At 36.0% G+C, this 72,089-nt stretch overlaps 2 protein-coding genes across 10 annotated transcripts in view; both read left to right on the top strand.

Annotated features, from left to right (window-relative positions):
* ZNF260 (zinc finger protein 260) overlaps positions 1–17,009 on the top strand; it is a 23,316-nt gene extending 6,307 nt beyond the window's left edge. The window contains exon 2 of the mRNA XM_045833807.1: positions 14,127–17,009. Within this exon, the coding sequence (XP_045689763.1) occupies positions 14,706–15,803 (1,098 nt within the window). The 5' untranslated portion in view covers positions 14,127–14,705 and the 3' untranslated portion in view covers positions 15,804–17,009. The remainder of the gene's footprint in view (positions 1–14,126) is intronic.
* Positions 17,010–24,797: 7,788 nt separating this feature from the next.
* ZNF566 (zinc finger protein 566) lies at positions 24,798–54,820 on the top strand. Of its 9 annotated transcripts, XM_045833795.1 has the most exons (6): positions 25,198–25,284; positions 25,438–25,482; positions 35,512–35,582; positions 38,382–38,508; positions 38,810–38,908; positions 52,758–54,820. In XM_045833795.1, the coding sequence occupies exons 3-6, from the start codon at positions 35,574–35,576 to the stop codon at positions 53,780–53,782; spliced, it is 1,260 nt and encodes a 419-aa protein (XP_045689751.1). In that variant the 5' UTR covers positions 25,198–25,284; positions 25,438–25,482; positions 35,512–35,573; the 3' UTR covers positions 53,783–54,820. The 9 variants fall into 9 exon arrangements, with proteins under 9 accessions (XP_045689753.1, XP_045689755.1, XP_045689757.1 ...); XM_045833797.1 differs by lacking the exons at positions 25,198–25,284; positions 25,438–25,482 and adding an exon at positions 24,798–24,864; XM_045833799.1 differs by lacking the exons at positions 25,198–25,284; positions 25,438–25,482 and adding an exon at positions 24,883–25,122.
* The last annotated feature ends 17,269 nt before the right edge of the window (positions 54,821–72,089 follow it).

The following is a 72,089-nucleotide window of genomic DNA, read 5'->3' as shown; positions in this document are numbered from 1 at the left end:
TTTCTCTTCCTCGCTCTCTCCCTCCTCTCTAAAAATAAATAAAATCTTTAAAACAAAAAAGCTCATTGACAGAGCAGTATTTTATATCCTTGTGTGCAGTCTTCAGCACAAACAAGATAATTATTAAATAATTTATGATGTTGTAGAGTTTCAGTGTGGTAAGATTTATTTTTTCAATTTATTGAGGTAAACTTATATAAAATAAAAGTCACCCTCTTTAAGTATGTTATATGATAAGCTTTAGTAATTGCATACAGTTGGCTCCTCATATCTGGTTTCCACATGCAAGGATTCAACCAACCTTGAATCAAAAATATTTGGTAAAAAAAAATTGTTCCTGATGTGTACCATGTACAGGCGTGCCTAGTTTTATTGTGCTTTGATTTATTGCACTTTGTAGATACTTCATTTTTCGCAAATTGAAGGTTTGAGGCAACCCTGCATTGAGCAAGGTTGCTGTAATCATTTTTCCAACAGGGCCAGGTAAGTTAGCTTTTTTTTTTTATCAATAAAGTATATTTTAGTTAAGGTATGTACATTTTGTTTGCACATGCTTTTGCACTCCTAATAGACTATAACAACAATTGTCAAACAGTGTGCCGTAAGAATTTTTAAAACATGCGATACCTGACTGTTTAGTCAGGGGCACTGACCTCTTTTCCCTTAGGTTGTCAAATTAAAAAAAAAGCAAAAAACAGCCAAAACAATGATAGGTGTCTGGTGTGACTGAATCAAAATTTTACCTATTTTTTGGGTCAGATTGGGAAAAATATATTTTTTGGTAATTTAAGTGATTAGTTTAAATTTGCCATGAAAAAGGTTTAAAATCACTGGACTACTAGTATAGTATAAAAATAACCTTTACATGCACTGGGAAACAACGAGTGTGACTCACTTTATTGTGATATTTACTTTATTGCAGTGGTCTGGAACTAAATCTGCAATGTGTTCTAGGTATGCCCATAGTTAGGCTTACACTGGTTGCATCTTCACTGAACATGTACAAACTTTTTTCTTGTCATTATTCCCTAAACAACTTAATACAGAAACAGTTTACATAGCATTTACATTGTATTAGGTATTATAAATAATCTAGAGATGATTTAAAGTATATGAGAGGATGTGGGCAGGTTATATGCAAATAGTATGCTATTTTATATAAGGGACTTCAGCCTTGAACATCCAAGGATTTTGGTATCCATGGGGGGAGGTGGCAAGGAGGGAAACCAGAGGATGATTATATAGTCATTTAACTCACACCAAAATTCAAGATACAGAACAGTTCCATCATCAGTGCCTTGTGCCCTTTTGCAGTTGAGCCACATACCCTCCCCCATCCCGGGTGAGATTTATCTACTTTATATCACTATAGCTTTGTCTTTTCTAGAATTTAATATAAATACAGTCATACATGATATTTTGCATTTAATTTCTTTGACTTAGTTTTGTATTTTGAGATTAATTCATGTTGTATATATTAATATTTCTTTTTATGGATGATTAGTATTACATAGTGTGGACATACTTTGTCTACTTACCAGTTAATAGACATTTGAATTTTTTTCACTTTTGACTATTAGGAATAATGTTGTTATGAATATTCACATACTAGTCTTTGTGAGTCTATGTATTAATTTTTCTTGAATAAAGGCTTAAGAGTGGGATTGCTGGGTTGAATAGTAAATGTACTGGTATATTTAACTTTATAAAATATTCTCAAATAGAGCCCTGGCTGGTGTGGCTCAGTGGATTGAGCGCCAACCTGTGAACCAAAGGGTCTCCAGTTTGATTCCCAGTCAGGGCATGTGCCTGAGTTGTGGGCCAGGTCCTCAGCAGGGGGTGCACTAGAGGTAACCACACATTGATTTTTCTCTCCCTCTTTGTCCCTCCCTTCCCCTCTCTCTAAAAATAAATAAATGAAATCTTTTTTGAAAAGATTTTATGTTTAGAGAGAGACGAAGGACAAAATAAAATCTTTAAAAGTAATAAAATATTCTCAAGTAGTTTTCCAAAGTGACTGTACCATTTTTCATTCCCACCAACAATGTATGGGAGTTACAGTGGCTTTGTGCAGTCACACTTGGATTGGCACTTTAGCCATTTAAAGGGTGTGTGTAGTACTTACCTCATTGGGGTTTTTGTATGCTCTTTCCTGATTACTAGTAAAGATAAACTTCATTTCATATGCTTATTGGCCATTCATATATCTTAGTTTATAACTATGTATTCTAGCTTTTGCCCATTAAAAAATTAGATTATTTTTTATTGAGTTTCAAGTGTTCTATGTATTTTGGATACAAACCCTTACAAGTTTCTCCTAGTCTGTGGCTTTCCTTTTTTATTTCTTAACTGTGTTTTTTAAAGGGCATAAGTTTTTAATTTTGATGAAGTCTACTTTACCATTTTTCTTTTAATAGGTTTAATGCATATTGAGGTTTTTTCCTAATTACTGAAATTATAGCATTTATTGACAGCAGAGTTGGTTCTTGAATGAATTACAAGAAAATGAGCATACAATTTTGATAGGTATAAATCAGGATAAAGTTGAAGTTTTCTAGTTAGAGGATGGAAAACAATTATAAAAGAAAGAATTTACAAAGAGGCCAAGAAAAGGGCTCTTTGTAAAAGAAGAGGTTGGATGCCAGTGTATCAGGCATAATCAAAGAAGAAAAATAAGTGAAAACTAAAGTTGATGGCAGTGACAGCTTCTGTATCCAAAACTGATAGTATCAATAATCAAAACACTGAAGTATGATTGGAAAGCAAAGATGGCTGTTTTCTGACCTATTTTCTTTTTTTGTATTAACTGTATGTGTACTTTGCTTTTTAGCCCAAGTGAAACTCAATTGCAGCTAGACATTAAGAGCACTGTCTATAGTTATTTTACAATTATAAATTAGTTAAAGGTGAAAGGCTCAAGTTGGCCCTGGCCATATAGCTCAGTTGGTTGGACTGTAGTCCCTATGCCCAAAGGTTGCAGGTCCCATACCCTGTCAGGGCACATACAAGAATCAACCAGTGAAAAGCATGAGTAGGCGGAGCAATGAGTAGATATTTCTTTCCCTCTATCTCTTTCTTTCTCACACAATCTCCTTATTTTCCTCTGTCTATAAAATTCAAAACTAATTTTTTAAATTTTAATCATTGTTCAAGTACAGTTTTCTCCCTTTTACTCCCAATCCAGCCCACCCACCCAACCCTCCCCACTTCCCTCCCATTACCACCCTCCCCCTAGTTTTTGTCCATGTGTCCTTTTAATTTGTTCCTGTAAACCATTCCCATTCTCCCCTGAAATTCCCTCATCTCTCCCCTCTGGTCACTCTCAGCCTGTCCTCTTTTTCAGTGTCTTTGGTTATATTTTGCTTAAAAAACTAAATTTTTTTAAAAGGCTCATGTCTTCAAGGTCATCTCTGTAGGTATAATGAAGAGGGACTTCTAAGTTGTTAAAGGTAGATAGGATTGTAGCTATTTTTGCTTCATCCCTCCTCACCCACAGTTCCTGTGCTACACAGGTAACCACTTACCCTCATTTAACTGTATTTACTGGTGTTTATTCCCATGTTTTATAGACTATTTTAGACTGGCGTGGAGCCAATCATCTCCAAGCTGTCATGCAGGTGAATGACTGTTTTACCTACTTTTTATTTAATGAATTTTAAACATTATCAACATGCTGATATGAAAGATGTGGTTCATAAAATTAACTGAATTTATTTTTCTTCATATTTTCTCTGGAATTCCTTTAGCAGATGTTGAAACTGTTGAAGTCCTTCACAAATACACTAGTTTTCCAATCATTACTCTTTTTTCTTTATAATCCTCACCTGGATTTTTATTGATTTTTTTTTTGAGAGCGATAGAGAGAGAGAAAGAGAGACATCCATCGGTTGCTTCCCATAGGTGCCCCAGTCTGGACTGAACCCACAATCTAGGCATATGCTTGCAACCTTTTGGACTCCAACCAACTGAGCCACCCAGCCAGGGCAATCATTACTCTCTCTTTGTTTATTTTTTCCTTTACACTTTTCTTTATTTTATCTGAGAGATTTCCTGGAATTTTCTTTCAAATATATTCACTTTTTAAGGTCAACAGCATATTATTTCCTGGAGAACTTATTTATAGAAATCTGATAATATTTCATTGCTATATAATCTTAGTTTTCTGTGATACTAATTATAGTATTCTATCATTTGAATGTGTTCTGTTTCTGGTTGTTTTTTTTTACTATTATTCAAGTACAGTTTTCTGCCTTTTCCCCTATTCCTCCCTGCCACCCCAGCCCTCCCTAACTCCTTCCCCTATTTCTACCCTACTTCTTGTTCTCCATGTGTCCTTTATTATTGTTCCTGTAAACCTTTTCCCCTTTTCCCCCACTATCCCTTCCCTTTTCTGCTGTGGTTGCTGTTAGCCTGTTGTCAATTTCAGTGTCTTTGTTTATATTTTGATTACTTGTTTGTTTTGTTGATTAGGTTCCAGTTAAAGGTTAGATCATATGGTATTTGTCCTTCACCACCTGACTTATTTTACTTAGCATAAGGCTCTCCAGTTCCATCCATGCTGTTGCAAAGGGTAGGAGCTCCTTCTTTCTTTCTGCTGCATAGAATTCCATTGTGTAAATGTACCATAGTTTTTTGATCCACTCATTTACTGATGGTCACTTGGGTTGCTTCCAGCACTTGGCTATTGTAAATTGTGCTGCTATGAACATTGGGGTGCATAGGTTCTTTTTGGATGGGTGTTTTAGGGTTCTTGGGATATAATCCTAGCAGTGGAATTGCTGGGTTAAAAGACAGTTCCATTTTGAGTTTTGTGAGGAAATTCCATACTGTTTTCCATAGTGGTTTCACCAGTCTGCAATCCCACCAACAATGCACTAGAGTTCCCTTTCCTCCACAATCTCTCCAACACTTGTTTGTTGCTTTGTTTATGAGGGCCATTTTGACTGGTGTGAAGTGGTATCTCATTGTGGTATTAATTTGCATCTCTTTGATGTGTAGCAATACTGAGCATCTTTTCATGTGTCTCTGAACCCTCTCTATATCCTCCTTGGAGAAGTGTCTGTTCAAGTCCTTTGCCCATTTTTTAATTGGGTTGCTTATCTTCTTAGAGTGGAATCCTGTGAATTCTTTATGTGTTTTGGAGATCAAACCCTTGTCTGAAGTATCATTGGCAAATACGTTTTCCCATGTTTGGTTCTCTTTTTATTTTAATGCTATTTTCTTTACCCTTGCAGAAGCTCTTTATTTTGATAGTAATCCATTTGTTTATTCTTTCCTTTATGTCTACTGCTCTAGGGAACATATCAGTGAAAATATTGCTCCATGGAATATCTGAGATTTTACTGCCTATGTTCTCCTGAAGAACTTTTATGTTGTCACAACTTCTATTTAAGTCTTTTATCCACCTTGAATTTATTTTTGTGTGTGGTGGAAGTTGGTGATCAAGTTTCATTTTTTTGCATGTAGTTGTCCATCACCATTTGTTGAAGAGGCTATATTTACTCCATTTCATGTCGCTGCCCCCTTTGTCAAATATTAATTGACTTAAGAGCCTTGGGTTTATTTCTGGGCTCTCTGTTCTGTTCCATTGGTCCATGTGCCTGTTTTTATGCCAGTACCAGGCTGTTTTGATTACAGTGGCCTTATAATACAGTTTGATATCAAGTATTGTGATCCCTCCTACTTTGTTCTTCTTTCTCAAAATTGCAGCAGCTATTCGGGATTGTTTGTGGTTCCATATAAATTTTTGAAGTGTTTGTTCTGTATCTGTGAAATACGCAGTTGGTAATTTAATAGGGATTGCACTGAACCTATAAATTGCCTTGGGTAGTAGGGACATTTTTGATGATGTCAGTTCTTCTGAGCCATGAGAAAGGTGTATGTTTCCATTTGTTTGTGTCTTCCTTAATTTCCTTTTTCAGTCTTTTGTAGTTTTCTGAGTACAGGTCTTTTCCATCCTTGGTTAGGTTTATTCCTAGGTATTTTATTTTTCTTGTTGCTATATGAAATGAGATTTTTTTCCTGAGTTCTCTTTCTGATATTTCATTGTTGGTATACAAAAATGCCTTTGATTTCTGAATATTGATTTTGTATCCTGGTGTTTTGCCAGATTCATTTATTAGGTCAGGAAGTTTTTTGGTGGAGTCTAGAGGATTTTCTATGCACACTATCATGTTATCTGCAAACAATGATAGTTTTGTTTCCTCTTTTCCAATTTAGATGCCTTTTATTTCTTTTTCTTGTCTGATTGTGGCTAGGACTTCCAATACTACGTTGAATAGAAGTGGTAAAAGTGTGCAACCTTGTCTTGTTGCTGATCTTATTGGGAAAGCTTTTAGTTTTTGACCATTTAGTGTGATGCTGGCTGTAGGCTCCTCATATGTGGCCTTTATTATGTGGAGGAATGTTCTCTCTATTCCCACTTTGCTGAGTGTTTTTATCATGAATGGGTGCTGTATCTTATCAAATATGTTTTCCCCATCTATTGATATGATCATGTGAATTTTGTCTTTTGTTTATGTGATGTATTATGGTTATTTATTTATGAATATTGTACCATCCTTGCATCCCTGGGATGAATGCCACTTGGTTATGGTTCATGATCTTTTTAATGTATTGCTGGATGTGGTTTGCTGATATTTTGTTGAGGATTTTAGTGTATATGTTCATCAGCGATAGTGGCCTGAAGTTTTCTTTCTTCATTGTGTCTTTATCTGCTTTTGGGATTAGAATGATGCTGGCTTCATAAAAAGAGTTTGGGAGTCTTCTACCTTCTTGGATTTTTTGGAATAGTCTGGGAAGGACGGGGTTAGCTCTTCCTTAAATGCTTTGTAGAATTCTCCTGTGAAACTGTCTGGTCCAGGGCTTTTGTGTATTCGGAATTTTTTATTACTGCTTCAGTTGTACCAGCTGTTACTGTTTTGTTCAGGCTTTCTGCTTCTTCCTGACTCAATTTTGGAAGATTATATTGTTCTAGAAATTTATCCATTTCACCTAGGTTTTCAAATTTCTTAGCATATATTTCTTTGTAGTAATTTCTTACAATGCTTTGTATTTCCATGGTATCCATTGTAATCTCTCCTATTTCACTTCTGATTGTGTTTATTTGGGTCCTCTTTTTTTTTTCCCCTCAATGAGTCTGCTTAAAGGCATGTCCACTTTGTTTATCTTTTCGAAGAACCGGCTCCTGGGTTCATTGATCATTAGCATTGTTCTTTTGTGTCTCTATGTCATTTAATTCTGCTCTGATCTTGGTTATTTCTTTCCTTCTACTTGCTCTAGGCTGTCTTTTTTGTTCTTTGAGTTCTTGTAGATGTAGGGTTAGGTTGTATATTTGAAATATTTCTATCTTTTTAGGTAGAACTGTATCACTATGAATTTCCCACATAGGACTGCCTTTGCTGTGTCCCATAAGTTTTGAGTTGTTATGAGTTCATTTTCTATTGTTTCCAGAAACTTTTTTATTTATTCTGTAATCTCCTTAACCCATTCATTGTTTAATAGCGTGCTATTCAATCTCCATGAGTTTGAGTGTTTGGGTTTTTTTTTTTTCGTTTGGTTTTGTTTTCTAGTTTCAGTCTGTTGTGGTCAGAGAAAATCCTTGATATGATTTCAGTTTTCTTGAATTTGTTTAGGCTTCTTTTGTGTCCTATCATGTGCTCTTTGAAAATTTTCCCTGTGCATTTGAAAAGAATGTGTGTATTGCTTCTTTGGGATGAACTCTATATATATCATTTAAGTCATATCATTTAATCTAGGGCATTGTTTGTAGGAGACTGGTTTGATTTGGTCTGGTGAATGTGACTCAGCTCTGTATGGAAAATCTACAGAAGTGAGATAGTGGGCAGAAGCCAGACATTCAAACTGAGTTTCCCCCTGGGAATCAGGCCTAGAAAATGCATACAGATTGTTATTAGTTGCTCTTGCTAAAACTCAATCACCCTGATCTAAAACAATAAATGTGTGTTGCCCATCTGAAGATAATTTCCAAAGCCTATATGAATTTTCCCAAAGACAGAGCTAATCAGCTTGCCACCTTTCCCTTCTGCATGTTATTTTCATTTCTTTGATTATACCTAAAACCTAGACAGTAATATTCTATGTAATAGATAATAAATCCTTTTTTGATGTAAGACCTGAGAGAAACAATAAGAGCCTGTCTAGGCAAGGGTCAAGGTGGTCTCCTCTTGAGATAGTGGCTGTGCCGTCCCCTTTTTCTCCACAAGATTGCTGTAGCCTGTGCATTTATTCTCGTCTTCAGTCACAACAGGTGGACTCTGCTAGCCGGAGTCCACCACAATTGTTCAATGCCACAATATCTTTGTTGATATTTTGTTTGGAAGAACTATCCATTTTTGACAGTGGGGTGTTGAATTCTCCTACTATAATTATGTTGGTGTCAATATCTTTCTTGACGTCTTCCAAGATTTTCTTTATATATTTGAGTGCTCCTATGTTGGGTGCATATATATTTACAATGTTTATGTCTTCTTGATGGGTTCTTTCCTTGAATATTATGAAGTGACCTTCTGGGCTTTTTTGTGGCCCTTTTTCTAAATTCAATTTTGTCTGATATGAGTATTGCTACGCTGCCTTTTTTTCCCCTGTCTATTTGCTTGGAATATTTGTTTCTAGCCCTTTACTTTTTGTCTGTGTAGATCTTTTGTTCTGTGGTGAGTCTCTTGTAGGCAGCATATGTGTGGGTCATGATTTCTTATCCATTCAGCTATTCTATGTCTTTTGATTGGAGCATTTAATCCATTTATGTTTAAAGTTATTAGTGATAGGTACTTACTCATTGCCATTTTCGTACCTGTGTTCCTCTGTCTCTCTGTCGTTTCCTTCCTTTCCTTAAAGCAGTCCCTTTAGCATCTCTTTCAGAGCTGGTTTGGTGGATGTGTGTTCTGTTAGACTTCTTTTGTCTGACTCCTTGTTTGCTTTTCCATTTTAATTGAGGGCTTTGCTGGATATAGTCTTGGTTGTAGGCTTCTGGGTCTCATTATTTGGAATATTCCCTGCCATTCTCTTCTGGCTTGGAATGTTTCCATTGGGAGGTCATCTGCTAACCTTATCGGAGCTCCCTTGTCTGTAACTTCCTGTTTCTCCCTTGCTGCCTTTAAGATTCTCTCTTTGTCTTGGAATTTTGCCATTTTAATTATGATTTGTTTTGCAGGTGGGCATCTTTGGATTCCTCTTGACTGGGATGTTCTGTGTTTCCTGGATTTGTGTGACTTTTTCTCTCATCATATTAAGGGAAGTTTTTCATAATTACTTTTTCTTTTTTTTTTTTTTAAGCCACCTCTCTGTGGGTTATTTTTTTTTTAAGATTTTATTTATTTATTTTTAGGAAGGGAAGAGAGGGAGAGAGAGAGAGAGAAACATCAATGTGCGGTTGCTGGGAGTTATGGCCTGCAACCCAGGAATGTACCCTGGCTGGGAATCGAACCTGGGACACTTTGGTTCCCAGCCCGTGCTCAATCGACTGAGCTATGCCAGCCAGGGCTAAAGCCTAGCGTCCCTGAGTGGGCACTTTTTCAAACAGGTTTTCTATCCCTTGTTCTTCTTTTCTTCCTGGTATCCCTATTATATGGAAATTATTACATTTCATGTTGTCTCGGAGCTTTCTTACCACTTGTTCGTTCTTTCTGAGTCTTTTCTCCTTTTCTTGCTGTTCTTGTGTTTTTTCTACATTGTCCTCCAGCTTGCTGATTTGATCCTCTACTTCAGCCAGCCTGCTTTGTCATTCTTTCTAATGTGTTTTTTATTTGTGAGATATTATTGTTTATTTCTTTTTTAAAAATATTTTATTTATTTATTTTTACAGAGGGGAAGGGAGACAGAAAGAGAGGGAGAGAAACATCAGTGTGTGGTTGCCTCCCATGTGCCCCCTACTGGGGACCTGGCCCACAACTCAGGCGTGTGCCCTGACTGGGAATCAAACCTACATCCCTTTGGTTCACAGGCCAGCATTCAGTCCACTGAGTCACACCAGCCAGGGGTATTCATTTCTTCTTGATCTTTGTTTGTAGTTTCTATTTCCTTTTTCATGCTGATTTGTTCTCAGTTCCTTGTAGTTGTGAGTTCCTTGAGCATCTTTATAACCATTATCTTTAAGTCTATATCTGATAGTTTGGTGACCTTCACTTCGTTTAGCTCTTTTAGTGGGGAATCTTCCATTCCTTTTGATTGCATGTTCTTTTTTTGTCTCCCCATTTTAAGTGACTGTTTTTGTTCGTGTCTGTGCTTCCTGATGTTTTGCTTTGCTAAGTGTTTTTGTAGGGTGAACTTCTGTGGAAGAAATTCTGTAGGGTTCAGTGGTGTCGTCTCTTTGATCTCCTTGTCTGGATTCTCTAGGTTTGCCCTTTCTTCTGTTTGTGTGGGCTGTCTTGTCATACTAGGGTTTTTACCTTTTGGTGGTTCCTCTATTGGTGGTTCTTCTCCTTCAGCAAGTATAATGATGTTCACAGCTGCCATCTATTCCTGTTGGTGACCATTGGCAGGGGATAGGCAAAATGGATTAAGACAGCAGGAGAGTATTTTATGGGATTTAAAGTACCAGCATGTAGAGAAGAGACAGGAGATTCTTTGGATAAGTATAGCGTTAACTGTAATATTTCACCCAACTAGCCACTTTTTATAAAAGTTGAGAGAGAAGACTCTTGTTAGAGGGGAGAAGGATTGTGAGCTCAATCCAGAAAACAGAGTGCTTGTGCAAGGTTATATGGTTAGATATAGTGAAAGTAAATGGCAGAAGGTAGGCATAGTACGAGAGAGTAGAGATAACCACAACAATAATAATGCTCAGGATTAAAGTGAAGTGGGCTATGACCAGGGTGGGTTGTTATGTACAATTGTTATGTACAATTGTATGGAACAACAATTATTTACAATAGTACTTGAACAACAATAATATGACAAGAAACATATGATTTGGATCATCAGAATAGAAAGTACCTGATCAAGAGTTATGTGTTACTGGAACACAGATGACGTGAAAGAAGAAAAATTAAAATACATTAAAGAGAGAATAAGGAAAACCAGTCAAACAATGCAATTAAACAGAGAAATAAAATGAGGAAAATGAAACATAAAGAAGAGAAACAAAAAAATAGTAATAAACTAAAAGTGGCTAAACTAAAAGTAATGAACATATAATAATAATACACATAAACAATAAAATGCCAGCTGTATGGGATAGCAAAGTGACATTTGTCTCAGTTTCTCAGTTTTGGGGGTTAGCCTTGTGCTCCCTCTTTCAGTTTGTCTCTGAACCCTTTGTAACACCATGTCTTATTATCTCACTTGGCAGGGGGAGGGAAAAAAGGGGAGAGGAACAAAAAAGAAAGAAAAAATAATAATAAGCCTCCTGCTGACTTTAAGGCTGTTCAACCAGTTCTTCTGGTCTTCCTATATGCAGCAGTAGAAGGGGGCTGGGCTGCACTTTTCTCCCTTCCTATGGTTTTGAGAGGATGGGGACCAGGTCTGGGCCGCAATATTTGTAGTTTCCTCGCCACTGGCCAAAGTCGTCCATGAGTTGCCAGACTGAAATCAGCCACTCATTCTCTGTGCGCACAGCATGGGTCAGTCTTGGGTATGCTGTTTCACTCAGCCACTCAGTTCAGCCACTCAGTTCAGCCACAGGGCTCCAATCAGCCTCTCGGCAAACAGCCCAAGCTCAAACCACCCTTGGCGCAAGTCAGCCACTGCTCTAGAGTTCCTTACAAAGCAGCTGCCTGCCATCCTTAACAAGCGCAGGGCTTTTCACACTGCCCAACTTTCCAACCAGTCTGGAGACTATCTGTGTCAACATTGGACACGGCCCAACTCCTCTCTTCTCCAGGTGTCACCTGCCACTTCAATTTCTTTGGTACCGGCGTCCACAGTCCCATCAGATGTGTACTACCTGTGTGTGTTTCCCACTTCATCTCTACTCCCAGCAACTTCAGCATCCAGGTCCCTCCTGGTGCCCAGGTGCCCTCCCTGCTCTGGTAAGGGAGGGAGCTAGTGATCTAATTGTCCTTCCTATGTCCTGAGGCAGGCAGCAGGCCAGGTGCCGCAGAAGCCTCCATCCCCATTTAGATCCCAGAGACCTTACCATTCCAGCACAATCTCCTCACTCTCTGTTTTTCAATGTCCTCTGCAAATTTTGGCCTCCAAACTTCCTGTAAGCTGGAATTCCCTTGGCTGTTCACTCTGTTCTTCAGAAGATCAGCTAGGTGTTCCAACTGGGCACACAGAGAACTGAGCTCTACTCACAAGTACCTTGCCACCATCCTCCAGAATCCTGTTTCTTGCCTTGTTGGTTTTTTTTTCCTTTTTGTTTTGATCTACCTTTCATGTTAGGGCTTTCATCAGTTTTTGTGATCTTCAGCTCTACATTAATATGAACACTAGGACTAGAAAGATTATTGTAATATCTGCATGGGTAGAACTTGTGAAAAGGTGGGTATCACTCTACAGCATTAAGTAAGATATCTTGGTGTTTCCTTTATATGACTCCAAATGTCAGTATCTGTAGGTGGTCTCAAGATCTCTCTCTTTTTTTTTTCTTCAGAAAAGAACCTTTCTGTCATATGACACTTGGGAACCATCAGCATTTCTAGAGTTTAGCAGTAGAAAGGGGTTGGGACCCTCTTCTATATTTAAACTTTTATTCATCCCTTTTCTTTCTTATCTACTTTGCCTGTCATTACTAAATCTGGAGACTTTATTATACTTTGTCTGGATAATAAATTCCTGCTTCCTACCAGCTAGGAGCATTGGGCGTATCAGCTGCTCTTTTTATAATTAATTTATTTAAGCCTTACCTTTCAGTCTCACCCAGTTTCTCCAGTTGTGGAGCCTTTTTGTTGACAGCTATACTACAAATTACCTTTCCTTTATTTACTTATTATTTTTAATCCTCACCTGAGGATGTATTTGTTGATTTTGAGAGAGAGAAACATCAGTGTGAGAGAGAAACATCAATTAGTTGCCTCCCATGCGTGCCCCCACTGGGGATTGAACCTGCAAGCTAGGTGTGTGCTCTGACTGGGCATCAAATCTGCAAGTTTATTTTTCAGTGCATGGGACACACTCCAACCAACTGAGCCACCCCAGCAGGACTAAATATCCTTAGTTTTAGGTGTCATCCTCATTTGCTGACATTTTATTTAAGCCACTGAGTTCTGCAGTTAATTTATAGTCCTTTATTTGTCTTCCTTTCAGAATGTAATACTTTTCATACAGTGATTACTCCTCAACCTTTTAGTTTCTATGACTGTGTGTTTCCTTTCTCCCCCTTACTATCATTTTAATGGAGTACAAGGAAGATGTAGAAATAAATACAGTCATGTGCTACTTACCAAGAGATACATTTTGAGAAATGCTTCAGGTGATTTTATCATTGTACAGACACCATAAAGTGTACTTACACAAACCTAGATCATATAGCCTTTTACACACTGGTTATATATGTTATATTATATAACCTGGTTAAATTATATAACCAGGGGTCTCCAACCTCCAAGCTAATGGGCCGTTACCAGTCCTGGCCTGTTAGGAACCTGTCTGCACAGCAGGTGAGCTTAAATGTAATGCCCTTGAATCACCCCAGTCTGTGGAAAACTTGTCTTCCATGAAACCAGTCCCTGGTGCCAAAAAGGTTGCAGACCAGTGACCTATAGGACCACTGTCATATATGCAGTCCATTGTTGACCACAAGGCATGGTCGTATCTTATTTAACCTCACATCCTCTTTAATAATACTTCTATTCATTTCATTTTTATCCCTTCATTCTAGTCTTTCCCAATTTTATGTTTGTCTTTTCTTCCTGTCATCTGCCACATAAAAATGTTTTATTTTACTAAGTTCTGAACTATGTAAGATTACATTATAAGCAGTTTAAGCTACATGAACCCATGAATGACGTTTGTATTTGAGCTTTCTTTTTTATACTGGTAGGGTAGGTTTGAAATGAAGAGTTTACTTATAATAGCATATTTTTAAATTTTAATAATAGTGGAACAATTCAGAAATATTACTGAGTTTGATGATAGCTGCTTTATTGGATGTTTACTACATGCCAGGCACTAAATATTTTACAGTTATTAACTCTTCAATGATGATTTTTTATACTTCCTTTTAGAAAGTACCTGAGAAATTTATAAAGCTACATCATGAAATACATAAAGTCTCATCCATCTCCATGAAAGCTAAGGAAAAACTCAGAAAACCTAGGAAACAAAAGTATTTCATCTGATCACAGACATTGATTCTTAAGACTACACCTATATGTAAGGGACTCAATTTAAAAGAGTTTGTAACATAATTTATACTTAAATATGAGAGAAACTAAGAAAAAATCATTAAGACTGTAATGAGAATGCTATATTTCATTGTTTTGTAATAACCTATTCTAAGGATAATCAATGTGAAGAGATTTCCATTGTAAATTCAGCTTTATGAGATACCTGAGAAATGATATTGGAGAAAAACCATGTGAATTTAGTGAATGTAGAATAGCTTTCATCTATGTGACACGTCAAGAGATACTAAAGGAAGTCTTATTGGAGAAAGTATCTGCAGGATAACAATGTTGGAGAACCTTCAGACTGAATCAGATATCCTTCAACATAATTAAATTCATACTAGAGAGAAAACTTATGAGTGTAATGAATGTGGAAAAACCTTTAGTCTGAAGCAAAACCTCATTGAGCATAAGACAATGCATACAGGAGAGAAATCACTTGAATGTAATGAATGTGGCAAAGTATTCTCTCAAGTCTCACCTCTTGGTCTACATTTGAGAAGTCACACAGGAAAGAAACCATATAAATGTAGTAAATGTGAAAAGGCCTTTAGCCAGAAGGGAAACTTTCTTTCTTATCAGAAATATCATACTGAAGAGAAACCTTATGAATGTGAGAGAACTTCTATTCACATGCCAAGTCTTATGAAGCACCAGAGAAATCATACTGGAAACAAATTGTATGCATGTAAGGAATGTGGGAAAGCCTTCGATGGCAAATCATCTCTAACTGACCATGAGAAAATTCATATGGGGGAGAAACCATTTGAATGTAATCAATGTGGAAGAACCTTCAGCCAGAAGCAATACCTCATTAAACATCAGAATATTCATAGCGGAAAGAAACCCTTTAAATGTAATGAGTGTGGAAAACCCTTTAGCCAGAAGGAAAACCTCATTATCCATCAAAGAATACATACTGGAGAGAAACCTTATGAATGTAAAGGGTGTGGGAAAGCTTTCATTCAGAAGTCAAGCCTCATTAGACACCAGAGAAGTCATACAGGAGAGAAACCCTATGTATGTAAGGAATGTGGGAAAGCCTTCAGTGGCAAGTCAAATCTCACTGAGCATGAGAAAATTCATATTGGAGAGAAACCGTATAAATGTAATGAATGTGGAACAATCTTTAGGCAGAAGCAATACCTCATTAAACATCACAACATTCATACTGGGGAGAAGCCCTATGAATGTAATAAATGTGGAAAAGCCTTCTCTCGAATTACGTCACTTATAGTACATGTGAGAATTCATACAGGTGATAAACCTTACGAATGTAAAATATGTGGGAAAGCCTTCTGTCAAAGCTCATCTCTTACTGTGCATATGAGAAGCCATACAGGTGAGAAGCCCTATGGTTGTAATGAATGTGGGAAAGCCTTCTCTCAATTCTCAACTCTTGCTCTACATATGAGAATCCATACTGGAGAAAAGCCTTATCAGTGTAGTGAATGTGGGAAAGCTTTCAGCCAGAAGTCACATCACATTAGACACCAGAGAATCCATACTCATTAAAGCTCTGTGAATGTCTTGAATTTAGGAAAAACCTTCAACACAATTCACACTTTATCACATATTAGAAAATCCATCTTACTATGGTGACATAAATGTGAAAAATCCTTCAGCAATTCAAACTTAAAATACTGAGATTTTAAATAAGAAGTATGATGGTATGAAAACATATACCTCCAGAGCCCCCACAACAAACATTTTTAATGCTGTACTTCTTAAAAGCATTCTCAGTGAAGAAAGGATCCAGCCATGGACACTAATCAATGTGGTTCTGGAAGGTCTGCCTGATGATGAAGACAAAAACATGAGAGGTATAAAGATGTATAATTAAGAGAAAAAACTCATTTGTGTTATATGTTTTGCTATATGCAGAGTCATCAGTTATTTGCTCTTGATCCAGCCATGAAAACCAGGTTGCATCCTGAAACATATGCATGCCTGTATAAGGAATTGGTAATTGATAGATGTGGTATCACAAGTTAGTAAGGAAGTCATGCATGAGTCAAAAATGGTCTCAGGGTAATTGACTCTTCATATGGAAAAATATTTGCTGTCATATAAAATATTTATTTATTTATTTATTATGAACCCAAATAATATTGAAGACTAGAATGCAAAACAGTAATATGAGAATTTTATAGGAGAATGTTTTTAAAGCCTTGGAGTAGGACAGGACTTCTAAAACTGATTCTAGAATACTCCCTTTGAGTATATTTACATATACCCAAGAAACTGATACATGTACCCAGGGAGTCATATACCTTTATGTTCATTGCAGCATGAATTATATTAGCAAAATATTGGAAACATCTGTCTCTTGTGAAATGGTTGAATATAGTTATACAGTAGAATATTCTCTAGTAGTTAAATACAAGTTAAATATATACCTATTAACAAGAGAAAATCTGAAAAATCATGTAGAGTGAAAAAAATTAAAATGATGTATATGTTATAATGACACCTGTGTGAATTTGAATGAAATCACCAGTAACCAACACCAGTATGAAGCAATGGTTGTAGAACATTTTTATGTAAAACTATGAAGAATGGATTGGAAGGATACACATTCAGTTCTAAAAGTGGTTGCCTCCAGAAAGAAGGGAGGGGATGGGAAATGAGATCAAGTATGGTAGTTAAAGAATATTTCAGTTTTGTATCTAAATATCTCTTATTAAAAAGAAATAAAAATTTCAGGTAACCATAACAAAATGTTAGTTAATTCTATGTTGTGTCAATATATTTGCTTAATTTATTTCTGTGCTATTTCCTTCGAACTTCTGCAAATTAAAAAGAGATAAAAGTAGGGAAGATACACATGAAGTACATGTTTAAATGGACTCACATTTTCAGTCAGATGCTAATATTTTATTTAAAATATTTCTAAAATTATCTTTAAAATATGAAAAAAATTGTGATGGTAGCTTAACAGTTCCAATTATTTACTTTCACATGCCACATCACTGTGTGTAGTTTCTATTCAGAAGTTACAGCATGATTTTGCAACAGGTTGGCTGAATCACATGCATTGAAGGATCACATTTAAGAATATATGCACAGACCTGGTAGAAAGAATTCATTTTCACTTAAACATTTATCAGAAATTTTAATACCCCATATAACCAGTATTGGCAATGAAAAGTAGACTTCAAAATGAGGAAACCATGTTATGCAAATTTTTTAATATGCCACTGAGTAAAAACATCCACTCTTGCATTTCAGCCTCAATTTTAACCTCAGACTGTTTTTTTCCTCTATTCTGCCAGACATAATCAATGCCACCCCCACCCTATATGTTTTTAGAGAAAAAGTGCTGAAAAGAGACATGGACTTAAACAGTATTTTATTTGGAGCAAATCTCTTTTTTTAGGATTTTGGAAAGGGATACTTGACCTCTTTTCACAACAACTTGACATGTTTTTAAATAGTGAGAAAAATGGCTATACAACATTTAAACCTCAGATTGATTTCACGTGTATGAATCTTTTAAACTCAATAAAATGCTAATATAACTATAGCACTGCACTACACTGCTTGTTATTAGCATTTTTGAGGGTTAGTCCTGTGATAAGATTATAAATACCAGTGGTTGATTTTCTGAGGTAATGTACCCAAACAACATACATGTATATCAGCATGAATCTAGTTCTCTTCCATTTCATTTTTCAGTAAAAATTCTCTCATAATCCTTAAGTGCCTTGCCCTTGTACTTATATACCTGTGAAGTCACCAGAAGAACTAGGAACTCAAGTCAAGCCAAACTAGGAAGACTACATTTTGCTGCCTATAAGTGGCCAGTGCCAAGACCTGACAACAGGAATAATTATAATGGTCAGATAAAGTAAGATGAGCAATTGCTGCACAGTGTCTGTGATGTTATGTACTGTAAATTTATTCAGCCATCTCCATATTGATTCATCTTGTTGCTAATTATTGGCACCACAAACTACAGTACAGTAAATACCCTTGTGATTGGCCCTTACATTTTAGTTATTTTATTGCTGGTGAACAGAATGTAGGCAAGAGATTTGTAGACATACCAAAGGATATATGCTATTTTAAAGTTTTAATAGATACCATCAGTCAATTTTAAAAAGACAAGAAAAGAGTATAAACATATGCAATGGAATACTACTCAGTCATAATACAAGATGAAATATTGCCATTTGTGACAACGTGGGTGAATCTTGAGAATATGTTAAGCAAAATAAGTCAGAAAAAGTCAAGAGCCATATGATTTCACTCATATATAGGACATAGAACTGAAAGTAACAAACAAGACAGACAACTGTATGATGGTTACCAGAGGTGCTTGTACAACAGAAACTCCAACCTAGGAGGATGGAGGGGTAGGTAGTTAAGGGTAAAGGGGGCCAAATATATGGGGACTGAAGATTTGACTTTGGGTGTGGGCACACAGTGCAATATACAGATCATGTATCAAAGAATTGTACATTTGAAACATAATTTTATTAACCAGTGTCACCCCAATAAATTTAAAATAAAGACATCTAGCGCTGCATTATATGGTATTAAACTACTCAAATTCATGCTTGTCTGATGAGCATAAACCTCACCTTCTAGATTTGCTTCTTTATAAATTTTGATACTGTTAACCCATTTCCCTATATTTTATGTATCTTTTTGTCAATTTTGAAGACCTCTTCATATATTAAATACTAGGAATTTGTCTATTTTTTATTATAAAAATGACTTTTCCGTTAAAATTAAAAATTTTATGTAACCAAATATGTATTTTTAAGCTTATGAATTAAGAAGATATTTTTAGTCTCTAGATTATACATATTATTTCTTAGGTTGCCTTGAAAGCTCTATTGGTTTTTTCAATATGTAAATCTATGTGTTATGTAATTTTTAATGTCATATAAAATGAGGTTCATGGTTATTTTCTTCCAGATGGGTTTCTGTTGTACTAGCACAATTCATTAAAATAATTTATATGTTCAACATCTGGTCATACAGCTCTTGACACCAGCAGCAAACACAGATTTGAAGTGTCAATCAAACAGAATAGGTGTTAACCCTGAATTTTATTTGCAGGTTTGTCCTGACTAGAAAACACCTTCACAATACGTTTGTTAGTTCTGCAACTGCTCCAAGCAAGCACAGCTTCTGGGACCTCAGTACTGAAAAACAATATTCTTATTCAGGACATTTTACAATAATCCACCAGTTCATATTCATGGTGTGCCATCATCACATGGGGCACACTCAGTTGTAAGACTGATTATCTACTTAGGTACTGGGAAGCCACTCTACTACCTTGGTTTCCCCAAGACATAATGCCTTAGTCACATAGACTGTACACCTGCTAGTTCACAGCTCTCCCCACCCAGGAAAAGGCTACAAATGAGGGATTTACAACATAATTTTCTTCAAGGAAGCTGTGATAGAAAGGTAACTGTAAGGTCATCTTTTCATACATGGGTCATGGGAATAATTAAAAAAAAATGATTTTAGAGGTGGGGAAGGGGGTGGAGGAGAAATATCAGTTTGTTGTTCCACTTATCAATGCACTTATTGGTTGACTCCTGCATGTGCTCTGACCCAGGATGGAACCCACAACCCTGGCTTATAGGGATGACTCTAACCAAGTGAGTTACCTGGCTAGGGGCTAGAGCAAAAGACCTGTTCTTGCCCCTTTACTGACAGCATCCTTTCCCTCTTCAGTGGAAACTTTGCTATGTAAGTCATTTACCCACATGATCTTTTCCTCATTCAACTGAAAACTACCTTGTATTTCCATTTATACTGACATTTCTATATTATCTTGTTTCACTAATCATTTTTCTGTTCCTATGTTTATACCACATCAGTTTAACATCATCCTTATTGCAGTATTTTGATATTGCATAGTAAGTCCCCCTTGCTTTCGATTTTAATTCCTACACTTAATTTTATTTCTACATAAATGAAGGTAGCTTTCTCAAATTACAAAAGCCCTTGGGTATTCTAATTGGTATTGCATTAAATTTATACATTTATTTTGGGAGAAGTGGCATGATATCTTCATTCTGCCCCCAAAGTATGCCTTTGCATTTATTCAAATTATGATACATGTCCCTCAGGATAAGGATTCTGAACAAAGTAATTTGAAGCCCATCTCTGTTTAATACTATTACATTAAGAAAGGTTTAATATTTGAATAAGAGAAATCCCTATTGTGGACTGAATGTTTCCATCTCCCAGAGTTTATGTTGAAGCCCTAATTCCTAGTGTGATGGTATTTGGAGGTGTGGCCTATGAAGGTATTTGAATTTACATTAGGTTATGAGGGTAGGACACTCATGAAGGGAACAGTCTCTTCCTTTTAGGGGGAGAGAGACATCTCTCCATGTGTATGTACCAAAGAAAGGCCATGTGGACTTTCACTAGGAACCAAATCTGCCAGCACTTTGATCTTGGGACTTTGCAGCTTCCAGAACAGTAAGAAATATATGTGTGGCCATGGCTGGTGTGGCTCAGTGGACTGAGTGCCAGCCTTTGAACCAAAGGGTCACCAGTTTGATTCCAGTTGAGGCACATGCCTGAGTTTCAGGCCAGGTCCCCATTAGGGGGCATGGGAGAGGCAACCACACATTGATGTTTCTCTCCTTTTTCTCCCTCCCTTCCCTTTCTGAAAATACATAAAATCTTCAAAAAATAACAAAAGAAGTCAATAAATTTTAAAAGGTTGAATAATACAAAATATAATTTCAAATTACATGTAATTGAATGAAACCAGACATCAGTAACAGCAGAAAAGTAGAAAATTCCAAATAAGTAGAAATTAAACATCAAGCTCTTAAGGGGTCAAAGAAGAAATCACAAAGAACATTTTAAAAATATTTTGAAACAAATGAAAACTGACCATATCAAAACTTATGGGATGCAGCAAAAGCAGTGCTAAGAAAAAAGCTGAAAGTTTAATATAAACACATAGAACTTGAATCAACAACTTACAGCCTAAGAAACTAGAAAAATAGGAAACTAACCCTTAACTAGAAAAGAGAAGAAAATAAAGATTCGAGTAGAGATAAATAAAACATTAGAAAAACAATTTGATCAATGAAACAAAGTTATTTGAAAAAAATTGATAACATTGACTAAGAAAATCAGAGTCAAATTAGTAAAACATTTAAAGTGGGAACATTACTACCAATTTTACCAACATAAAAAGGATTATTAGAGAATACTATGAACAATTGTACACCAACAAATGGATAACTTATATGAAATAAATTCCTAGAAACATAAATTACCAAAACTGAATCATGAATAAAAATTCTGAGCAAACCTATAACTAGCAAGAAAACTGAAGCAGTGATCAAAGCTCCCAACAAGGAAATGTCTGGACCAGATGGCTTCACTGCTCAATTCTATTAAACATTTAAAGAAGCATCAACGTTCATCCTTCTCAAATTCTTCTAAAATGTAAAAGACATGTGAACTTATCCAAACGTTTTACAAAGTCATCATTACTTGGATACCAAGGTGAGACAAAGACACTAATATTCCATTCTCATTCTCTCTCCAGAAAGGCTATCAAATTGTCCCTTAGTACTTTTTCCCAATTGATGTGAAATGCCTCATTCACCATACACTAAAATCCTTTATTTGGCTCTATTTTTGGATTCTCTCATGTGTTCCACTGGTCGGTCCAGTCAGTTGAGTCCCGTATTTCAGTTTTTGAAGTTTAAGAGTACAGTTTGTAATCTGGTTAGACTATCCCCAACTGCCCCATACTGCATTTTTCTTCCAGATACACTGTCTATTCTAACCTTTATTTTTTCCACTTGAACTTTAGAAAAACCCCTATTTAGAAAAATATATTATTTTTAAATGGGATAATGTTAAATTCATAATTTAATTTAAAATGTTTGCGGATTTTTTTCAAGAATACAGTATATATATTTTTTGTTTACTAAGGCTTTTTTTTGCCTTTTAATGTTTTTAAAGTGTTTTAAACTTTTAAATTATTTATTGCTAAAATTATTCTTAAGCATTTAGTCCTATTGCAAGGTTTTGTTTGTATGTATTAAGTTTATTTACATAATTTTATACCCACTACCTTACTTCATCCCTTTATTTAAAATTACATTCGCTATGGCTAGGTAGCTCAGTTGGTTAGTGTCCTCGAAACAGGCCAAGGTTGTGGGTTCATCCCCTACTAGGTTATGTATAAAAATCAATTAAATGAATAAATAAGTGGAACAACAAATCAATGTTTCTCCCTTCCTCTCAAATCAATTTTAAAACAAAAGTAACTGCAATAAGTTATTTGGAGAAAATATTTTTGCAGTTAGAAAAAACTTATTTTTATACCTAACAAAATGCGTCTGGTCTGGAGGTAACTAGAGAAAATTAGTAAATCAGTTGATCTGAAAAGTCTCCTTGAGTATACTCAAATTTACATTCCTAAATCTCCGTAAGCCATGTCACTTCTCTTAGATTTGCCATGGTCGACACTACCCTTCAAACTTTTAAAATTGTTTCTTAGTACAGGACTTCACAAATCAGCTCCCTTAGACCGTAGACTTACATCCCTTAGACCTATAGCCTTTCCCCAGGACTCGAAAAGAACCCATAAAATTGAAAGGCTGTCTCGAGGGTCTGCGCTCTAAGCAAGAGCAAAAGTTCCTTTTTGAAACTGGCTTCCTTTTAAAAGAAAACAATTCTTTTTATTTCAATTCCATAAAAGATCCTCCTGGCTTTTCATAAAAGTCAAGCTTTAATTTATATTTATTAGCTCAATTGTGTAACCTTTCTCCCATCAAGTCTTTTTAAAAAACACTCCAGGAAGAGTTAACCTTAAGGAAGCTCAGAGATAACTCTCCAAAATACAATCCCAATGATATATACAGAGATGCTTAAACTTTCAAATACATTTTTCTTTTAAAACAGCTGAATAAAAATAGATTTCAAGAAAAAAACCTTTCAATTACACACACACCCACACAAAAAATCCTGAATCCAGTTTCTCCCTCTCTCTACGACCCCCAACACCCTGTCACACACCCCCAGACTCTCAATTCCCTTTTTCCTGCAAAGCCTGCCTCTCTGTTGCCTTCTAGGTCTGGGACATTCACACGAAGGTCAGTAGTTCAAGAATACCAGCCCCCTTCGCAATTTTGGAAACTCCTCCCCTTTTGCCTCCCTCATCCCTTTTCACGTTTATTGGTTCCTCCCCACCAGCCTTCCCAATCCTTTTGTAATCTCCTTCCTTTTAGCCTCCCAGACTGGCTGTGGAAATCAGACGCTTAGGTTCCACAACTCTGCCCTGAAGAACTGTTACAGAACAAAAGGGGGCCAAGGGGGAGGGGCGCCTAGGGCAATATAGTATTACCGAAAGGAACCCCCCAGGTTCGTTATGTCCACTGCCAGAGGAAAGACGTCTCTCAATGCCAGAGACTCATGAAATGGAAAGGAAATGTTTATTTAATGCTATACAAACTTAAAGTAGTGACCTAATGTCTTCATCAAAATCCCAAAATCCCTTAAAACACCCACAAAAACACACAGTCCTTCCTTCCCCCTTTGCCCAGTCTGGGGTACCATATCTCGGGAAAAGAAATAGAAGTCCGAGGCTCAGGCAGCCCCCAGTTATTCCCAGTAATCCGTCTTGGCTGGTAGGCCTCCTTTGGTTCCTGGCACCATCAGCTGTGTCGCTGGATCTCTGCTAAAACCAGGTGTTGGTTCCCCCTACTAAAGTTGCGGGGGGTCCCCATTCTGGCAAAGTCGAGTGCTTCTCTCTCCACTGCCACAGCTGCGTGGCTCCCTTTCTATTGCCACCGCCACGTGGTCCTCTGCACAATGGCCATGGGAGTCCCCACTCTGGCAAAGTCGCATGGTTCTCCCTCCAATGGCTGCTGAGTCTGGGTTTAAATCCCCAAGCCAATCTTCCTCTGCAGCCTCATTTCTGACTCCTCCCACAATTGGCTACACCTGCCAGCACTCTCTTATCCTTCCAGCTTTACTGGGCTGCCATCCTGAGTCTGGGCAGGCGTGGCCCCATGTCCTGCAGTCAGTCATCTCCAAGCTCCCATGCAGGCCCTGTAACTGGGGGAGTTGCCTCCCAGTTACATCTTGGGGGGAAGTTACTTCCATCCCCTGGCTCAGAGGGTGGCCACAGCTATTTAACATATCTATGCAACCAGTTAAAGGTTATAGATATGTTAAATGACCACACCAGAAGTTAGCTGCAAGGCTGTTGCTATTCAAAACAGCTCTCAATGGCCCTGCTCCATTTGTCCCTTCCCCCAACCCACACCTGTGTTGGGGTGGAGGTGAGGACATCCTAATATTTCCTGAACACGCTGAGTTCTGGGCCCCATTCCAAGTCCCTATTTGCCCCCCCCCCCGCCCCCCTGGACCCCCTTTTATAGAACCCTAAGCTGAAGCCACACCGGAAGGTGGCCAAAACGGCAACTCGGGAAACTGGGTACTCCTTGGCTGCAGTGACACTCCAAGAAATCTCCAGGATGTAGGTAGGCACAAGCTGTGAAGAATCAAACAGTGCATCTACCGCGTTCACTGCCCGGAGCTGCATTTCCCAGAAGGGTCTGCGGTGCGTATTATCTTCCCTTTCAAAACAGCCTCCTCTTTTGAGCCTGTTCAACTACCGTGGATAGTACGGAGATTCACTTAACCTAGTCTCTTTCAAACGCGCCCGAGCGGCCTTTTTCAGAAGCTCAGCCTGATGCTGAGTGGGGCTATATGAGGTCTCCGGTGCGCCGTTTGATGAGAGGACGCAATTGTTTCCGATGGGCCCCAGTTAAGTTCTGACGGGAATCCTGACGCTAGACAGCCATCTTGCCCGCCTCAAGTAAGTCCTGACTGCATTTCCCAGAGGACTTGTCCGCATAACGTGATCTCGCGTGAATTCAGCCCAAAGCCACGCTCTAACGGGAGCCACAGGTCTTCACCTGCAACTATTACAGTGCTGTGGAGGAGGCTTCTGCCGCTTTGGAAGCTCCCAAGGCCTGAAGTAAGGAAGCCGGGGGGGAGGGGGCGGGGCCAGAGCCGGACCTCCGCTTGGTACGCGGAGGTCAGATTCATATTGTGTGATTACGGGTATATGGTGGTAAGTGGTGACTGACTTTGTGGTTGTGACTTGCTGTTCCAATATTACCGTGTGCAGCACCGTCTGGGGCCTGAGACTGCCGGTGTGACTAGACAATACCAGGTGTGTGTATGGGGTGAGGGGGGGTTGAAGGGAGGAGGGGCAAGTGCGGCTTTGTACTTGTGGGTGTGTTGGGGCCTTTTGTCTCGGTTGAAGTGGTAGCGTTTGACCCCATAGGGGTGTGATTGTGTTACCTGTGTGCTGTAGAGTGTAGGTGGGGGTGCCTGTGAATACTGTGGTACGAGATGCTTGTGACCATGTGAGGCCCTGGTTATGCGGCCCTGTTGCTTTGATTGTGGGTTACCTCTAGCTTTACGTTCCCATAGTGGTTCTGTGATTTTTGTGACTATATAAATATATGAGGGTTTTTTTTTTTCACTTACGTATACTTCTTTAAGCATTATATTGCAGTTCTGCTTGTTTTTTAAACTTGGTATGAATGCTGTCCTTTATATATCCTTTTATATGAATTTTTGCTTATTTGTACAACTATGTTTTTGAGAATCTTCTATATTTGCTTTAATAATGGTTCATTTTTCTTTGCTATATTGTTTTCTTCCTTTGATTCACTATTCTTTCTAGTAACGATGGACATTTGAGTTATTTCTAGTTTGTTTGACATTATAACAATGCTGCCACAAGCATTCTTTTACATAAGGTACATATGCATGAATTTATCTATCTACCAGTGGAATTGCTGGGTCATGTGATAACTTTCACTTTGCTAAATAATGCCAAAATATTTACTCAAGTGTTGCACAAACTTATACTTGCACACCAGTGTTTGAAACATTTTATTGTTTTATAGCTTACCAAAACATGGTTCTGATAGGTTTTGTTTTATTTATTTATTTCTAGAGAGAGGGGATGGGAGGGAGAAAGAGAGGCAGAGATACACGGTTGTGCAAGAGAATACATTGGTTTGTTGCCTCTCGCATGCCCCCAACTGGGGACCTGGCCTGCAGCCCAGGCCTGTGCCCTGACTGGGAATTGAAGCTGCCACCTTTTGGTTCGCAGACCGGTGCTAAATTCACTGAGCCACACCAGCCAGGGCTAATAGTTTTTAAAACATTTTAATGAGATACATCATATGGTAAAGTGCACAAAATTTAAGTATAAAGCTGTATAACAATTTCCTAAATCGATATAAAGGACTGTGCCCACACTCCCAAAAGTTTCCCTCATGCCCCTTCCTAATTATTTCCTTCCCAGAATCACTAATCAGAAACCTATCTCAATTAGTTAATTTTAGTTACTTTTGAACTTCATTTATAAATGAAATTATATAACATGTGCTATTTTCTTTATGTCTGGCTTCTTTTGTTCCACATTATATTCGAAAGTCATCCCCGCTGTTGAGTGTAATTGTACTTAGTGCTCATTACATTTGGGGATATATTGCAATTTAGTAGTAGATTACATTGTTGATGGATATTTGATAGTTTCCAGTTTTTTGGCTATTACACATTAACTGGTGGTGGGTGCCAAGTCTCTCCTATGCAAAATTACTGTTTTCCCTTTTTAATTAGTATCTTGTGAGGATATGCTTTGAGACTATGCAAAAATAATATTTCTCATCATACTTTCACCCATTAAACTCATTGGTAATTCTTATATGAAATAATTATTTCTCTGACATTTGCCTTGTGATTTTCTCTTCTCATGATTCCTTCTGCATTTATTAATTTAAATTCTACTATAAGGTAGAACTATTCTTATTCCCCATGTACTCATGGACTTTTATTTTATTCTGAGTTTTAATTCATTATTATTATTATTATTATTATTATTATTATTATTATTATTATATTTTATTGCTAAATTGTCCCAGATTTGGCCACTAGGAACTCCTTCAGCTGAGAACTCCTTCAGTTGAACTCCTCCAAAGGGCTCCTGTGTCTTTTCAACATATCATCACATTGAATGCTTTCTTACTTTCTGGCACCAAAGTGTTCCAGTCTTATCTTGTATTTTTCTCTCTTCCAACCCTGGTATCAGCAATTTTCCAAGGAACCCTGGTTTCTTTTGTTGCAGAGTGGATTTATAAACCAAGCTCTGGTCACTAGGTTTGCTCCTTGCTACCTGTGTGTAATTGCTCTAGTTTTGTCAGTGGAGAGAGCTAGAAAATACACAGATGTGTATATACACATCTATATCTATTTATCTATCTATTTGTATATATTAAAAAACCACTAATTTCTACTCAAACTTTACTTCTAATCCAGTGCTATAGGATTTTGTCAAGAACTGTGAAGTGTCTGAGATTTTGCCCTACTTGTGATTTAGCAAGTTAGCTTGACACATTTTCAGATGCTGGCAGAAGATGCATGACTTTTGGGTCAGAGATAAAAGGTGGTTGATTGCTCATAGCAATAGCCAAAGTGTCTATATTTTCTTGTATTGGCTCACTTGCCCCTTGTAGGGTGATGCAGATACACAAGCATATGTGTGCTCTCATGAATTTAGGGAATCTGAACCTTGTATAATGGGTAATAAGCATGCTTGCCCTTTGCTCTAAAGAGAGAATACCTGTCTCTCAAGGCTGTTCACTATACAAACATCTTGGAGAAATAGTACAAAATAAAAACGCTTAGTGCTTCTGATGGCAAGATGTACGGAAACATTCAAGACCCAAGAACTGTTTTGAGTCAGGTTTGGCCATTTCCTTATTTGTAACTCCTTCCTCCAACAATGAGAAACCTATTTCTAGTGTCAGTATTGTTTTACTCATTCTAGAATAAATGTAAAGTAGTTTCAGAATTGCTAACTCATATAAACAACAAATTTATTAACTACAGTGAAGTATTTGTGTGCAACTTTTTTTCCTTAACCTTACAGATACATAGTCAAAAACTGTTTTCAATTTAGTTCTTTTCTTTGCCAACCTCTTCAGTGTAGTTTTGTTATTCATTTTTCATACATTTAGCTTTGTTTGTTATACTTTGGGTTTCCCCACATCCTAGTTGATTGTTGAATATCACAGTATTTTGAGTATGAAAACATTAATGTGGTTCCTGCCTACTCCATATACAAAATCAACCTCATTACTTTCTGATTTATCTTTCTGCTATTTTGTACAAAAGAGAAGATACATGTATTCTTTTGAATGATGTCTTTTTTGCATTAAAAATAGCATACTCTTTTGAACATTGCTTCTTTCACTTAATGATATATCCTGGACATTACTCCATCACAATTCAAAGAGATACTCATAGCTTTTGTTTATATAGTTACATAATAAATATTCCAGTATATTTATGGATTTATCATAGTTTATTCAGCCACTCTCCTGTTATGGACATTTAGGTCATTTACAATATTTTGTTACTGTAAATGGTCCTGCAGTAAATAATTTTGTATATGTATATTTTTGTATTGCTTGGAGGCATATCTTCAGGGTATATTTCTAGAAGTGGAATTGCTGGGTCAAAGGTAAGTACATATGCAGTTTTAATGGGTATTACTAAATTCCCCTGTGGGACTGTTGTACCAGTTTTCATTCCCACCTGCAATGTATAAGAGTGCCTGTTTCCCCCTCTACAGCATAGCCAACAGAATGTCTTGTCATGCTTTTTAATTTTTACCAATTTAATACATGAAAAATGGTATTGCAGTGTTTTCTTATTTAAGTATGAGTGTATATGAACATTTTTAATCTTTTTAGATTGATTATTTATGATTTTCCCCATTTTTCTAGAAGATTTTTAGACCTTTATCTTTATAATTAGTGCTTTTTTGTATCTTGAAAGGAAATCCTTGCTTATTCCCAAGGTCTTGAAGACATTCTTCTATGTTTTCTTTTATTTATTTTTTATATTTTAAAAAAAGATTTTATTTATTTTTAGATAGAGGGGAAGGGAGGGAGAAAGAGAGAGGGAAACATCAATGTGTGGTTGCCTCTTACGCACCCCCTACTGGGGACCTGGCCTGCAACCCAGGCATGTGCCCTGATTGTGGAATCCAACCTGTGACGCTTTGGTTCGCAGGCTGGTGCTCAGTCCACTGAACCACACCAGGCAGGGCCTATGTTTTCTTTAGAAGCTTTATAAGTTTATCATTTATATTTTTAAGTGTGTGGTCTATCTTGAATTAATTTTTGTGTGTGGTGAGAGGTAAGGATAAAGGTTAATTTTTTTCCCATTCAAATACACAGTTGTTCTAGCACTATTGGTTAAAAACACCATCCTTCCCATCTGAATTACAAGGAGCTTTTATCATAAATCAGGTGATATTATATTTGTGGCTTTTTCTGGATTGTATTCTGTTTATTATTTATCTTTTAGGTCAGTGCCACTGTCTTGAACTCTGTAGTTTTAATTCTCCAACCTTTTTTCCTCTTTTTTGAGACTGGCTGGGCTATTTTGTGTTTTTTCCATTTCCTATAGGTGTTAGGATCAATTTGTTAATTCTCACCAAAAAAGAAGAATCCTTGCTGGGATTTTATTTATGAATCTGTATGGTAATTTGGGGAAAACTGACATTTTAAAAATATGTATTTTATTGATTATGCTATTACAATTGTCCCATTTCCTCCCCCCGCCCCTTATTCCCCTCTGCCCTGCACTCCCCCCTTCCCACCCACATTCTGCCCTTTAGTTCATGTCCATGGGTCATACATGTAAGTTCTTTGGCTTCTACATTTCCCATACTATTCTTAACCTCCCTGTCTATTTTCTACCTACCATTCATGTTACTTATTCTCTGTACCTTTATCCCCTCTCTCCCCCTCCCATTCCCCTGCTGATAACCATCCATTTCTGTGATTCTGTTCCCGTTCTAGTTGTTTCCTTAATTTGTGTTTGTTTCAGGTGTGGTTGTTAATGATTGTGAGTTTGCTGTCATTTTACTGTTCATATTTTTTACCTTCTTTTTCTTAGATAAATCCTTTTAACATTTCATATAATAAGGACTTGGTGATGATGAACTCCTTGAACTTGACCTTATCTGAGAAGCACTTTATCTGCCCTTCCATTCTAAATGAAAGCTTTGCTGGATAGAGTCATCTTGAATGTAGGTGCTTGCCTTTCATGACTTGGAATACCTGTTTCCAGCCCCTACTTGCCTGTAGGGTCTCTTGAGAAATCAGCTGACAGTATTATGGGAACTCCTTTGTAGGTGATTGTCTCCTTTTCTCTTGCAGCTTCTAATATTCTCTCCTTATCTTCAATCTTGGGTAGTGTAATTATGGCGTGCCTTGGTGTGTTCCTCCTTGGGTCCAACTTCTTTGGGACTCTCTGGGCTTTCTGGACTTCTATTTCCTTTGCCTATGGGTCTCTCCAACAAAATCTCCTGTGAGGCTGGGAGTTTCTTGCTGCTGCCTCAACACCCACCAGTGTTTTTAATCAGAGGTTTGAGGCTTTATTTCCCCACACTGGGACCCTGGGTTGCATGGTCTGTCTAGCTCCCAAGTTGTTCCTCCCAGTTTATCCGCACACAAATGTGAAACCACCTGTTCCACCTGCCACTGCCAGTCTTTCTAGCCAGCTTCAGCCTTGTGAGCCCCGCTCCACAATCTGGTGCTGGGTCCACCAGCCACTGCCTTGCCTCAGGTCCTCTCTGGACACCCATCTCCACCCCTCCTACCAGTCTGATTGAGTGTATCTTCTTTAACTCCTTGGTTGTTGGACTTCCATACAGTTCTATTTTCTGTCAGTTCTGGTTGTTTTTTGTTTTTAAATTGTTGTTGTCCTTCTTTTGCTTGTGCGAGGAGGCACAGTGTATCCACCTATGCCTGCATTTTGGCTGGAAGTGGAAAACTGACATTTTATCTATATTGAATCTATCAAATAATAACTATATGTCTACATTTGTTAAGGTCTTCCATTTCTCTCAGCAATTTATAGTTGTTATTGCACATCTCTTAGATTTATACCTGGGTATTTTATGTTTATTGTTGAAACTAAATGGTATTTAATTTTTTTAATTTTCCAGTTGTTTATTGCTGAAAGTATAGTTGCTTTTTGTATATTATCCTTGTATGAAGCATAAATCAAATACCTACTGTAAATGCTAATTATCAAGTTGAGGAAGTTCTCTTTTTCATTTGTTAAAACTTTTTTTACACCAATGAAGAATGAATTTAGACAAATGCATTTTCTGTGTTTATCAAGAAGATCATATGATTTTTCTTTTATTAAACATATCAATGTGTTAAATTATGTTAATTTTCAAATGTTGAACCAACCTTTCATTCCTGAAGTAAACTTTGCCTGGCCATAATGTATTAAACCTTTTTTAAAAAATTTTACATGGTCAAATTTGCTAATACTGGATGGAATTTCTGTATATATATTTATGAGATATATTGGCTCATAATTTTCTTGTAATGTCTTTGTTAAGTTTTGGTGTCAGGCTTCTATTAGCCTCATAAAATGAGCTGGGAAGAATTCCCTGTGTTTCTCTATTCATTACTTATAAGAATAAAGTTGTTCCTTAAATTTGAAAGAATTAACTGGTGAAGCTGTCTGTGCTTAATTTTTTCTTGATAGGAAAATTTTAAGTTATAGAATCAATTTAACACTTTATATGTTCTGTTATTTTTATGTCAGTTTTGGCATGTTTTTTAAGGAATTTGTCTATTTTATATAAGCTTGCACAGTTAAGAACATAAAGTTATTAGTATTCTCTTATTATCTTTTTAAGGTCTGTGGCATCTGTAATTGATGTTACCCTTTCATTCCTGATATTGTTCGTTTGTGTAGTTAACCTCTCTTTTTTTTTTCATCAGGGCTTTTGGTAATGTTTTTGAGTTCCTCTGGGTACTCTCAAACGTTTTTTTGTTTTTCTTTGGTTTTCATCAATTTGACTATGCTTGGTTGTGGTTTTGCTTTTTGTTTTGTGTATTTTACTTTTCATTTTACTTACTATTCTTCAGGTTTGCTGAGCTCTTGAAACTCTTGTTGAAGGATTTGATTAGTTCATTTATTCAATATTAATTCCTCTCCAATCTCTTTTCTCCTTCTGAGACTCCACTCCTTCTGAGACTCCACTTACGTGTATGGTAGCTCTTTTGACTGTCCCATGTGTCTTTTATATTCACTTCTGTTCTTTTTGTTCCTTTTTTCATCTGCACTTCATGTGGATATATATTTTGACTTGTTTTTGAGTTCTGTAATTCTGTCTCCTACTTGTCTGGTCTCATGTTAAAATTGCAATGACTTTTTAATCTCTTATGCTGATCTAGATTGTCTATATAATTCATTTTTAGAGATGTCAGTTCTATTTAATTTCTTCATCTTATCATTCATTTGCCTATCTTTTTTCCTTGGTTGTCTTTAACATTTAATTACAACTATTTAAAACTATTTGTTCTACAACTCCAATATCTGAATTGTCTGTGGTGCTATTTCTAATTTCTGTTTTTAATCTTTTTGCATGTCTAGTAATTTTAATTGTATGATAGATATTGCATCTGAAACAATTGTGGGGGCCAAGGCCAGCAACTATCTACTTTTAGCCTTCTCATTATAAAGCAAAATTTAAACTGCTTTTCAGATCTCTGTTACAGATATAGTACATGGGAAATTTTCCCATATAGTATATGGGAATTTCCTAGTATATGGGAAATTTTCAGGATGCTGGAAATAATTTAAAACATACTCTTAAGTGAAGTAATGATCTTTTTATTAAAACATAGGCTTATAATTTTTTTCTTCTTTTTCTTTCTTTTATCCATACCAGAGGGCATGCTTAGAGAGAGGGGAAGGGAGAGAGAGAAATGTGGATGTGAAAGAGAGATGTCAATTTGTTGCCTCTCACATGCGTCCAGACCAGGGATTGAATCTGCAACCCTTTGGCCTACTGGATGATGCTCCAGCCAACTGAGCCACACTGGTGAGGGCAAGGTTTATTATTTAGAAGAGTACAAAATACTAAAAAAAAAAAGTAAGTTAATTACTTGGTTTTAAAGGACTTTCTTATCTGTAGTGATACCTTTTTGCAATGCTCCATACCCCAGGTGTGGTCATTTTTTGCAAGCATACTATATATACAGTCTTGGCCATAGATTTTGGCTTTAAAAAGGAACAGAAGATCCCTCAGATGCAAGAATTCAGCCTGTGAGGATACCCCAGATGTGCAAAGGAAGAGGTTCATGAATGTGACAAAGGTAGAAGGAGGTACTGAAGTAAGAATGTTTCTTGCTCATTCTATAATAGTTGGAAGGTGTAGCACTCAATGATGTCCCTTTAACCAGAGAAAGGCCAGGAGGAGAAGCCAGAAAGGGAGACATAAAATAAGGAGTATGGGAGAAGGAGTTTTGTTTCCGAGTCTTTCTGGATTACTGTTGACTCTTATAGCATTTGGTACAATACCTGGTACATAGGCTATGTGGTTGGTAAAAGAATACTAGGGGCTTAATAACTAGTAATATTAAAAGGAGTGCTTTCAGATCCTGGCTGGGTGGCTCAGTTGGTTGCAGTACTGTCCCATACACCAAAGAGTTGTGGGTTTGATTCTTTGTCAGGGAACATAGCTGAGTTGATGGTTCGATCCCTCCCTGGTTGGGCGCCTATGAGAGGCAACCAATCAATGTTTCTCTCTCTCTCCCTCTTTCTCTTTCTGTCCTCCTTCTTCTCTATCTAAAATCAATAAACATATCCTCAGGTGAAGATTTTTTTTTTAAAGGAGTACTTTTAGGCTTTAGGGAAAAAAACATGGATTATTTTGGTTTTAATTTCCTGGAACATGTATACACCTGGGGGAGTGCAGTGAGTAGTCATTAAATAATTGATAACATGGTGCTGTTCTTTAGGTGTTTAGTTTTACATGAAATTATTGATAAGTTGTTTAATAATCAAGGAGCTTTGTGCATAGAATGAATGCTCACTGTCCTTTATACTTTTATAATGCTCAGTTTATTATATTCCTATATCTAATAAGCAAAAAAAATTTAAGTTTAAACATACATCACAAATCAGCTACTCTTCTTAAACAATTTAGACTTCTATTAGTATTTTAGTATAACTTATTCTTTTAGACTATTTACTTATTTATTTATTTATTATCCTCACCAAGGGCATGCTTATTAATTTTAGAGAGAGAGGATGGGAAGGGGGTGAAAAAGAGAGACAGACAGATAGACAGACATCACTGGAAGAGAGACATTGATCCATTGCCTCTTATATGTGCCAGGGACTGAACCCACAACCTAGGATGTGCCCTGACCAGGAATCGAACCCTCCAAATTTTGATTTATGGGACAGTGCTCCAATGAACTGAGCCACACTGACCAGGGCTCTTTTGGACATTTTAAACATCTGAAGAGGCAGATAAGACTGTACATGATTATTAAAATTATTGCTTCATTTACATAAAGTAAAAGCTATTCTAAAGTATGTGGGTGTAGTTAATTTTTATATTCTTAATTCCTTTCTGTTGTTATGCTATTTTTAATATCTTACTAAAGTTTCAGTAACATTACCTTGGTTGCTTTTCTGGATTTTAGGTAAGACTCTTAAGTCAGGATTAGAGGATCTGATTTATCAATCACTTGTTTCTTGCTCAGGATTTGGGGCTTGATTGCATAATACAAGATGACTGAAAACTGATTTGGCCAATGTATATCCAAACCAAAATGATTATGATCAACTTTCAGAAATTAATCATGCAAAATTCATATGCTGGTAAATGATATGTACAAAGATCTTTAGTATAGCATGTTATAGTGAAAGACTGGAAACAAGTCAACTGATCAGCAACAGATTGGTTAAATAAAGTATATCCACGTAATGATACACAATTTAGATAAGAGAATTATCTATCTCTCTATGTACTAGTTGGGATCCAGTCCAAGATACATTAACTTAAAATAGCAAATATATATAACATGCTACAACTTGTGTAAAATATGATATCTTTGGGCCTATATGTACATATATACAAAGTATATTCTCCAAGCCATATCAGGTTGTTCAATTCTATCCTGCTCAAGTTAAAGCCTAATGTTTCTGGAGTTGGGCATAATGAGATATTTGTTTATTCTTCTCACTAATAACCCCTCAAGTGTTTGTGTGGAATGAACAGAAGGGAGATAGTCATTTTTGGAGTTATGAGGCAAGTGGGATCTTATGTAGCTTCTTTTGCTTTTCCCAGCTGTCTTTTTCCAAAAGAGGAGCCCAAAGGAGGACTGGTCTTTTTCTACAAATATCAAAGCCATGGCTCAGGTGAGATGATGTTTTCTTTTGCTCAAATAGAGTCATTTTTATTGCTAGTACATGTAAACACTTAACTTTCCTCATATGATGCTTTTTGGTGTTTAAAAAACATAGACAAAAAACTTTCATACAGTTTCATTATAGGCATTGCTGAAGTTCTTCTACCTTTGCCCTGAAGAAAAAGGTGTCTAACAAGCCAATTTAAACATTTTTCTGTTTGTGGAGATAGTCATAAAAAAAAGAAGTGGTTCAATAATCTTTGGAAAAAAGAAAAGAATAGTTAAAGATCTTTATACTCTTAACTTGCAGATAACTATTAGAGGGTCAAATGGTTGGTAAGTTTCTCTGAAGAGGTGTTAATCAGATTAAAATTTATCAGGAAATTCCTTATGATTTCATCAAGAATACTTGTTTCTATAAAGAGATTGTAAATTATATAATGTAAAAAACTGACTGACACAGGGTTTTGAAAAAAATATTTTTTTAAAGATTTTATTTATTTATTTTTTAGAAAGGGAAGGGAGGGAGAAAGAGAGAGAGAGAGAAACATCAATGTGCGGTTGCTGGGGGTCATGGCCTGCAACCCATGCATGTACCCTGACTGGGAATCGAACCTGCGACACTTGAAAAAAGTATTTTTTATGCTAGTTAAAATAGTCACACTTCAGGAAACTGATCCCTATTTCCTCCTAAACCTCCCAGTTCTTCCTCCTACTTTAAACAATGTTTACAAACTCATTTTTTAAGTACTTTAGCATCTTCTATCTTAGACTTCTGCCAGAAATCTTGATTCATTTGTTAATGAATCTAATTTGATTGGACAGTGAGTTGATAGGATGAAAATGAATGCTTAAGGGCACCTTGTAGGGAAAAGCCCTGACCATCTCCACAGACCTAGGTTTTCCAATGAGAAAATGTGTGGAATAAGATTTTGTTTGATTTCAGTCTTAATAGTGGAATGACCTCCTCCATCAATTTCCCATAGCTCAGGAACAAAGGGAATTTATAGTTGAATAATGGGTAGGATTATAAGTAAGATTGGACTAATGTTGGGAAGATCTTTAAAGATCACCTATGGCCTCAATGTCTGAAAGCAAAAGAAAAACTGTCATTTATATCCCTATAACAGAATATTATTCAGTGAAAAATATGCTTATGAAAAGAATTTATTGTAATAAGGAATAACTTATTATATAATGTGACATTTTAATGATTCAGCCTTGAATTATATGTGAATATAATTTTCTAGATAAAATATTTTTAAAAGTCATTTTACACATGTGTACAAGTGAAGTAGTACTATTCCAGTCTTATCACCAGTTCCATTCCTAAAAGGTAGATGCCGTCAAGACCTTTTTTAATTTTTTAATTATTGTTGATTTTCAATATTATCTTATATTAGTTTCAAGTGTATAATATAATGCTTAGACAATCATATAATTTACAAAGTGATCCCCAATATTTCAAGTACCTGCCTAGCACCATACATAATTATCATATTATTGACTATATTCCCTATACTATACTTTACGTCCCAATGACTGTTTTGTAATTGCCAATTTGTACTTCTTAATCCCTTCAACTTGTTCACTCACCTCCCTAACCCCTTTCCCCCCTCAACTCTTGAATATGGTATAATTGCTATCTTTTGATGAATCAATTTTACTCATTTTCTCTTGACTTACTGAAGAGTGGAAGGAACATTGTACTTCCTATTACACCCTTCATTTCCTCTGATTCTGTTATTACAATTTTTGCTTAAATTAATAGTGTATGGACTATTAGGACTGTAAATATCACTAACTCCTGAACTAGCTCAGCTTTATTCTATTATAACTTTTTGTTTTTCCTGAAGTTAATTTTTCCCCCACACTTGCTTAGTTGTCCATGTATTTTTATTCAAAATATCCAGGATTACTGTCACATGCCAATTAATATGTTTTCTATCTGATCAAACACATCATTCCTTTTGAACATGTGGAAGCTTCCATCTCTGTTCCCTTTTGGCCTTGCTCCCATCTAGTCTGGTTACTCTCTAGGCCTGCTGCAGTTTTCCCAAGACTTCCCTTTTTTTGTTCCCTGGAATTTTCCTTCACTGTTTTCCTGTGTTAATTTACCTACTTCTTGAATCTCATATCTTCCCCTGTTCTTTACTCCCCCATTTTGGTGGAATACATCCTCAGTAGTTTCCTAAGATATTGTGCTTGTGTCCTTTATGTCTAGGAATTTTGTTTTTCATTCTTACAACAGAATAATATTTCAGTTATAGAATTCTTTGTCAGAATTACCTTTTTCCATAAGAATAATGAAGAGTTGTTCTTATTTCTTACTTTTAGTAATGTAAAGAATCCCATTGCCTCTCTGATTCTTGATGTCTTTTATATGATCTACTCTTCTCTGGATGCCTTTAATATCTTCTATATCACTTTTTCTGAAATTTTACTTTCAGTATTTGGAAAAAGGAGGGAGAAAGAAGCACACATATTATATGACAAGTATTGTGTTAGGTGTTTGCATATACTATTTCATTTAATTATGAAACTCTTGGTAGACTTTGTACCTTCTCAGACTTATGTACTGGAAGTGTTCCAGTATGCAGAAGCAGTTTTGTCTGGAGGAAACATAATGATATGGAGGCACATTGATTCAGTCATGCTTATTTTACAGTCCTCTGCTTGCTTCCCATTCAGACCTTCTCTATATGCTTGCAATTTTTCACTTCCTCTACTTTTATTTTTTTCTTCTCTCTTTTCCTCACAAAACACACTTTTTAAATTAATTAAGTCATATACATGATTGTTGTTCCAGGAGTCAGTGATGTTCAGTGATGTGTCCATAGACTTCTCTCAGGAGGAGTGGGAATGCCTGAATGATGATCAGAGAGATTTATACAGAGATGTGATGTTGGAGAATTACAACAACCTGGTTTCAATGGGTAAGGACATCTGTCCATATTAATTCAGATTCTGCCCTCAGAAGGTCTACTTCCTCCAGGGTGAAATACTTACCTACCTTTTCAGTAACCGATTAGGTTTTTAATCCAGTTCCCAGAGGAATGTTTTTAATATTATAGAGTGAGAAAGAAGAAGCTGTGTTGAGTTATGGGTGAAGATTCAAATCCTCATTATGTTTCATAAAGCTATTATACCTTTCTTTGATTCTTTCTTAATGAAAGAACTGGATTTGAATTCTGGGACATTCTTATCATAAACATGTCTCATTACTTCTTTTATAAGCAGGACATTCTATTTCTAAACCAGATGTGATCTCCTTCTTGGAGCAGGGGAAGGAGCCCTGGTTGGTTAACAGAGAAGTAACAGGAGGCCAGTGTCCAGGTAAGTGAGGCATGGCAGTAACGACCCAGTTGTTCAGTGGAGAGGCTATACTTTAGAATTGCTATCCGGGAAGTTCCCCTTAAAAGCCTTAGGCCTGTATACAAAAGTAATCCTTTTCTGTATGAGCTTTCAAATGACCTCACCTTTTGCCCTTACTTAACACAATGCCTGTTCTTTTCCTCTTACACTTTTCTCCTAATTTTAACTAGCTGTGCCCTCTTCCGCCCTCTCTAATGATATTTCTTTCTGTCCATATTTTGGTTCTAGTTCCTTATCAGCTTCTCATCCTCTTTTGTGTTAGCCTTTAAAAAAAAAGCATCACTGTCTCCTGAAATATATTCTTTTCTACATTGCCAAAAACTAATTATCTTAGAGTTTTTTAGATACAGTAGTTCATACACTCATTGATTCAGTCATACTTTTAACGAACATTTACTGATTTTCTAATGTGTGTGAGGTACTCTTCTAAGTTCTGTAGATATTAAAAAAAGGAATAAGCAGTTATAGAATTTATACCTTAGTAGGGGTACCAGAACATGTTTATATATAACTTCTACAAAGTAGAACCACCATAAGAGAGGTTAAAATAGGGAGGACAGCAGAAAGTGAGAACTAGAAATATAGAAGAGAAATTGATCCAGAAAGCGGTCAGAGGAGGAAATTTGAACATGTGTGTCATAGACTTTAGATAGAATATTGGAAGTGAAGGGTCTTTGCTTCTATTGAGAATTTAGAGCTGGCAAAGGTAAAGAGATTTTGTATGAAGGAGGACAAATGGGACAGCATTCATTATATGTTTATTGAGTAACCACTGTACACTCAACACTATTCTTTTTTATTTTATTGATTTTTAGACAGAGGGGAGGGGAGGGAGAAAGACAGTGAGAGAAACATCAGTGTGAGAGAGAAACATCAATCACTTGCCTCTCTTATATACCCTGACCAGGGACTGAACCCAAAACCCAGGCATATGTCCAGACTGGGAATGGAATGGGTAACCTTTTACTTTGCAAGATAACGCCCAATCAACTGAGCCACACCAGTTAAAGCCCCAGCACTGTTCTTAACTCTGAGGGTTACAGTAGCCAATAGAACCTGAAAAAAACTTGATTCTCAGAGGTCACCCTCCAGTGCAAGAATAGATGTACAAATAAATGAATATATAATTTATCATGTAATAGTAAGTACTAAAAAAAAAAGTGCAAAGAGTGGATAGAGGGTGCTCTTTTATGTGACATGGTAAAAAAAAAACTTTTTTCCAGTAAGTTGTCATTTGTGCAGAGACCTGAAGTACAGCAGTACTGGTATGTTTTTCAATCTGAGGACTCTTCTTTTTTTGGTGATAGGAAGTCTTTGGCAGTCATCACTTCAAATATTACCTTGCTACCATTTCCTCTTTTCTCTGTTATGCTCCTGTTAAACAGGCATTAGAACATCTGTTATCATCAGTGTCTTTTACTTTTCGTCTGTTTTTCCATTTATACTGCTTTTGCATAGAATTTCTTGACTTGATTTCTGTTGATTCACTAATATATTCTTTAGCTATGAGCTTTTGACTCTTAAACCTGTTGCTTTTTATTTAACAAATTGAATAGCCAGTTATAAAATGAAGTTAATATACACAATAGGGTATATATAACATACAATTAACATAAAATTATAAGATGAAGTGTAAATCTCTAGATTTGCATATATAAGAGATTTTCAAGGAAATGCACCTGAGAGTATAATCACTAGGTCTTGGCATACCTATTTACTCAGCTTTACTGGTTAATGCCAAACTCTTTTACAAGTGTTTGTATCACCTTCTCTCCCTACAATTGATATGTGAGATGTTTTTCATTTTCTTATGATTTATAAGTATAAAATCTTATTTCACTGGTTTAAATTAAATGTTCCTGGTTACCATTAAGATAATTACATTTTTATTTATTATTTGGCCTTTAGTGTGTCTTTTGTGTAATGATAACTTTGATTATTTTTGTATTAGACTATTAGTCTTTTTCCTAAGATTTGTAGGAATTTTTTAATATATTCTGGGTACTTAATTTTTAGTCAGTAACATGTTTTATAGACATCTTTTCCAGTTGTGGCTTTTTTTTAAGGATTTTACTTATTTTTAGAGAGGGGAAGGGAGAGAAACATCAATGTGTGGATGCTTCTTGCGCTCCCCCTACTGAGAACCTGGCTTGCAACTCAGGCATGTGCCTTAGGCTGGAAATTGAACTACCAGGCAGGCACTCAATTCACTGAGCCACACCAACCCGGACCAGTTGTAGCTTTTTTATTTAGTTTCTTTATGTTATCTTGTGATGAATAGTAACTCTTTTTTTAGTATGATTAAATTATATCATTAGTTAAATTATAAGATAGACTTTATAAAAATTCTGTTATGAATGATGATAAAAAAATGAAAATAAAAACAAAAGAAGAAATTTCTTTTTTCTATGTGCTTTGAGTGTCTTAAAACCTTTTCCTAGCCCAATTTTCTCCTGGGTTTTTTTTTTTATGTTTTGACTTTCTTATTAAAATCCTATTAATGTAACTGGAATTGATTTTTATGAAAGATGTGAAATAGAGATTTGTTGTAATTGTTTCCCATATAGAGAATAAATTATGTATGCCCCACTGAATAAAAAGTCTATCTGTTTTCTACTGTTCCACAGTGTTTCTTTTGTCACATATTAAATTCTATGTATACATATTCACTATTGTTACATTGGCTTTTTTTATCTATTTCTGTCCTAATTACTCTTGCTTCTTTAAAATGTTCTTCTCTCTGGTAGGACAGATCCTTATACCTTTCTCTTCAGAAGTATGTGGTTATACTTGCCTTTTTGGTTTCCATATGAGCTTTAAAATTACATTAAGTAAAGATTCATTTAAAATACTGAATTTTTGCCCTGGCTGGCGTAGCTCAGTGGATTGAGCACGGGCTGTGAACCAAAGTGTCGCAGGTTTGATTCCCAGTCAGGGTATATGCCTGGGTTGCAGGCCATAACCCCCAGCAACTGCACATTGATGTTTCTCTCTCTCTCTCTCTATCTCCCTCCCTTCCCTCTCTAAAAATAAATAAATCTTTAAAATAAAAAATAAAAAAATAAAATAAAATACTGAATTTTTAAAAAGATTTTATTTATCTATTTTTAGAAAGAGGGAAATGGAGGGAGAAAGAGAGGGAGAAAAACATCCTTGTGTGGTTGCCTCTCACGTGCCTCTCACCAGGGAGCTGGCCTGCAACCCAGGCATGTGCCCTGACTGGGAATCGAACCGGCTACCCTTTGGTTCACAGGCTGGTGCTCAATCCACTGAGCCACACCAGCCAGGGCTAAAATGTTGAATTTTAAAAACATTCATTCATGATAAAAACTCTCAACAAAGGTGGGTATAGAGGGAACATACCTCAACATAATAAAAGCTATATATGGCAAGCCCACAACTAACATTATACTCAGTGACAAAAGCTGAAAGTTTTTTTTCTCATGTCAGGAACAACATAAAAATTCTTTCCAATTTTATTTAAAATAGCACTGGAAGTCTTAGCCAGAACAGTAAGGCAAGAAAAAGAAATGAAAGGCATCTAAATTGGAAAGGAGGAAGTAAAAATGTTCCCATTGGACTGGCCAAAAAGTCGGTTACATTTTCTCCATGCAATGGCTCTAGTAGTGCTTAGTTGTCTTTAATGCCATTTGAAACAATTTTGTTAGATTGTATTGTGACAGCTATCCTATCAGTGTGCATTTAAAAAATGTTATCAAAATTGGTGAATTTTTGTGTAGCCATTTTAATATTGAAGATGGAAGAAAATAAGCAACATTTTTGGAGTATTGTGCTTTAAAATTTCAAGAAAGGTAAAAACACAACTGTAATGTAAAAAAAAATATTTGTGCAATGTATGGAGAAGGTGCTATGACTGATCAAATATGTCAAAAGTGGTTTATGAAGTTTCTTGGTACTATTGACACTTTGGCCAAACAGTTCTTTGCTGTAGGGCTATTTTATGCATTGGAAGATATTTAGGAGTACGCCTGGCTTATACCACTAGAAGCCAATAGTGGGAGATAGCTGATATACTCAAAATACTCAAATCAGTAAAGTTACTGGTGAAAATGAAAAATGTGTCTTTTATTTTACAGAAAAAAACTAACAGACTTTTTGGCCAACCCAATATTTGCAGGTAGCATGATACTTTATATAAAAAATCCTAAAGACCCCCACCAAAAAAGAAACTGTTAGAAGTAATAAATGAGTTCAATAAAATTGCGGGATACAAAATTAATATATAAAAATCAGTTGTGCCTCTATACACTCATAAGAAACACTCAGAAAATTTTAAAAACAATTTCATTTACAATTGCATCTAAAAGAATAAAATACCTTGGAATAAATATAACCACTGAAAACTCCAAGAGACTGATGAAAGAAGTGAAAGGATTAGTTTTGTTAAAATGTCTATAGAAAGAACCCAAAGAAATCTACAGATTCAGTGCAGTCCTATCAAAATTCCAATGACAACTTTCAGAGAAACAGAAACAATCCTAAAATTTGTATGGAACAACAAAAGACCCTGAATAGCAAATCAATGTTGATAAAGAAGGAGGCATCTAGAAGCATCACTTTTTCTGCTTTCAAACTGTAGTGGACTTTTGAATAGTGTGGTTTGAACTGCGTGGGTCCACTTGAATGCTTAAGTTCAAACCCACGTTGTTCAAGGGTCAACTGTATTTTTGAACCATGATTGGGAAATCACATAGGTGAAGGGCTGACTTTAATTACCATGTTTTGGTGTGTTTAATGCACACTCTTTTGCCCAAATTTTTGAAGGAAAATAAGAATGCGCATTTTACATAGGCATTACCTGAAATACCTTATATCCTTTCATGTGTTTTGTAATTATTTGTTACATAAAATTTCTTCTACAATAATATGTTCAAAAATAAATGCTAAAATTCCTTTATAATACAAAGAAGTATCTAAATATAAATAAATAAATTGAATTAAAAAATTAAAACAAAAGACTTTTTTCTCTGAAAGTTTGGGTGAAAACTGTGAGCTCACATTATACATGGGAGTGCATTATACACGGCTAATAAGGTATATGCAGATTTTTAACTTCTTGGGTGGTCAGAGCCCCAGCCCCTGTGTTAGTCAGGGATCAGCTGTATATTACAAAACTAAACAAATCGAAATAATATGGCATTGGCATAAAAACACACATAAGTGGTCAATAAATTCGCTAAAAAGGAGCCAAGAATATACAATGGGGAAAGGACAGTTTCCTTTATAAGTGATGCTGGGAAAACTTAACTAAGATGCAAAAGAATGAAACAACCACTATCTTACATCATAAATGGAAAATCAAATCAAAATGAACTAAATACTTGAACAAAAGACCTGAAACCACAGAACTCCTAGAAGAAAACATAGGTAGTAAGAGCCTTGAAATCAGCCTTGGATTTTTTGGATTTGACACCAAAAGCAAAAATAAACAAGTGGTAATAAAAAGCAAACTGAAAAGCTGCACAGCAAAAGAAACCATCAAGACAATGAAAAGTTAACTTATGGAATGGGAGAAAATATTTACAAATCATAAACCTGATAAAGGTTTAATATCTGACAAGTATGTACAGAACCCATATAACTCAATGGCTGGAAATCAAATGATACAATTGAAAGATAGAAGACATAGTCCTGGTCCAGTTGGCTGGAACATTGTTCCATACACCAAAAGCTGTGGGTTCAATCCCTAGTCACGGCACATACTTGGGTTGAGGTTCGATCCCCAGTCAGCATACAGGGGTCAACCGACAATGTTTCTCTTTCACATTGATGTTTCCCTCCCTTTCTTTCTCTCACTCTCATCATTAAAAAACATATCTTTGGATCAGGATTTTTAAAAAGACCTAAAAAACAAATGGAAACTTTAGAACTGAAAAATACAATGGTCAAAATTTTAAAAAACTGGATAGACTCAATAGGAGAAGAGATGATGGAGGAAAATTAGTGAACTTGAAAGTAGATCAAAATTATTTACCAAATATTAATAACAGAAAAAAAGATTAAAAACTTAAAAAGAATGCAATTTTGGGGACATGTGAGACTACAATGAAGGCTTAACATTTTTGTTGAATAACATGTTAATCCCAAAAGGGGAGGAGAAAGTTTAGGACTAAAAAAAACTATTTGAAGAAATAATGGTTTACCAGCATTGGTGAAAGATACACCAATTCAAGAAACTCAGCCACCTCAAATAGGATAAACCCAAAGGAATCCATGTTCAGATATATCATCAAATTGCTGAAAATGGATGACAAAAAATGCATTGAAAGAACGATAGGAATATAATGCTTTATTTGTGGGGAAACTTATTTGAATAAATGGATTTCACTTCATAAACCACATAGGCCAAAAGAAAGTGGAACAGTACTTTATTGTGCAGAACTGTCAACCCAGAATACTATATATCCAGCAGAAACTCTTTAGGAATGAAGGTGAAAACAAGGAAAGCAATATTGCAGATGTACATGGCAACTGCCCTTGGCCTGAGGCTTTTCATGGGACTAGGCAGCAGTAGAGATGGCTAATAAAAAAGAGACTATATACCTGTCTCAAAGATGTAAGCACTTAAGGGCAGGAAACACCTATCATGTGAGAGTGAAGGCCAGTGAAGTCAGATAATCCAGTGTTTCAGGAAAACCAGAAATCCAGTTTTCTTTTTTTGTTGTTGTTTTTTTTGTTGTTTTTTACAATTTTTAAATATATTTTATTGATTATGCTATTACAGTTGTCCCATTTCCCCCTTCACTCCCCTCCACCCTGCACACCCTCTCCCACCCACATTCCCCCCCTTTAGTTCATGTACATGTGTCATAAGTTCTTTAGCTTCTCCATTTCCCATACTATTCTTGCCCTCCCCCTGTCTATTTTCTACCTACCATCTCTGCTACTTATTCTCCATACCTTTTCCCCCACTTTCCTCCTCCCACTGCCCTGTTGCTAACGCTACATGTGATCTCCATTTCTGTGGTTCTGCTCCTGTTCTAGTTGTTTGCTTAGTTTCTCTTGGTTTTGTTTTAGGTTTGGTTGTTAATAATTGTGAGTTTGCTGTCATTTTACTATACATGTTTTTTTATCTTCTTTTTCTTAGATAAGTCCCTTTAACATTTTGTAAACTAAGGGCTTGGTGATGATGAACTCCTTTAACTTGACCTTATCTGAGAAGAACTTTATCTGCCCTTCCATTCTAAATGATAGCTTTTCTGGATAGAGCAATCTTGGATGTAGGTCCTTGCCTTTCATGACTTGGAATACTTGTTTCCAGCCCCTACTTGCCTGTAAGGTGTCTCTCTCTCTCTCTCTTTTTTTTTTAAGATTTTATTTGTTTGTTTGTTTATTTTGGAGAGGGAAGGGAGGAAAAAAGAGAGAGAGAGAGAGACATCAATATGGGGTTGCTGGGGGCCATGGCCTGCAACCCAGGCATGTGCCCTGGCTGGGAATCGAACCTGTAATGCTTTGGTTCACAGCCCGCGCTCAATCCACTGAGCTACACCAGTCAGTGCCTTGCCTATAAGGTCTCTTTTGAGAAATCAGCTGACAGTCTGATGAGAACTCCTTTGTAGGTAACTGTCCTTATCTCTTGCTGCTTCTAGGATTCTCTCCTTCATTTTTTACCTTGGCTAATGTAATTATGATGTGCCTTGGGTGTGTTCCTTCTTGGTTTCAACTTCTTTGGGACTCTCTGAGCGTCCTGGACTTCCTGGAAGTTCATTTCCTTTGCCAGAATGGGGAAGTTCTCCTTTATTATTTGTTCAAATAAGTTTTCCACTGGTTGTTCTTCCTCTTATTCTGATACCCCTATAATTTGGATGTTGGAACATTTAAAGATGTCCCGGAGGTTCCTAAGCCTCTCCTCATTTTTTTAAATTCTTATTTGCTCATTCTTTTCCGATTGGTTGTTTCTTTCTTCCTTCTGGTCCACTCCATTGATGTGAGACCCAGCTTTCTTTCCATCACTATTGGTTCCCTGTGTATTTTTCTTCATTTCACTTATTGTGGCCTTCATTTTTTCATCTAATTTGTTACTAAAATCAACCACTTCTGTGAGCTTCCTGATCACCAGTGTTTTGAACTGTGCATCTGATAGGCTGGCTATCTCTCAGTCGCTTAAAAGGATCAGTTCTGGGGCTTTCATTTGGTCTTCTGTTTGAGCCATCTCCTTTTTTTTTTTGGTCTGGTCATTCCTGTTACAGATGAGGGGTGGAACCTTAGGTGTTCACCAGGGCGGGGCACCCCAGTCCATGGGTTGTGAAGCTGTATGTGGGGGCAGGGCCGAGGGAACAATGGCACTTGCTCTGTTCTCCTTGGGACCTCAGTCCCTTCTGCTTCTTCCCCCGAGCAAACTGGGCCCCTCTGGTACTAATTCCCGTGTGGGTGGGCTTGTGCACGCGGTGGGACTTTCCAAGAACCTCTCCTGTGAGGCTGGGTGTCTCTCTCTGTGCCTCAACTCCCACAGGTGTTTTCTATCAGTGTCCCGAGGCTCTATTTTCCAGCGCTGGGACCCTGGGTTGTGCGCAGTGCCTTGCTTCACAGTCGCCGCTTCACTGGGTCTGCCAGTTGCCACCCCTCGGCTGGGGTCTGCCAGCTGCTGCTTGCATACTCAGGGTCCACCCGCTGCAGTCTTGCATGCCCTGGATGCCTTTTGCGCCCCCAGATGCCTTATGCACCCGGTCCCAATGCTCTCTGCTCTCCATGCTGCGCCCCACGCCCGGCTGCCAGACTCTGCCCCTCTTACTGGTCTGGTTGAATGGGTCAATTTCAACTTCTTGGTTGTGTGACTTCTATTCTGATCAAATTTATGTCAGTTCTGGTTGTTATTCTGTTTCTAAATTGTTGTTGTCCCTATCTTGGTTGTGCGAGGAGGCACAGTGCGTCCACCTATGCGTCCATCTTGGCCGGAAGTCCCTTCCAGTTTTCTTTATAATCTGGTAACCATTCAAACTTTAAGAGAATTTTTAGGGGCAACACCAAACACAAACATGGGAGTAGGATACTACCTGATTCATCTAGGAATTTAGTTCTATAGAGTTTTCTTTTTCTTTTGAACTCCAAAAATTATACCAAGATATAGCTAGTTAAAATCTCTCTTCATAAATTCTGCTTATCACAGAAGGAAACCATACGATTACTAAGTCTTCTACAGCTCTAGGAAGCTGTTTTATTTTTGGTTCCGTATCATTTCTGTATTTTTCTGGGAGTCATGTTTTACATTTATTTTCTATACAATTTTCCTTTCCCATGACTGTCACTATTGTGTGTGTGGGGGGGGGGTGGCGGTCACCATTTGTATTCTTTCTCTGAGAATTTTTTTAAAAATCTATGGAATTTGAAGATGATAGCTTACTTTTTAACCTTGTTCCTCATCTTCCACATATCATTATCTCACAGCTTTTAAAATGTATTTATTGGTATTTAGAGAGTGAGGAAGGAGGGGGAAAGAGAGAAACCATTATATGATTGGTTGGCTCCCATATGAGCCCTGACCAGCGATCAAACCTGCAACTTGGGTATGTACTCTGACGGGGAATCAAACCCACAACATTTTGGTGTACAAGTCAGCACTCCAACCAACTGAGCCACTGGGCTAGGGCCACAGTTTTTCCTTCTTTTTTTTTTTTTTAAGTTTTTTTAAAGTCATTATTCACTTTACTCAGCACTAGATAATTGGCTTTCATTGCTGAGCTCTGTTAATTTCCATGCTGTTAATCCTTATCTTCATTGAGAAGTCTTAGTTTTCTGTTTATCTGTTACTAATCTAACTCTTTTTACACATCAGGTAACTGGTTTATTTTTTAACTGAGACATTCCTCTAGCCCTCTGCTTTTCTGCCCTGGCTGAGACTGTTACATAACTGTCATTTTAGAATTTCTCTTCACTGTCATTGTATGGATTCCCTCAGCATCATCCCATTGATTCCCTTTACTTGTCTCCTTTCAATTTCTTGTGTCTCTTTTCTTTATTTTTGTATACCTTGACTGTTGGATCTCTTGCCTTCCTCTTTCTTAGTTTATTCCCTCATTATCCTGAAGCACATCTTCCAAAAACAACCAAGGGAAGTATGTAAGAGAAGTAAATAGAAAGTATATTTTGTGGTTCTTCGCATTGTCTGAAAATGTTTTCATTTCACCCTCATGTTTGATTAATAATTTGTCTGGAGATGTAATTTCAGGTTGAAAAACTCACTGTCAAAATATTGATGACATTGCCCCATGGATTTCTAAAATCTTCTAACATCTGGTGTTTTTGAGAATTCCAAAACACATTTAAGTTTTTAATTCTTTTATGTGACCTGTTTAATTCCTTTGAGTGGAAACTTTTAGAGTTCTTTAGTTATGATGTTCTAACATTTCATGTTGAGATAACATAATGTTGATTGATTACATTCTTTCATTTGGCTGAGAACACACTGAGAAATTTTATTCTGGAAACTTTAAATAATTGAAATTTTCTTTATCATTTGTTACCCGTCATTTTTCTCTGTTCTGTATGTTTTACACTTTGTTTACTTTTTATATCCAGTGCCTGGTACCATGTCTGACACACAGGAAGGGCTCATTAAATTTTTGAATGATTGAAAACTGGTCATTGAAATCTTAAATTTCTTGTCCTAGCCCTAGAATTTTTTTTCTTTTCCATCTCTCTTTTTATGTTGTATTTCTGTGGGATTTTATTAACTTCTAATCCTTGAATTAATTTTTACAAAGAACCTTTTTCTTCTTTGAATATTTCTTTTTCTGACATTTTCTTGTGGGATTGTTATATGTTTTTTTTTAGAAACATTCTTCTTTTGAATTTTAAAATTTTTTCTCTATTGTCTCTCTTTCCTGAGTTCTTTTTTCTTCTTTGTTTATTTTAATCTCTTATTATGTTTAAAAATTTCCTGAAGTAGCTAGTGACTCAAGACTGTCTGCATATAAAACACTGGCATTAAAAAGCTGACTAGAGCTTGTTGGTGTCTAAGAAGGTGTAGATTTATTGGTATTGATCTGCCTAGAACACTTTATTGGCTGAGAATAGCTACCAGGTCTTTTCTTTGGGTCTGGCTTTCTCCAGAATGAAATCCTCTACTCTTTTTCTGGGAATTAATAAAAATAAGATTGGCTGACAGATTCTGGGAGTTTACTGGATATAGTAGGTAGGGGAATCAGCCTGCTGTCTGAGGTAGGTTTGAGAATCTGTGGTCGGTCTGTTTCATTCAGATTTCAATTAATCTTCCTGTTTGCAGCCCCTCATGCACCCTACTTTGCAAATGTACCTCATAATTTCAGTTCTTGAGAATATTTGGGAATCCACAATAGGAACAATCTGCAACTTTGGTGTTTTAGGGTTTTTTAATGGTTGATACATCATTAGTTACTTTGTATATTACATATACTCTGTTTCTTCTAAAATCGTTTTGCTGTTCTTTCCTCTCCCATTCTCTTTGTCCTAATAGAGTTTCTTCTTTCATTTAATATCATTACTATCACTTAGAAGGAGTAGTAACAAATGCATATGTATATTCAGTGTGCCATGTTTGAAAAGAGTACGTCCTTTTTCTCTACAAGAATATTTTCGACACTTTATCATTAAAGAACATACATGCTGAGTCAGTCAATAAATATTTGTTGGGTTTCCAATATGTGGGAGATACTGTGCTCAGTATTGAATACACATTGATGAAGACATCAGACATTTTTCTTGCTTTCACAAAACTTAAGATCTATTGAGAGAAAAGGATATTAAATGAACTTTAAAAATATGTAATTACAATTTGTGAAAACCCTGTTAAGGAGTAGAATAGGGTGTTAAAAAGGTAATTACAAGGAGGGTGTAATTTGGTAATGGGATCAGAGAAGACTTCCAAAACTATGTTCTTTCTGTAGAGATTTGGAAAATGGGTAATAGTGATCAAGGCCAACAGTGAAAGAAAACATCTTCTAAATAAAAAGAACAGTACCTGGAAAGGCCTTAATAGGGAAGAAGAGCTGGGAGTATTAGAAGAACTACAAAATAGGAACAGTGTGGATGGAGCTCAGAAACCAAAAGGGACCAGAGTATGAGATTTGGTTGAAGAGTCAGGCAAGAACCAGATCATTCAGAGCTTTGGAGACCATGTTCAGGAGCTTAGCTTTTATTGTAAGAGCAAAACCATGGAAATTCATTGAAAAATTAAAAGCAGAGCAGTGGCAGGCAATGCCATTCTAGTGATGTGGGTTCGATTGTAAACCTTAAGTGGGAAAACTAGGTAGGAGGCTATTCTAGTAGTCCAAGAGATAGGGATTTCATATTAGTAAGGACAGAGGGAAGAGTTTCAAGCAGTACTTCAGAGCAAGATTAGACAGTATTTGTTGAATCATTATATGAAGAGAAGAGAAAGACGATGATACTAGAATAATTTTCACTTCTTTGGCTTGAGGTTTCCCCTCTGGGTTCATAGTATGCTCTTCAAGATACTTTACTTGCCTTACATTCCCATGTTTGTAGAGAAATTCTTTCATAATGTTATCTCTCAAATACAAAGCAATATTTTATACCAAGTACTTTTCACATATTTTTCCAAGTCCTCACAATGATCATGTTAGTTGTTATTCCTATTATATAGACAGAGAATTGGGGTTCAACAAGATGAACTCATTTGCCCAAGAAAACAATGCTTGTTATTAACTGAGTTTGAGTTGAAAACTTATATAACTGGCTCTTGTAAGTCTGATATTTCAGTAGCAATACACTACCTTCCTTTACATTTTCATTTCTTTTCTTTGCCCTACAAATGCCCTTCCTGTCAGTTGGTCAGCACCACTATAGTGCTTGTGTATGTGTTAAGTTCTTCTAAGGTCAGCATCACAGAATTCTAAGGCAAATAGTATTTTCATCAAACCCCAAACATATCTAGCTAAAAAAGAATCCTCCCTGCTACCACTCATGCTAGATTAATTCAACTTTTGAGTTTTCTTAAGCTATTTGCCCATCTGGATTGCTACCCTCTATTTCTTTATCATTTGTTAAAGAGACCCTGGGTCTCTAGTTACTGAGTCTAGACAAGTACTGTCAAATAGAACTTTCTGCAATGATGGAAATGTTCTATATTTGTGATGTCCAGTATGGTACCATTAGCCACATTTAGCTATCGAACAGTGGAAATATGAATAGTGCCAACTGAATTTGAAGTTTTATTTTATTATGCTCAATTTAAACAGATAATATGCTAGTGGCTACTGTAATAGACAACACATATCTATCCAGGAGCTGGCATGCTTTTTCTTAAAGGGTCAGATTGTAAATATTTTAGGCTCACAGTCAATGTGGGCTCTGTTGCAACTATTCGCTTCGATCATGGTAGCTCAAAAATAGCCATACATAATACATAAATGAATAAGTGTGGCTGTGTTCCAATAAAACTTATAAAAATTGTTGCAGGGTTGCAGGCATAGTTTGCCAACCCCTTACAATTTTTCCTTTGACATATTAATTTATTCCTGTCAACTCTGTTAACTAGTTATGATTATTTTCTTTACACTTTATACTGTGGCATTCTCTTACATGAATGTGTATGTGTGTATTATTAGAGTTATCCTATAATGAAGAAGATAAGACTAAGTTATCTGTATATTTAGCAAATTCCCCTACATAATTCCTATTCATAGCAGTGTTTGGAAACCCGCAGCTTACTTTCTGCCCTCATCTATGTGATCTCTCCTCACTCCTCCAGTCTATTTTTTTAAAATATGATTTAATTCTTCCATTTTAATTGAAGTTTTATTTCTCCCAAGCAAGAAATATCTGAATGGTTGCTTTTATATTTTTTTTTCAGTCCTGGGATCAAGATGTGAAGCCAAGAAATTATTTCTGAAGAAGGAAATTTATGAAATAGAGTCAGCCCAGTGGGAGATAATGGGAAGACTTACAAGACATGACCTTCAGTGCTCTAGTTTCAGAGATGATTGGGAATGTAATGACCAATTTGAGAGACAACATGACTCTCAGGAGGGACATTGCAGTCAACCAATATACACCCATGAAGGCATGCCCACTTTTAATCATCATCCATCCTTTACATTACAGCAAATCATTCATAATAAAGAGAAATACTGTGCATCTAGGGAATATAGGAAAACCTTTACACATGACTCACAGCTTATTACACATCAGATAATTCATACTATTGAAAAACCCTATGAATGTAAGGAATGCGGAAAGGCCTTTAGACATCCCTCAAGACTCAGTCATCATCAGAAAATTCATACTGGCAAGAAACCCTTTGAATGTAAAGAATGTGGAAAAACCTTTATTTGTGGCTCAGACCTTACTCGACATCAGAGAATTCACACTGGTGAGAAGCCTTATGAATGTAAGGAATGTGGGAAGGCCTTTAGTAGTGGTTCAAACTTCACTAGACATCAGAGAATTCACACTGGTGAGAAGCCCTATGAATGTAAAGAATGTGGGAAAGCCTTTAGTAGTGGCTCGAACTTTACTCAACATCAGAGAATTCACACGGGGGAGAAACCCTATGAATGTAAGGAATGTGGCAATGCCTTTAGTCAGAGCTCACAACTTATTAAACATCAGAGAATTCATACAGGTGAGAGACCCTATGAATGTAAGGAATGTGAAAAGGCTTTTCGTTCTGGTTCAGACCTTACTCGACACCAGAGGATTCATACTGGTGAGAAACCCTATGAATGTAAGATATGTGGGAAAGCCTATTCTCAGAGTTCACAACTTATTAGTCATCACAGAATTCATACTGGTGAGAAACCCTGTGAATATAGGGAATGTGGGAAAACCTTTAATTATGCCTCACAAGTTATTCAGCATCAAAATTTGTACTGGTGATAAACCATAGAATATATGAAATGTGTGGGAAGGCTTTTAATTACATCTCAAAACTATTCAACATCAGAAAATTATCTTAATCATAATTATTCTGAATAATGTAGAAACATGTTATTTGTTGACTACAGCTTATTCAGTCCAAGAAAAATGTAGGAATAACACCCCAGTAGTAAAATCCATTTTGGAAGCTCTTTAATAGAATTTGTATTTCTTTTGACACCAGGTAACTGGACCTAGCAAATACTCAAAATTACACAACTTTTGGCACCTTTATAACCTTAAAAATTAGATAATTTATGCTAAATTGTAATCCTGTGATTTTTATTTTCTTTTTCCCCCTAATTTGTCTATACTTATTACATTCTTAATCATTTAATTCATCATAAATTTACATGACTCTTAAGTCCATGTGTTTATATCATGGATTGTAAAATACCTTTATTTTAAAAATACCTTTAATAACAGAAAGGTGACGTCTTTATTTTTTAAGACAACCTACTTTTTGCTCTTTAGAAAATTTAGGCTTTCTTATTCTAAAAACAGTCATGAAAAACTTTGCACTCAGTAAACAGAAATCCTTTAATGGCTTTATGGTGTGTCCTTGTATTGCCATAATACCATTTTATCAAATTCCTATTGATAGACATTGAAGTTTCCTCCAGAGTTTTTGCCATTACACACAGTACCCTGATGGACATTATTCTTTGGCATATCTTTATATCATGTCTCTTATTTTAATTGCAGAAATGATTCATGAATATAGTTTCCTTATAAAAGATTTAAACATTATAAATAAGACAAATATACCCTTTGAACATTATCCTTGTACCCATTTTCTTTCCTGAAGGATAGTTGTTATCTGTTTAGTATTTAACATTCCCTAGAATTTTTGTTTTTATATATGTGTATCTTAGTAGAAATTCTAAAATGGAGATAAGTGTAATACCTACCTCATAATTTTGTGTGAGAATCAAATATGACAAAATATTTAGAATTATACATGTCATAATAAATATCAAATGTTAGTCATTGTTATATTCACTGTTGTCATTAGTATTATTTGTTGAAAGACCTCTATTTCTTCAGGCCTTAACATCAGGCAAGATATGCAATTGAAGAATGATCCATTGAGGGTAATGAATTAAGAAAATTTTGTCAATTATTTCTCATGGAACATGAAATAATCTTGGGATTTGTTGGGGAAGGTAATGTGTGTAATGTGTGAGAAGGACCTTATTCAAACTGACATCTTTTTAACTACGTATAATGCCTGATATAAAAACAAATAAGAATATAGACAAAACATTGGTGACACTTCTGAAGAAAAAAATGAAAAGCCAAACAGCAATAGTTTTGAAAAATGGATAAACATGAGTATGGATAGAAACACATTATAGTTACTGATTTAAAATGCTGTACCTAATACTATTGTTTCTGATGTATTTGAAAACCTAAACTATTATTTTTTTAGGAAAATAAAAATGACTCAAAGGAAAGCAGAACTCTTGAAAGGCACTTACAAACAGGAAAAGAGAGATTTATATGTGAATACAGTAGCTATTGACAAAACTCCAAACCTAATTTTTTTTTTTTCAGGCAAAATGTTACCAAGTGTTCAAGGAATTTTTATAGAGTAGATATATCATAATAAACCAACAATCTTGATGTTACAGGTGCATCAGGAGAACAAAAAAGAGGAAACTATCTTTGACTATCATCCATAAAGAAGTTGTAGGCATACTAAAGAAATTAGTGAAGTGTAGGTATCAAAAGAATAGCAAAAGAAACCAAATGGGAGAGTAGTTAAAAGGATTCCCAATGGCCAGTTCCAGCTAATTGATACTGGAAAATAGGGCACCATTTGCCAGCTCTTCTGACTTCCAGAGAATGCAGAAATCTACATTTTTTTTAAAGTTTGTGATGGCTCTTGATTTCTAAATGGCTGCTCAGACCTAAAAGTAAACCATGAAGACAAAGATGTATCAACCGTAAGTAGCAAGCAGCCCATGGATAACTTTTCTTCTGGACACTAGAGCTGTGACTGCAAAAGGCTTGTAGGAGGAGTTTTTAATAGTATAAATCCCTTGGCACCAAAGAAATTTAGGGGAGAGTACCAACATAAGGTAATTACCCAGAATTTCTTGGATGTGAGCAGTTTTGGATTAAAAATAAAGTAGCTAACTTCCAAGTATATATTTTTTTCTACATTAAAAATTTATCCTAGCCCTGGCTGGTGTAGCTCAGTGGGTTGAGCGCGGGCTGTGAACCAAAGTGTCACAGTTTCGATTCCCAGTCTGGGTACATGCATGGGTTGCAGGCCATGACGCCCAGGAACCACACATTGATGTCTCTCTCTTTCTCCCTCCCCTCTCCAAGAAAACTAAATAAATAAAATCTTTTAAAAAAATTACCCTAAACATTACACCAGTTAAATAGGATATAGAGTCATGCACCACTTAGCAGCAAGGGAGTGTTCTGAGAAATGTGTTGTTAGATAGTTTTATTGATGCTCAAACATCAGAGTCTACTTACACAAACCTAAATGGCACTGTCTACTACATATCTAGGCTCTACTATATGCCACTGTGGTATATGCAGTCAGTTGACCTGAACATCATTATGTGGAGCGTGACTGTATTTTGTATCCCTCTGTTAAGCTATATATGTATACACACACAACTGGGGAAAAAAAAATAGAGCCCTGGCTGGTGCACTCAGTAAATTGAGGACCATCCTGCAAACTGGAAGATTGCTGGTTCGATTTCTAGTCAAGGCACATGCCTGGGTTGTGGGCCAGGTCCCTAATTGGGGGTGTGCGAGAGGCAACCAATCAATGTATCTCACACACAAGATGTTTCTCTCCCTTCTCCCTCCTTTCCTCTCTCTAAAAATAAATAAAAATCTTTTAAAAGTAGAGAGATAAACTCTCAAGAGAAAAAAAAAATGCCAGAGCATCACAATTTTGCACTAGCAACAAATGTATCACTGGAATTGATTATGTATTGTGTCTTAGATCAATAGTATATATTTTAGCTTTTATGGACCATACCGTTTTTGTTAAAACTACTCAACTCTGCCATTATAGTGTAGAAGCCTACTAAAAGTACTGCATTAAGAAATTCTGATATTAAAAATAAATATCCCATAGGTTAGCTTTGTTTAGATTTAAGATAATGTTTTGCAATGAACCTTTCTTTCCTGTATCTCTATTTTCATGCTCATCAAACAGCTTCCTATATTGCATGGATATCATTCTCTGGAAGGAAAATCACATACCCAAAGTTACTATTGGTCTGTCCTTTTATTCCCTGTTCCCTTTCTTCTTAGATACCATGTTAAAGGGTTTCATTTGTTTATTTTAGCATTATTTGCAGGCATATTTCATAATCAATTTGAGAAAATTCGAGAAAAAGTCTGCAAATGGGAGAATTATTAAAGACACTTTCATTCTAAAGGTTTGCATTACTATCAGAAAGTATTTCTAAATGAAATTTTATTTTCTTCACTGCTATATTTCAAGTCACTTATTAAGTTCCTCCTCCAAAATTACAGAGGTAATGCATGTGCACCCAACCCAATGAAACAACACCGATAAATTTTTAAACTTCCATCCCCTTCTTTCTTCACTCTCTTCCCCTCTGTTCATTTTCTTTGAGTAATGTTTAAATCTTGTGTATATCCCCCATATATTCTTTTGTCCTTAAACATTAACAAGTAGGTTGTTTTAGTGTATTTTTGCAAAAATAAATGATACACATTTATCTGTAATTTACTTTTTAACATTTGCACATTTTGAATTTTTCTTCAAGGCAATAGATAATTTTGATGGTTCAATATATTTCACAGTATGCTTGTACCAATACCTATTCTATTATTCCTCAATTGTGATGTTTCAGTTTGTTTCTTCTTTGAAATTTAAAAGTCATTTAACAAACATTCTTACATTTTCATATTTTATTTCTATAAAATATGTTTCCCAAACCATTTCCAGGGTTTTCTGTTCCTTAGGAAGGCCTCGCTTATAGAAAATATTAGAGGACAAGAGAATAATGGAAAAGAATGTACAGTTTTCCATGTGTACTTATGTGGGTATGTATTGCACACATATAGATTTAACATTTCAGTACTTCTGGAATTAATTATTGGATGTGGTGTGATACAGGATGTCTGCTTTATTTACATCCAGGAATAAAGCCAATTCAGTACTATTTATTAAAAGTATTTCTCTTTCTCCTACTGAATAAAAAATATTTACCAAATATTAAGTGCTTATTCTCAGTTCTATTTCTGTGCTCTATATTCCAGCAATCTTTGAATTACAATTTTCAGTAATTTATTACTTGGAAATAAGTACATTTATATTATTAATTATACAATTTTATTTGTAAATACAAATATTTCTTCATTTGAATTTTAAAATTATTTTATCCAGTTTTAGTAAGAGACTCATTGGGATTATATTTTGAATGTTACTCATTTTAAATACAGAGTATCCCAAAATGAAATTTCTGAGATAACTCTTTATCCTTCTTTCTAATATTTTTATAATGTAATGATGTTTCATAATACTTTTTAAATATGCTAGTACTGAAATTTTAACATTTTTATTATGGTATTGATTACGAGGTGATAGATCCCTTTGATCTTCTAAAATTTGCAGATAAAGTCATATAACAATGTCATAGTATTTAAACCTATTTAACTTTCTTGCCTTCATATTGCAGACCTTATGACAGTGGGTATTGGGCAGGACTTTTTACCACTTCCCCCCATTTTTTCAGACTGAAGGGTCAGTTTTTAGGGATGATTTTAATTTTTATCCCTTCTCCTGTTTGTATGTCATAAGAGAAATTATGCATTGCCTTGGTGAAATTCATTAAAACATGTATATTGCCTTGTTTTATTTGACCCTAAATTTCTTGTGTTTCCTAGAGCAGTCTGTGATTATCTATGCATACTCTGCAGGTCCTGTCCTCCGCTTATATGTAGTTCAATATCTAGAGTTTAAATGAAGTGTGAGGATGTACATTTTAACTCCAGAGTCAAACTGCCTCTTTCCATAAGGCATTACCAAAAAAAAAAATGCTCTTTTTCTCCATTTGTGCAGAAATAAGGAGAGAGATGTGATTATCGCCCACAGAAATTCTTACTATAGCCAAGTTTGTTTTATTTCTAATTTTAATGGAAATGCATACAGGTTACAGTCAATGTGGTCTACTTTTGTTTATTTGACTAGATAAGAAATTCATTCAAAGAATACTGAGTTGCTGAAACAAAAATCTGAGTGCTAAGGTATAAAGATACAGAACTGGGAACAATAATGCAAGTGATGACATGGAACTTGTGTGATGAGGTTACCATAGCAGCTGCTGAACACAATCCCCAGCTTACACTACTGGCATCATAGATATTGGACTTGATGTTTCTGCTTCTGCTACTCAGGGTTACATAGGTGGAATCCGGCTCACCCAGATGGAACCCCCACAGTGTTTGTCCCTTTGTGTCATCACTTTGCTGTTCTGAGATGAGTGTGTTTGAGTGCCGATGCCTAGGTTCCATCCTTGTGCATCAGCTTCTGGAGAGACTGGGATGCATTTTTAGTTTAGTGAGACTCAACCTCTGCTTCTTAAAAATGGGTGTTTCTAAAAACTAGCATTTTGGTGAAAATCCCTGTAGTCATGGTCAAAATTTATAATCTCATTAGTTATCAGTATTCCACCTTGACATTAAACTACCAGAAAAAATTAAGGGGGAGAGATTACCATTAAAAGTCAAATTGCAGACTATTTTTACAAACTAGAACTTTTAACATTGTGCTCAAGTAAGTGGAAATTGAAAAGAATCCATGATAAGGAACACAAAAAACTTAATTTTATTGTTCCATATTGTCATGTAGTTAAATTTTCATTTGGGGGGACAGATACCAATGTAATTCAGGTTATTATAATCAGCTATATATGGTATCTACAATGATAAATTATATTCCCTTATAATCCATAATATTCTCATTCTGAATTTTTTTATTTTAAAAGAATTTAGATTTGGGAAGTCAAAAACTCTTAGATAAGATTTTTATCTTAGTTTCATTTAACTTTATGAAATGGGTTTCATGGTACATAAAATCTTAAGGAACTCAGTTTTTCCTCAACATTAGATTGCCAACATTCATCCACATTGTTCAATATAAGTCATTATTTTTAAAATATTCTATATATAGTATGAGCATATCAAAATTCACCTATCCACTACTTTTGTGACTTTAAACACAGTACTTTAATTACTTGATATTGTTTTCCCCATACCTTCCAATATTAGGCAGCCACTAATCTTTCTTTATAGATTTGCCTATTCCATACATTTCATATAAACACAATCATATTGTCTTTTGTATCTGACTTCTTTCACACAACATGTTTTCAAGGTTTATCTGTGCTATAGCATGTGTCAGTACTTCATTCTTTTAATGGCTGAATAGTATCCTGTTGTGTGGGTATACCACATTTAATCTATCCATCCCTTAGTTCCTGCACAACCAGGTTGTTTCCAACTTTTTGCTATGATTCATAATGCTGCTATAAATATTTATGAAATTTCTCTGTGAACATATTTTTTATTTCTCTTGGTTATGTATGAGTGGAATTGTTGAGTTATATGGTTATATGTCTAACAGTTTGCAGATATCCCAGACTACTTTCCTAAGTAGCTGAACATTTTATATATACACCAGAGTATATGAGGATTCAGATTTCTTCACATACTTGTCAACACTTGTTATTATCTTGTCTTGTTTTCTTTAACCATCCTAATGGGTGGTATGTAATGGTATCTCATTACTGTTTAGACTTGCATTTTCCTGGTAATTAGTGATGTTGAGCATGCATTTATTGGCCTTTTATATATATATATATATATATATATATATATATATAAATATATATATAAATATAATATATAAATATAATATATATTATATATATTAAAGATTTTATTTATTTATTTTTAGACAGAGGGAGAGAGAAAGAGAGGGAGAGAGAAAAAGAGGGAGAGAAACATCAATGTGTGGTTGCCTCTTACATGCCCCATACTAGGGTCCTGGCCTGTGCCCTGTGCCCTGGGGTCCTGTGCCCTGGCTGGGAATCAAACCAGTGACCCTTTGGTTCACAGGCCAGCATTCAATCCACTGAGCCACACTAGCCAGGGCTTATATATCTTCTTTACAGAAATGTCTACTCAGATACTTTGCTCATTTTTAACTGGATTATTTGTCTCTACTATTTTTTTAAAAGATTTTATTTATTTATTTTTAGAGAGGGAAGGGAGGAAAATAGAGAGAGAGAGAGAAACATCAATGTGCGGTTGCTGGGGGTTATGGAGAGAGAGAGAGAGAGAGAGAGAGAGAGAGAGAGAGAGAGAGAGAGAGAGAGAGAAACATACATCAATGTGCGGTTGCTGGGGGTTATGGCCTGCAACCCAGGCATGTACCCTGGCTGGGAATCGAACCTGCGACACTTTGGTTCGCAGCCCGCGCTCAATCCACTGAGCTACGCCAGCCAGGGCTTGTCTCTACTATTTTTAAAATATAAATATTTTATTAATTGTGCTATTACAATTATCCTATTTTTTATCCCCTTTATCCCCTTCTACTCTATACCCCCCTCCCACCATCATTTCCCCACCTTAGTTTAAGTCCATGGGTCATCCATAAAAGTTCTTTGAATTCTCCATTTGCCAATCTATTCTTAACCTCCCCCTGTCTATTTTGTATCTATCATCTATGCTACTTATTCCCTGTACCTTTTCCCCATTCTACCCCCTTCCACTCCCCGCTGATAACCCTCCTTGTGATCTTTATTTCTGTGAATCTGTTCCTATTCTAGTTGTTTGCTTGGTTCATTCTTGTTTTTGTTTTTTAGGTTTGGTTGTTGATAGTTGGGAGTTTATTGTTATTTTAGTGTTCATATTTTTGATCTTCATCTTTTTCTTAGTAAGTCCCTTTAACATTTCATATAAGAAGTGCTTGGTGATGATCAACTACTTTAACTTGACCTTATCTGGGAAGCACTTTATCTGCCCTTCCATTCTAAATGATAGCTTTGCTGAATAGAGTAATCTTGGATGTAGGTCCTTGCCTTTCATGACTTGGAATACTTCTTTCCAGCCCCTACTTGCCTGAAAGATTTCTTTTGAAATCAGCTGATAGTCTTTTGGGAACTCCTTTGTAGGTAACTGTTTCCTTTTCTCTTGCTGCTTTTAAGATTCTCTCCTTATCCTCAATTTTGGGTGATGTAATAATGATGTGCTATGGTGTGTGCTTCCTTGGATCCAATTTTTTGGGGGGGGTGTCTCTGAGCTTCCTGGACTTCCTGGAAGTCAATTTTCTTTGCCAGATTGGGGAAGTTCAACTTCATTATGTTTTCAAATAAGTTTTCAATTTCTTGCTCTTCCTCTTCTCCTTCTGGCAACCCTATGATTCTGATGTTGGAACATTTAAAGTTGCCCCCAAGTTTCCTAAGCCTCTGCTAATTTTTTTGAATTCTCTTTTCTTCATTCTGTTCTGGTTGAATGTTTATTTCTTCCTTCTGGCACAAATTGTTGATTTGAGTCCCTGTTTCCTACATCTCATTGTTGATTCCCTGAACATTTTCCTTTATTTCACTTTGCATAACCTTCACTTTATCCTCTATTTTGTAACCATATTCGACCAATTCTGTGAGCATCCTGATTACCAGTGTTTTGAACTCTGCATCTGATTAGGTTGACTATCTCTTCATTGCTTGGTTGTAGTTTTTCTGGAGCTTTGATCTGTTCCTTTATTTAGGCCAATTTTTTTTTGGTCTCGGCACACCTGTTACATAGTTAGGGCGAGGAGCCTTAGGTATTTGCCCAGGTGGGACAACCTACCCTGCGTTGTGGTGCTGTATGTGGGGGAAGGTTCTGAGAGGGGACAGTGCTATTTGCTCAGCTCTCAGATGGCTTTCAGTCACTTCCTCCACTACCCACATCAAATTGGGCCCTTGTGGTGCTCATTCTCAGGTAGGTGGTTTTGTGTATGTTTTAGGACCCTGTGGGGAGTTTATCCTGCCACCTCAACCTTCACAGGTTTTTTAAGTCACAGGTTTTGCGGCTTATTTTCCCTCACTGGAACCCTGGGTTGCATGGTCTGTCTCGCTCCCCAGTTATTCCTCCTGGGTTATCCTCATGCAAATGCAGGACTACCCACTCCAACAGCTGCTGCCTTTGCTGGTCCACCAGCTGCTGCCTTGCCATGGGTCCTCTCCACTCTGGCTGCCTGTCTCTGCCCCTCCTACCAGTCTGTGTGAATGTTTCTTCTTTAAGTCCTTGATTGTCAGACTTCCATACAGTCCAATTTTCTGGCACTTCTGGTTATTTTTTGTTTTTAAATTTGTTGTACTTCTTTTGATGTGTGAGGAGGCAAAGTTTATCTACCTATGCCTCCATCTTAGCCAGAAGTCCTCACTGTGTTTTACTATTGAGTTGTGTTGTTGTGTTTTTTTTAATATAATTCTGTCTCTGATGAAAGTCTCTTGTCAGATACATGTTTTGCAAAAGTTTCCTCTTGTCCTGTGGGATGTCTTTTCATGTTCATATGTCCTTTGAAGTACAAAGGCTTTTATTTTCAATTTTGGTAAAGTCCAGATCATCTATTTTTTCTTTTATTACTTGTGCTTTCAATGCCATATCTAAGAAACCATTGGTTAATTCAAGTTCTCAAAATTTAACAACCATGTGTTAGCTGTTTTATTTTTTTAACACTTATGTTTAGGTATTGATAAATTTTGAGTTACATTATGGTGTGAGATAGGAATCAAACTGTATTTATTTGCATGTAAATATGTTGTCCAACATGATTTGTTGAAAAACCGTTACTTCTTCCATTGAATTATTTTGATACCCTACTGGAAAATCAGTTGGATGAAAATCTAAGGGTTAACTTCTGAATTTTCAGTTCTATTTCACTGATCTTTATGTCTATCCTTATACTATTACCACACTATCTTGACTACTATAATGTAGCATGTTTTGGATTTAAGAAATGTGATACTCCATTTTGTCCTTCTTCAAGATTATTTTAGCTATTCTAGGTCCCTTAAATTCCCATATGAATTCTGAGATTTGCTTGTAAATTTACCAAGGAAGCCAGGTATATATTTTTTTGAAATGGTGGTAGGTAATTTTTAAAAATTATTTTATTGTTCAATTACAGTTTCTGTGTTTTCACCCCACCATGTCACGGACCCCCATGCATGGGGTCCATGTTGTAGCTGAAACAAAAGAAATTCAAATGGACTAGGAATCCTGTGGAAGAAAGGGCGAGCAGCCTTTCTCTCCTTTGCTCCAATAAGCTTTTATTGTCTTACTGGGCACAAGAAGGTCCTCATTAACTATGCACAGGCTCACTTTAGGTGGTCACCTTATACAGAAAACAAAGGAGAGGATGCTGGTAATCACATCACAGAAGAGGGATATTTGCAAATGAAAAGACACAAGTGGTTGAGCCAGTTATACTGGTCCTTGGAAGGTTTAGGATGGTTTTTAGGAAGTTTCTCTGCAGTAAATGTTTGCCACTGGGGGCTGGGCCCAAGCCACACAGGATGTTCTACTACACCACCCCAGGTGTAATTTTTAAGGGATTGCACTCAATCTGTAGATCAATTTTGGAAATAGTGCCACTTTCACAATATTAAGTGTTCTGATCATGGAATGTCTTTTATTAGATTTACTTTAGTTTTTTCAACAATGCTTTGTAGTTTAAAGAATATGAGTTTTGCACTTATGTTCTTCAAATTATTCTTAAATATTTTTGATGTTATTGTAAATGGATTTTCCCCTTATTTTCATGTTTGATTGTTCATTGCAACTCTGTGGAAGTACTTCTGATTTTTGTATATTGATCAAATATTTTGCAACCTTAATTAACTCATTTACTGTAATAGTTTTCTAGATGATTCCTTAGGATGATCTAAAATATATACAAGACAATGTTATGTAAAAATTTTTAATTTAAATTTCTCTTACCTAACTTCTGTGCATAGAAGCACCAATACAATGTTAAATAGAATTGAAGAATAGGTCTCCTCAAATTGTTTTGATTTTAGGAGAAAAGCATCCAGTCCTTTGGAATTAAATATTATGTTCTCTGTGGATATTTTGTAGATGAACTTAGGTTGAGAAAGTTTACTTCTATTCTTGTTTTTCTAAATATCTGTTTTATCATGAAAGTGTATTGGATTGTGTCAAGTGTTTTCTCTGCATCTATTGAGATGATCAGGACGTTTTCATCTTTTATTCCATTGTTATAGTATATAAATTATTTTCGAATTTAGGTCAACCTTGCATTCTTGGTATAAATTCTACTTTGTCATGGCACATAATTCTTTTATATATCACTGGATTTGGTTTGGTATTTTTTTGTTGAAGATTTTTACATCTATATAACAGAAATTGTTTGTAGGATTTATTCCTTGGGATGTCTTTTTCTAGTTTGATATTAGGCTAATATTGGATTCAAAGGAAAGTTGGTAAGTATTACCTTCTCTTCTATTTTTTGGAAAAGTTTTTGAGGAATTGGTATTGATTCCATAAAAGTTAGGTAGAATTCACCAATGAGAGCATCTTGGACCAATCTTTTCTCTTTAGGCGGTTTTTAACTACAAATTCAGTCTCTTTCCTTTTTTTATGTATCTATTCAGATTTCTGTTTCTTCTTTTGTAAGCATTTTGTGTCTTTCTAAAAGTTTACCATATTTTGACATGTGTAATGCACACCCACATTTTTGTCCCAAACGTTCAGGGGAAAAATATCTTTTATTTTAATTTTTAATTCAATTATTTATTTATTTATATTTAGAAACAAAACTGATGATCATATTCCAGGGTATTATTTTTGTATATAGATATTGTTATTGCTTTCTAGGGCTACACATTTAATGCATAAGATTAAATTAAAAAATTAAAAACATTTATATAGATACAGGATTAGTATTACCCATGTATAATTGCATCCTTATTATTCCTTCACATATTTGGACCAAAAAAAGTATGCATTATACATGGCAAACTATGATACTTATTTATCCTAAGATAAAACCAAAACTTTGGCAAAGTTTAAAACCAAAGAGAAAATCTTAAAGGCAACAAGAAAGAAATAGCTAGTAACATACAAAGGAGCTCTGATAAAGCTAAGCTGATTTCTTAACAGAAACACTACAAACCATAAGAGACTGGCACAAAATATTCTAAGTAATGAATAACAAGGACTCAACAAAGACTGCTCTGTCTAGCAAGGCTCCATTTAAAATGGAAGGTGAAATTAAGAGCTTACAAACAAACAAACTGTTAAATGTGTTCATCTCTACCAAGTCAGCTTTGGAAGTGATGCTGTAGTGATTGGTTTAAGAAGAAATAATAGAGAGGGGGGTACAAAAGTCCAAAGAGGAAAATAGCAATGAATACGTGCCTATCAATAATAATCTTAAATATAAATGGGTTAAATGCTCCAATGAAAAAACAAAGGGAAGCTGAATGGATAAGAAAACATGACCTGTATATATTCTGTCTACAAGAGACCCACCTCAGAACAAAAGATTCGCACAGGCTGAAAGTTAAGAGATGAAAAATAATATTCCATTCTAAACAAAGGCCATAACAAGAGACAAAGAATGTCACTACATTAACACTTAAGGGAGTATTCCAACAAGAGGATGTAACCATTGTAAACATATGTGCACCCAATATACGAACACCTAAATATACAAAGAAAATCCTGAAGGACATCAAGAAAGAAACTGACAGCACTACAATCATTGTAGGGGATCTTAACACCCCACTGTGAACAATGGATAGACCTTCCAAGCAAAATATCCACAAGGATATTGTGGCATTAAATTACACTATAAATCAAATGGACATAATTGATATTTACAGAACATTTTACCCCAAAAGAAGCAAAATATACATTCTTTCCTAAAGCACATGAATCATGTTCAAAGACAGACCACATGGTAGGACACAAAGCAAGACTTAACAAATTCGAGAATACTGAAATCATCTTCTTGGATCACAGTGGCTTGAAACTAGAAACCGACATCAGGGAAAAACTCAATTAAAATACATGGAGGCGCAAAGTGTCGCAGGTTCAATTCCCAGCCAGGGAAATCCCTGGGTTGCAGGCCATAACCCCCAGCAGCCGCACATTGATGTTTCTCTCTCTCTATCTCCCTCCCTTCCCTCTCTAAAAATAAATAAATAAATAAATCTTAAAAAAATACATGGAGGCTGAATAACATATTGTTAAATAATGAATGGGTTAACAATGAGATCTAGGGAAAAATCAAAAAGTACCTGGAAACAAATGAAAATGAACACACAACAACCCAAAAGCTATGGGACTGTGAAGGCAGTCCTGAGAGGGAAGTTCATAGCAATTCAGGCCTACCTAAAGTAGATATAAAAATCTCAAATAAACACTTAAACCTACATCTAAAGAACTAGAGAAATGACAACAACTAAGCCTAGGGTAGGTAAAAGGGAGGAAATAATCAATATCAGAGCAGAATTAAATGACACAGAGACTAAAACAATTCAAAAGATCAATGAATGCAGAAGTTGATTCATTGAAGTTAAAATTAAAAGACCTTTAACCAGACTCATCAGGAAAAAAAAGAGAAAGGACCCAAATAAATAAAATCATAAATGAAAGAGAAGTAACAACTGATACAAAACAAATACAAAGGATTGTAAGAAATTACCATGAACAGCTATATGCCAAGAATTGGACAACCTAACCAAAACTGATAAATTCCTAGAAACATACAATCTTTCAAAACTGAATCAGAAAGAGAAAAAAATAACATGAATAGGCTAATAACAACTAGGTAGATTGTAGCAGTAATAAAAAAAAAAAAACCCTAAGAAACAGAAGCCCTGACCCAGTGGCTTCACAGGGAAATATAACCAAATATTCAAAGAATAGACACCTATCGTTCTCAAACTATTCCCAAAAATTTCAGAAAAGGAAATACTCCCAAACTCTTTTTATAAGGCCAGTATTATCCTAACTTCAAAACCAAAACCCCAGTGTTCATAGCAATGCAAATTACAATAGTCAGGTGCCGGAAGCAACTTAAGTGCCCATCAGTAAATGAGTGGATCAAAAACCTGTGGTACATTTACACTGTGGAATACTATGCAGCAGAAAGAAAGAAGGAACTCCCACCCTTTATGACAGCATGGATGGAACTGGAAAGTAATATGCTAAGTTAAATAAGCCAAGTGTTGAAAGACAAATTTCATATAATCTCAGCTATAAGTGGAACCTAATAAAAAAAACAAGTGAGCAAAATAGGACAAAAGACATGGAAATAAAGAACAAACTGACAGTAACCAAAGGGGAGGAGGAAGGGGAATAATGGAAAAGAAGAAGGAGGGTCAAGTCAAGAAACATGTATAAAGGACCCAAGGACACAGACAATGGAATGGGAGGTTGAATGTGAATGGTGTGGGGTGGGTTGGGCAGGGGAGAGTAATAGGAAAATGGGAACAACTGTAACTGAACAATAAAATTTTTTTAAAAACCCAGAAACTAAGAAAAACATCCCATTTACTATAGCAACAACAGCAACAACAACAAATTAAGTACCTAGGAATAAATCGACCCAAGGAGATGAAAGACTAGTACTCAAAAAACTATACAACACTAAAGAAAGAAACTGAGGAAGGTAGAAATAAATTAAAACATATACTATGTTGGAAGAATTAGCATCATTAAAATGTCCATACCATCCAATGCAATGTATAGATTCAGCACAATTTCTATAAAACATAAATAGAACATTTCACAGATCTAGAACAAATATTCTAAACATTAATATGGAACCAAAAAAGGCCCTGAACATCTTCAGCAATCTTGAGAAAGAACAAAGTTGGAGAGATCACAATAACTGATATCAAATGATATAACAAGTAATCAAAACTGTAGTAATCAAACTGTACTACACTGTAATCAAAACAGTCTAGTACTGTCATAAAACAGACACATAGATTAACGGAACAGAATAAGGAGCCCAGAAATAAACCCATGTCTCTATGGTCAATTAATATTTGACAAAGGAGGCAAGAGCATAATATAGAGTAAAAATACTCTCTACACTAAATGGTGTTGGGAGAACTGGACAGCTACATGCCCTCGCCCAAAAAATGAAACTAGACCACCAGCTTACACCATACACCAGAATAAAATCAAAATGGATAAAAAAAAAACATAAATATAAGTAATGGTACATAAAAATCCTAGCAAAAAACATAGGCAGTAAAATGTCAGATATCCAAAGTAGCATTATTTTTGCTAATATATCTCCTAGAGCAAAGGAAATAAAGATAAAAATAAACAAATGGGACTATATAAAATTTAAAAAGCTTCTGTACTGCTAAAGAAACCACCATCTAAATGAAAAGCAAACTGACCATATGGGAGAACATATTTGCCAATGATACATTAGACAAGGGTTTATCTCCAAAACATATAAAGAACCATATGACTCAACATCAGAAAGACAAGAAAACCAATTTAAAAAAAATAGGCAAATGGGATCTGGCCAACATGGAGGCATAGGTAGATACACTTCATTTCTTCATGCAACCAAAAGAGAACAACCAATTAAAAACAAACAAACAAAAACAACCAGAATTGCCAGAAAATCAAACTATGGAAGGATGACACCAAGGAGATAAAGAAGAAACATTCATACATACTGGTAGGAGGGGTGAAGACAGGCAGCCAGAGTGGAGAAGACATGCAGCAACAAGGTTGCTGGTGGATCGAGAGGTCCCATATTTGTGTGCAGATAAACCAGGAGAAGTTGGGGAGTGAGACAGACCGCACAACTCATGGTTTAAAAACCCGTGGGAATTGTGGCAGTATAAAAAAACTTAGTCCCACAGGAGAGTCTATTGGAGGGAGCCATGGGTTCTTAAAACATTCACAAACCCCTCCATCTGGAAATCAGCACCAGAAAGGTGCAGTTCTCTTGTGGGTAGCCAGAGTAGTGACTGAAAGAGGGGTGAGAGCTGAGCAAGTAGCATTGTACCTTCACTGACTCCTGCCCCACAGACAGTGCCACAACATAGTGGTGTGGGTTGCCCTATCATGGCAAATACTTAAGGGTCTGCCCCTTACAACAAAGGTGCACCAAAACAAAAACAAGAAAATATGGCACAAATGAAAGAACATATCAAAACTTCAGAAAAAGAACTAACCAACAAGGAGATAGCCAACCTGTCAGATGCAGAGTTCAAAACACTGGTAATTAGGATGCTCACAGATATTATTGAATATGGTTGCAAAATAAAGGAATAAGTGAAGGCTATACAAAGTGAAATAATGCAAAATATACAGGGAACAAACAGTGAAGGAAAGAAAACTTGGACTCAAATCAATGACTTAGAAAAGAAGGAAGAAATAAACATTCAACCAGAACAGAATGAAGAAATAATTTTTTAAAAATGAGGAGAGGCTTAGGAACCTCGGGAACAACTTTAAATGTTCCAACATCCAAATCATAGGGGTACCAGAAGGAGAAGAGGAAGAGCAAAAATTGAAAACTTATTTGAACAAATAATGCAGGCAAATTTCCCCAATCTGGCAAAGGAAATAGACATAAAGTCCAGGAAGTTCAGAGAGTCCGAAAGAAGCTGGACCCAAGGACGAACACAGCAAGACACATAATTAAATTACCCAAGATTAAAGATAAGAAGAGAATCTTAAAAGCAGCAAGAGAAGAGGAGACAATTACCTACAAAGGAGTTTCCATAAATCTATCAGCTGATTTCTCAAAAGAAACCTTACAGCCAAGAAGAGGCCAGCAAGAAATATTCAAAGTCATGAAAGGTAAGGACCTACACCCAAGATTACTCAATCCAGGAAAGCTGTCATTTAGAATGGAAGGACAAATAAAGTGCCTCTCAGATGAGCTAGTTAAAGGAGTTGATCATCACCAAGCACTTATTATATGAAATGTTAAAGGTAGTTATCTAAAAAGAAAAAAAAAAGCCTGAAACTATGAACAGTAAAATGATAACAAACTCACAACATTCAACAACTGAACTTAAAAAAGAAAAAAACAACTAATCCGGGTCGGGGGAAAAGGCAGAAAACTGTACTTGAACAACAATAAAAACAATTTTTTAAAAACTAAGCAAACTAGAACAGGAACAGAATGACAGAAATGGACATTGCATGGAGGGTTATCAGCAGGGAGGGGGAAGGGAGAGAATGGGGGAAAGGTACAAGGAATAAGAAGCATCATTGGTATGTACAAAATAGACATGTGGAGGTTAAAGATAGTATAGAAAATGGAGAAGCCAAATAACTTATATGTATGACCCATGACATGAACTAAGGGGGTGGGAATACTGGAAAGGAGGAGGTCTACAGGGCAGTGGTAGATAAATGGGAGAAAAAATGGAACCATGATAGCATAATCAATAAAATATACTAAAAAATTGGCAGAGAACCTGAACAGACCCTTTTCCAAGGAGGATATAGACATGGCCCATAGGCATATGAAAATATGCTCAAATCAGTTGCTATCAGAGAGTTGAAAATTAAACCCACAATGGGAAAGCACTTCACATCTGTCAGAATGGTTGTCATTGATTAATCAACAAATAGCAAGTGCTGGTGAGGATGTGGAGAAAAGGGAACCCTTGTGCACTGTTGGTGGGCATGTAGACTGGGGCAGGCACTGAGGAAAACTGTATGGAATTTCCTCAAAAAATTAAATAGAACAACATTTGATCCAGCAATCCCACTGCTGGGAATATACCCTAAGAACCTAGAATCACCAATTCAAAAGAATTTACATACCCTATGTTCATAGCAGTGTTATTTACAATAGCCAAGTACATGAAATACCCTAAATGTCCATCAGTAGATGAGTATTCAAAAAACTGTTACACAATGGAATACTATGTAGCAGAAAGAAAGAAGAACCTCCTACCTTTTGCAACAGCATGGATGGAACTATATTGTAAGTGAAATAAGTCAGTCAGTGGAATACAAATACCATATGATCTCACCTATAAGAAGAATCTAACTAACAAAAGAAACTCATGGGAAAAATAGAACCAGAGATATGGAAACATGGAACAGACTGACAGCTCCCAGAGTGGATGGGGCAGGGCGATAATGGTAGAAAGTGGGGGAAGAGACATATAAAAGGCCAATATATGATTACCCATGGGCATTGACAATGGTGTGGGGATTATCTGTAGGCTAGTTGAAGGAGGGC

The sequence above is a fragment of the Phyllostomus hastatus genome, unplaced genomic scaffold (genome assembly GCF_019186645.2).
Source record: "Phyllostomus hastatus isolate PE091 unplaced genomic scaffold, TTU_PhHast_1.1 phas_contig_194, whole genome shotgun sequence".
Classification (NCBI taxonomy): Eukaryota; Metazoa; Chordata; class Mammalia; order Chiroptera; family Phyllostomidae; genus Phyllostomus; species Phyllostomus hastatus.
This window is presented reverse-complemented; position numbering and strand designations above follow the sequence as displayed.

Bases quoted from the DNA above. Each gene is read 5' to 3' on its own strand.
- ZNF566 (XM_045833797.1), top strand. The intron at 38,509-38,809 runs GTAAGGACATCT...TTCTTTTATAAG, and splicing joins CAACAACCTGGTTTCAATGG to CAGGACATTCTATTTCTAAA. The intron at 38,909-52,757 runs GTAAGTGAGGCA...TTTTTTTTTCAG, and splicing joins AACAGGAGGCCAGTGTCCAG to TCCTGGGATCAAGATGTGAA.